This window comes from Dermacentor silvarum, chromosome 10 (genome assembly GCF_013339745.2).
Source record: "Dermacentor silvarum isolate Dsil-2018 chromosome 10, BIME_Dsil_1.4, whole genome shotgun sequence".
Classification (NCBI taxonomy): domain Eukaryota; kingdom Metazoa; phylum Arthropoda; class Arachnida; order Ixodida; family Ixodidae; genus Dermacentor; species Dermacentor silvarum.
In genome coordinates this window covers 8,572,505-8,644,593 of record NC_051163.1, presented here as the reverse complement: position 1 = coordinate 8,644,593, position 72,089 = coordinate 8,572,505, and the positions used below count along the sequence as shown (strand labels likewise).

General features: G+C 45.8%; 1 protein-coding gene and 4 long non-coding RNA genes across 5 annotated transcripts; all 5 read left to right on the top strand.

Moving 5' to 3' along the window:
• Window positions 1–5,209: 5,209 nt before the first annotated feature.
• LOC125940674 (uncharacterized) lies at window positions 5,210–9,735 on the top strand. The gene is made up of 3 exons (XR_007463865.1): window positions 5,210–5,348; window positions 7,387–7,447; window positions 9,371–9,735. It is a non-coding gene; the product is annotated as an uncharacterized LOC125940674 (long non-coding RNA).
• A 22,727-nt stretch (window positions 9,736–32,462) lies between these two features.
• On the top strand, window positions 32,463–39,304 carry LOC119465886 (uncharacterized). The gene is made up of 3 exons (XR_005194942.2): window positions 32,463–32,556; window positions 37,723–37,783; window positions 38,929–39,304. It is a non-coding gene; the product is annotated as an uncharacterized LOC119465886 (long non-coding RNA).
• A 2,388-nt stretch (window positions 39,305–41,692) lies between these two features.
• On the top strand, window positions 41,693–43,715 carry LOC119466157 (uncharacterized). The gene is made up of 3 exons (XR_007463867.1): window positions 41,693–41,886; window positions 42,914–42,972; window positions 43,619–43,715. It is a non-coding gene; the product is annotated as an uncharacterized LOC119466157 (long non-coding RNA).
• Window positions 43,716–50,833: 7,118 nt separating this feature from the next.
• Window positions 50,834–56,774, top strand: LOC119466593 (uncharacterized). The gene is made up of 3 exons (XM_037727114.2): window positions 50,834–50,932; window positions 52,997–53,055; window positions 56,441–56,774. Exons 2-3 carry the CDS (start codon window positions 53,007–53,009, stop codon window positions 56,710–56,712), a joined length of 321 nt encoding a protein of 106 aa, XP_037583042.1. The 5' UTR covers window positions 50,834–50,932; window positions 52,997–53,006; the 3' UTR covers window positions 56,713–56,774.
• Window positions 56,775–65,388: 8,614 nt separating this feature from the next.
• On the top strand, window positions 65,389–68,370 carry LOC125940549 (uncharacterized). The gene is made up of 3 exons (XR_007463747.1): window positions 65,389–65,443; window positions 66,729–66,787; window positions 68,059–68,370. It is a non-coding gene; the product is annotated as an uncharacterized LOC125940549 (long non-coding RNA).
• Window positions 68,371–72,089: the final 3,719 nt, after the last annotated feature.

Here is a 72,089-nt window from a genome sequence, read left to right as displayed (position 1 = left end):
CGGCCTTAGGTTAGGAGAACTGGTGAGGCTTATACAGTGCTGACTAACGGCCACGTCCTCTGCTACAGAGGCCTTCCAGATAAGAGAGAATTCGGAGTAGAATTTCTAGTCCATAAGGACATAGCAGGTAACATTTATGAATTCTACAGCATTAATGAGAGGGTAGCAGTCGTCGTAATAAAACTGAATAGGAGGTATAGAACGAAGGTAGTACAAGCCTACGCCTCAACCTTCAGTCACGACGATGAAGAAATAGAACAGCTTTATGAAGATGTTCAATTAGCAATGAGAAAGTTCCAAATGCACTATGCTGTAGTCATGGGAGACTTCAATGCAAAAGTGTGGGAAAAGCAGCCCGGTGAGCAATCAATTGGTAACTACGGCATCCGTTCTAGGAACACTAGAGGAGAGGTGTTGGTAGAATTCGTGGAAAGGAATGGGTTCCGAATAATGAATTCCTTCTTCAGGAAGCGAAACAACAGGAAGTGGACCTGGAAAAGCCCTGATGAAGAAACAATAAATGAAATTGCCGTTGCCGTCGCCGGGAGGTTCCGTATAAAGTCCAAGGGCGATAAAATCGTCGCCGCGCGCCATATGCGCGAGTGAAAGCGCGCGGGGGACGCGCGCTATCACGGAGAGCGAGCGCACGGCGGAAAGCAAACGCAACTTCCGTCGCGCGAAAGGCCGTGGGGGTATGGAAGGGAGGGAGGCGGGGCGACGCTGTGCTGCGGCACCAAATGCGTATCTTGCAACCGGGCGCAAGGGTAACTGGCCACTCAATCTCCCACGAGAAAGGTGGAAAACGGGAAGGCAGCGCGGGAGGGAGGGGGGGCGACAGCTTTTACTCTGCCAACAACAGCGATTGTACTTTGCCCGGCTGCGGCGGTCGCCCGCACCGTCTCTTAAAAGTGATCTCCACACGGCTCTGACCTTTGTATGCACTGTGCATTCGCCGCTCAATTTCCGTTGAAGCGATAGACCGCACGAACCTTCGCTCGCTACGGCGGCTGCGCTTGCTGCCAGCATTTTGACAGTGGTTGTCCGCGGTCATTGAGTGTATCTATTCATGTTTGCTTGTGCGCGCTGACACCACGTTTGTTAATTCAGTTAATAAGCGAATGTGTCCAAGTTTAGGCAACCGATAAAACTACTATCCCTACTCCGAATAGCTATCTACTAATTTGCTATCGCAATTGATGCTTCTGAAACTGCGACATTTTTTTGATTCACCATAGAAAGCTAGGGCATTAAGAATGTCAAGTTTATCGAGTGAATCGAACGGCGCCCCACTTACCTCGAATTCAATGTAATTGAAGGATTACTCTAGTGAATCAAATGGGGCGTTAGAACCTCGTTATTATAGCACACAGTCACCGAATAAAGCTTGGATGACGCTTAAGCTTCGCTTTTAAGTGCGGAACGCGATAGCGTTATCGGGCACCGTTCGGATCGCATTTTTCTTTATGAGTAGCCTTCACTGCAGTGTAAACGTGGGAAAGCCAGCTTGCAAGGACGAAGATTACACCGACCCCCTTAAAGTAGGCTTCACTTTTAAACAGAAATGTATTGCTGGGAAGACGTTTTTTCAGGAGCAATATAAGTCGTCTTATATTAAAATGTGGAGGCCCTAGGAACTTTTCTTTATTATTTTATTCATTGTTTGCTGTTGTCCCGATGTGCGCGCGTGTCCAAAACGTCTTAGGCAGGCTAAGGCCCAATTTGACTTGCCGAGGATGCGAGCAGTCTATGGATATGATTTTCGCAAGTAACCTTCCCGAGCGCGCCGCTGTTGGTGCTCGGGTTGCTGGAAATGGGTTCGTGTTTGAGTTTCCTCGTAACATAATTATGTTTTCTCGCACATTCAAATTACAATCTGACGCCTCCATGTCTGTAGGTTGTGGTTAAGTCGTACTTTACCATTTTTCTGACAGATTTCACTGCGAGAAATTAAATTTTTGTTCGCTAACACCTAACACGCGGAGGGCCTCCGCGGTCGGGGAGGTTCGGGATGATTTTATCTGCCACGGACGCGGGAGCACCCACGTCGACACCGGCGCCGACGCCGACGCCGGATTTATCGGGAAACGCAGCTGAACGTTTATTTTCCAAATAGTGCTGTCTTAAATAGTTGGAGATGTATGGGATCTACTGTTTGTCTGATACAAATCTACTCTACTGTGCGTTTGATACATTGTTTCTTGCCTTGGTTTACATGAAACCTATTTATTTGACGGCACATCTTTCTTCCACTGCATTATCTAATCGTGCCTATGGGCCCATTATGCAGAGCTGGTAGTACTTCTGCAATGTAATAAATACATAAATAAATCCCTTTAATTACCTTGTGTGCTCAACAGCGAGGTAAGCCATAGTCACACAACTGACAAGGCGGGTAAAAAAAATTAGATCTTAAGAAGGGCAGCAAACTTCGAGAGCCACACATATGTTTCCGAAGCAAGTTTCTGATTCAAGTGGTAGATCATCCTACACGCATTAAAGGGTCTACGTCGAAGATTCTAGATTTGGTGTTTGTCGGTGAGCACTTCGCACTGGAAAATCTTAAAATACAAATGTTGGACGGCATATCTAATCACAAGCTAACCTAGTGTGTCATACCAGTGCAAGGTCCTTTAACTGTGCCGAAAACGCAGAATTCTTTTCTTGATTTTTCTAAAGCAGATGATACAAGCATTCTTGATTACTTAATATTCCAACACGCTCTGTTTGAAGAGTTGGCAGTTGACGCTTCCGCTACCATCGATGTTCTCTGGTACAAGTTTAAAGAAATTGTATTTTACTGCATCCATAGCCATGCTCCGTCTAAAACAATAAAGTCTAAGAAGTCTAACCCATGAATTACACACGACATAATACATGCGAAACGCAAAGTAAAGAGGCTTAGAAAATCTTTAAGGCTAAAGCCTTCACGTTTTACTCAAGCCAGTGTGAGCAGTGTAATTAACAATTAACGATATGAAGTTGAAGATTCGGACAGCCAGGAATAATTACTGTTCTAACATTCTTCCGAATTTCTTATCTACAGCACCACGAAAATTTTGGAATCACATAAATCCCAAGAAGCGTGACGATAACCCAGCTTCTCACGATGACAACTTGAGTTGTGCGCACTCCTTCAACAGATACTTCCAGTCTGTCTTTACCGCAGACAACGGGAGAGACCCGCTCATAGACCCATGTTTGCGTCAGCCTATAGAACCCCTTTCAGTTAGCACGCAGGGAGTACTGAACCTTTTGTTAAATGTGGACACGAAAAATGGAACGGGACCCGATGACATACAAAATACCTTCTTGCGGAGATATGCGGAATGGATATCTAAATACTTGTGCACAGTTTTTAACAAATCATTAGAATCCTGCACTGTCCCCTGGGAGTGGAAAACTGCTATAATCGTCACCGTGCATAAATCCGGAAGTAAGTCCGACGTCTCAATTATAGGCCGATCTCTCTAACTTGTACAGCATGCAAGCTTTTAGAGCATATAGTACACAAACACATAACCACATACTTGGAAAAACATTGCATACTGTCCCCATATCAGCATGGCTTTAGGAGAGGGCACTCAACAATTACCCAACTAGTGGAATTACTGCACGACATATCGCTAACTATTGACAACCAGAAACAAACCGAATTGATACTGTTGGATTGTCCAAGGCGTTCAACCGCGTGTCCCACAGAAATCGGCTTTAAAACTTATTTCTGCCTTAGGTGACAGTCCTATTGTTCACTGGATCCAGCACTATCTATCTGATCGATTACAATTCCTACAAATTCATGATGTATTCATCCTCATTAGAACCCGTCACATCAGGTGTGCCCCAGGAGAACGTCCTGGCGCCTGTGCTATTCCATTTTACATTAATGATTTGCCGTCCATATGCAATGTGAAATTTCGACTATTTGCAGATGATTGCATATTATACTGCGAAATGAACTCACCAGCTGACCAGGAGACACTTAATGACGCATTACAGTGCGTTCCTAAATGGTGCGAAGATTGGCAAATGAAAATTAATATTCAGAAATCTGCACTGCTCACGATAACTCGGAAGAAAGAAAGAACTGATTACAACTATGCAATTAATAACAACGGGATTCCAAGGGTTGACAAGCACAAATATTTGCGTATAACACTTTCACACGATCTCAGGTTTGAAACTCACGTAGGCAACATCACGTCATCTGCATTAAAAAAAGATCTGCATTCTTAGACGCCGACTCCGCTCCGCGCCACCTAAAACGAAACTGCTTGCCTATATGCTACACTGGTTCAGCCAATCCTAGAATATGCCATAATTGCGTGGTTTCCTTACAATAAGAAACATTTATTGGAACTACAAGCTTTTGAACGTAAGGCAATCAGGTTTGTATTCAAGAAATACACACGAGCTGATTCGCCAACAGAAATGATAAAGAAAGCCGGTTTACTAACTATTGAAAACAGAGCGAAACTAGAAGACTAAAGTTTTTGTTTCAATGTCTGGATGGCAGCAATAAAATTGATACATAAAGGTTCATTTCTTTAACTACCACCAAACCAACCCGACATAAGCACTGCCGAACGCTGGACGAATTCTCAGCCAACTCAAACTGTTTTAAATATTCATATTTTCCACTTGTAATTAGGGAATGAAATAATTTAGACAAAGAAATCACTAACACTAAGTCATTAAACAGTTATGTATCCATATTAGAAAAAGCACTGTTAGCAACTCAGTTACAATAACTACTGTTACTTTTTTCCCCTAAGAAATAATCTGTTACCCAGCCAATATAACTGATGCCTACGCAGAGTACTTGTTTTATGTATGGCGATTTAATTTATTCTGACTCTGTGCCCCGCCTGCCATGATCTCGCAAGAGACTGGCAGTATTGTAAATAAATAAGAAATAAATAAATAAGAAATGCAAAACAGCCTGCACTTATCGTATTAGGTATGTAATACAACAGGTATGATTAAATACCAATGGGTTTCGTAGTGATTCTTAAGCTGTCATTGCATTATATTTCTTAGAGCTAGTATTATCGATATTTCAAAAACGCCCATCAAGCACTATTATCTGCGTACGCAAGTACTACTTCCTATATCAACGAAGCTTTCCTAATACACACAAGAGCTTATTCATGAACAAAAGAGTATGCGCTATCGTTTAATTTTATCTTTCTTCTGGCACGTGCTAGAACGGTCCGAAACCGTTCCGCTCGCTTCCAAGTATAAAAAGCCAGAGCAGTTCCAGCCCTTCACGCCGTTGCCGTGCGGGCAGAAAAGACAACGGAATCAAGCCTGTTGCTTGCGTCGCCCGTTAGCAAGAGACATACCGGCAGGTGAGATGAAGTGCTATTAAACATTTCTTTTTAATTGTAACATCGCGGCTAAGTCGCAGAAAATGTTGTTGCAAAAATATAGACTGAGCAATGCCTTCATGTATCGCGGGGAAGGGGTGGAGGGTATGTCCAACATTTGAATTACTGTCTTTGTTACAGGTGCTTGCATTAACTGCACAATACCAATGGTATTATTCGTTGAACTTTGAATCATTCACGTAATAGAGACGTGTTGCAATAACTGCACTAAAATCGTCGAATGTATAGGCTACGTAGATCAATTTATTTTTTCAATGATGAATATTGACGCTGTACAGAGAGAAACACAAATTCATTATATCTAATCATGAAAACATCATACAAAAGTGAGGGCCTAAATGGCTTGTGTATTAAATAAAGTCACACGGATTGTTTGAGTGCTGAAGATTTCGGCTCAAACGCTTTGATATATTCGCTGCTCTTGCGAAAATACTTTTCACCATTTACTTTTGCCCAGTACTCAAAAACATTGCGAAGGAGAACTTTGTACTGTAGTGTTATCCTAAAACACATCTGAACTTGAAAAACAAAATATTATCTGGAGATATGGGGAGATACCTGGATACCTGGAGTTTTCGACTCTACAGAATGCTTTATAAAGCTGGCAATTACATTTGATCAGTTTCCGTCCACTAGTCATGCCTACACTTGCAAATTTTAGAACAATCCCAGTTATCGTGTAATTTCCAGTAAAATAACTGGAACCAGCGACCCTTCCGATGTGATTTCTAAGTTTAAGAATTGATGCAGATCTAACGCACATGCTGGAACTTGTGTGAAGCGAAGCCTAAGTAAAGTGGGTAAATAAATATCTTAGAACTAACCCTATGCGTACAACTGTGTATGATTTCATCCTCTGTAACGTGTAATCTCGTTGCTGTGTTACTCTTTGTCCACCAGAAACGTCTGTGCTCTATTCTCACGCAACTGTTATGCTTATGCCTTGCACCACGTAGAAATTATGCCGCAATGCAGACACAGAATTAAGCTGTCACATAGTATCAGACGGCAGCGATGTCAGGTGGACGAAAGCGACGTGTGATGCTTGTCGAGAGAACACTGGCGATGGCAGGTGTGTACACAGAGAAGTAGTGCCATATATATATATATATATATATATATATATATATATATATATATATATATATATATATCTGCGTATCTGTTTTCTGCACCTGTTATGGGCCAGATGGCACAATACCTTAATTAGCATATATCAATTTCGGGAGATATTGGCCAAGATTGGCCACAAACGCAGTGGTACATACCGTATGTGCTAAATAAAAGAGAATCTAGTAAATCAAAGGATCCATTCACTATACGAAGCCGTTATATTCAGAGGTCGGTGTGCTTTCCAGATATATATGAGCTCCCATTATCTACTCAAATGTTATGCTAGAATTATGTTTGTATTATTACGTCAGAACAGACTTGCGATCCCGGCCAATACTCAGTTGGTAAGCCAAAATCGGTTACATGGGCCTGTTTGATGGCAGTCGCAATCGGTGCACATAATTTACCTTCGTCTATGTACATCCAAAAATATATCCGCTCAGATACCGACCGACCCAGAAGCAAACAGCAGCAGCACCCGAAGCATCATTATCACTAGCGCGAAACGCGGGAGTGTACGCAATAAATTATCACTTTAAAATACCAACAACGAGTTTTACAAAACAAAACAAATTCTGTCATCTTGCAGGGAAAATAAACCTTTATGTCGTCACAAGAAAAGGTGCTGTGTCGTGATAACCGGACGTCTAGCTACCGGCAGTAATTCTTTTCGCTAGGGAAAAGAAATTCTGACGTGTGTCAGCAGCACGTTAGAAAACACTATAAACCAGTTTTGTCATCTGCTTCTACACCATGCTTAGCACATGCCTTATAGACCTGAGAAGCTACAATCAAAACATCCGCGAGAGTAATTTTTGTAGCGCCCCATAGATATTTGTGGACTGGTGAATGTTGACCTCAACTAACGTGGCATTCTTTACCGCAGACCATCATCAGTATGAAGTCCTACGTCATCTTGGCACTCGTCATCCTGGGGCATCTCTGCCGTAAGTAACCAAAACTCGTGCAAATCGCACGTATGTGTGCTCTCTTCTTCGTTCGCACGTGTACATTCAGTGGTCCCTCTAGTTTTGGGCATTTGCTGCTCCTGGAGATAGATGCTAACCTGTGTTCAACATTTTCTTTATGCTTACAAGCATTAATATTATTCTCAATTTCTCAGCTGGTGAGACTCGAGAAGGGATGCCTCTCCTGTTATACACTATTTCTTGTACCAGTGACTACTATTTTCAGTATATAGTTTATATTACTATTACCACTGCGTAAAAATGAATAGCAGCGTACATTACAGGTGAATAAATCTTTCTTTTATTGTCATCCTAATAAAAGAACAAGGCCTAGTATACAACAACCTCAATAGGAAGACGATCATGTCTGTCTAATTAGGTAAATTGTTATTAATCGAAGTGAACAAATATTTAGTTACTCTAACGTGTGTGCGTACTTTCGTCCGTGTAATTTCCGAGGTTAATTTTCAATGCAGTATTTCGACTGATTGCACTATGCGCTGTGAACGAATTCGCAAGGTGACTATAGGGAATAAGCGAAAATTATGCGTATCCGGTATACGACTTCCCCTCGATTCCGTGCAAAAGATGCGTTAAGCGCACTTGATGGTTGCAACGCCAAGCCAATATTTCATTATCAGAGAGGAAAAGAACCCTACGTCAGAGGCACTTCATCCGGCTCTCATTTGCTGTAAAAATGCCAACGTTTCACAGAAATATTGGTGTCGTGCATTCCCTTTATTGCTGCACTGTCGTTAGTGTAGCATATACCTTTAAACACTCATCACGATCCTACGATCCTAAATCAAGAAGGGGGCTGACAGATGGAGTAGCACGCTGTGTATAAATGTTACAAACAGGGATAAGGTACAGTACTCACGGATTGAAATAGGACACTCGGAGCGCGTGGCCTCTGATACATGCAGCGCCGCCCGTGTGTGCACATGGAACCAAGGTGTTGCATTGTGGTATAGCGCGAGGGGGAGAACATCTACGGTGCAGAATTGCTCCTTCGGGTCGTCAACAAGCCGGCCTGTAGTTCACCGGACGGCCAGCGTGGCGTGACGTGCCAGCAAGGCACGTCTTGTGTTCGCCATATATAACTACCTGTGGCTCGGCTTCTGCTGACGTCAGTACTACCAACAATGTCGGGATTTATCATATCGAGGCTGAAATAAAGAAGGCGCTTTCTTGTCGGCCGCTCCACAGGTGTTCGGTGTTCGCACAAAGTAAACTTTCCGTTCTTTTGTGCAGATGTTATCATGTGTACAAACGCACGTAAGACGCAATCTCGTAGCTGAATCCTGTGTCTTACTTGCACAGCCTGCGTGCCGCATCGCCAAAGCGCGTGTAACGAGAGCGCCGTGCGCTCGCGCAGGCGCGCAAGCAGACGGCGCCGCAGTATGGGCGGTGCGCACCGCCGAGCCATTTCGGTCGGCATCCGCAGGCGCGCAAGCCTTCCAGCGCCACGCTGGCAGTGTGGTGAACTACAGGCCGGCTCGCTGGCGACCGGAAGGAGCAATACTGCTCTGTAGATGTTCTCCCCCTCGCGCTATACCGCAATGCAACACCTTGGTTCCATGAGCACCCACGGGCGGCGCAGCATGTACTAGCGGCCACGCGCTCCTAGTGTCCCTATTTCAATCCGTGAGTACTATACCTTGGAAAGGCTGGCCAACGTTTTGATAGAAGGATCTATGCCTTTGACATAGATGGGTCCTCCTATCAAAACGTTGGGCAGCCTTTCTGAGGCACCTTATCGCTGTTTGTAACATTTATCTATCAAGATATACTTTCTGCAGAAATCACCTCATTAATTTTTTTTTCGCTGTCCTCACTGCATGTACTTGAATTCTAGCGTGCGTGACATGTTTCATGTCTTTCTCTCGCTTGACGTTACAGAAATTCACGCAGCCACGCTGAGCAAGCCGGCAAAGAACACGGACGACGCAACAAAAGAACTCACGGAAAAAATTTCCCGTTCCCTCATGGAGCACCGGGAAGACATCATCGAGGCTTTGAAGGTGCTCGAAAAGCCTGTTAACAGTTTCGGTGATGAAACCGATGAACAGGGGTTTCCTATGATTCCGGCTGTAGTTTTGGGAATAGCGAAGGTCATCGGAGAAGGCGCTCTATCAGGCGCTGTTGGAGCTGCTGTGGGTTCCTTAATTAACGACGGCTGAATGTATCATCGGCGACATCTGTTATTGTTTTCAAATTCAATAAATTACACTTTCTCTGTTATGAGCAAGTATGCGTGATTATTTATCAGTGAAATGAACTCTAACTTAGATCAAACGTTTTGCAAGGGTGAACGGCTCCCGATAAGTAGTGAAAAAAATTGTCAATAGTTATCACCTAGTTATGATACATCGACGTGTTGTACATAGGCAAACGTCTCCCTCTGCGTCGAAAGGATCTGGGAAGCAAGCTGTCTTTCACTTGAGAGTGGTAGCGTACATGGTGAAACACTCGATCGCGAAGTAGTCTTACCATACGGCTTCCATAGACGCGTAATTGAGGTGGTGCAGTTTGTCATAATAAATCATCAACTGAATAATCGGCACAGTTTTCTGCCTTACCATCTTTGTTGCACCAACACTTAGGTTTGAACTAATACGCCCTTTAGGCAATGTCTACTTTGGAGCGAAAACCGCTATCTGATGCGCTGTCTTGTAGGTTTAGCTCGGTGTAAGTTATGCGGAGTATTCGCCGCACACAGACTGACAATTATGATGTCTCTGCATATATTTTGAAGGCCACAAAAGGCCATTCTGCAGCGGAGAATTACCCCGCTTTGTGCATCGCAAATATGTTGATCAAAAAATCGAAGTCTCTGATGCGACAGGCTGCTACGCTGCCTTCAACAAACTATTGCATAGCCCAGTGGACGGCTGTGGGACAAGGCAACATGGGAAATTGGCCGGAAAATAATTTTATTTATTGATTGATCTTTTTATTGAGGCCTTCATGCAAGATAACGTGAGTACCTTCGAGAGGCAGAACGACAGTTTACTGCAGTATCCGTATAAGCCGTCACTGTAAAACGAAGATTTTCATGTCTGATTTGAAATTGGGCACGCTTTTTAGAGATTTTACCGTTGATAGCAGGGTATTTATAACGAGAAGTACCAAAATAGACGACATATTAGCTAAGACAACCCAGCATGTTAACAGAGTCGACTTCTGTGACTACGGAATCACTGCAGAAGACCCTCTATTCTCATCCTTCCAAGAAGAGGGACTTGCCCTCAACACCGCATTAAGCCAAATATATGATCCCTACGGTCACTCCTGATGGCAACTGGACTGAGCAACTCCCTGTGACACAGCACTGAGAATTTTCATTGCGCAGACAGGCGACTTCGGTACTGTTGACCTTCTCTTATCCTTTGGTTTTCCCTTTCTTCCACTGCAGGGTACCCAACTATGCTCAGTCGTGTTAATCTTTTCGTCTTTCATTTATCCTTCTCTCTCTCTCTGGTCTGGCAAGCAGTTTCCTTTGTGCAGTTGTATTATAATTTTTTAATAATTAACCACAATTTAAGCCTGTGCTAGCATATGCGAAATGTGGCCCTCATTTCTCGCTAACTTACGATCAGTCATCCAGTTCGTTCTCCCAGCACAGGAAAACACGTGTCTAAACGTTGTTTGCGCTTTCAAGTGGTGCTCTAAGTAAAATTTAGTGTAAAAATTATAATTAACCCACACCCTTTGAAATTTGTTATGCAAATCAGACATAACCTTTTCTCTATTTCTACCAGGTATACCTTTGTTACCATACTGACCTCAGCCAGGATAACGGCCAAACATGAAAGGCGGCTCGAAAAAGACGCCCATAACGCGATTCAGCCCATCGATAAAAAGATTATTGCAAAATGAGTATTTGTACCTGGATGCTAGCTACCGTTATGTACAAGATAGCAGCAATACCCGACAACTTTCAATACGTGACTTGGTTCTCCCAGCAAATCAGCAGAAATTATTTTTGATGACTTGGTTGCGTATTGACGAATGTCCATAGCTCATTTTCTGGAAAGCCCATAATTAACTTGCACATTTTGAACTTTGCATACACATCATGCTCATCATCATTGCATGCACCCCCCCCCCCCACCTCCTCGTCCGTAATTGAGAAAACAATAGCAATAATCGCGGGCTACATTCATACGCAATTAGTTTCGTCTGCAATATTAGCATTCTACTTTAGAATGCCCTGGAACTTTTTTTTTTAATAATTGCATAAAGGCCATGCATTTGTCAGTTCTTGTGCCTCTATAGAGCCATCGCCCAAATGACCTGGTAGAATTATGTCTGGACACACTGTCAAGCGCATCTTTTAAAAAGCTAGAATCTTTCATAGAACAAAAGCTGCGGAAATCTCAACAGACACGGCGCATATAATTGCGCGTGTCAGTGACATCGGCTTCTAAGCAGGTCAGTGATAGTCACCGTATGTTTTAAATTGTACGTTGCCGATTCGGAAAATCATGGGCTAATACGTTTTATGATATCGGGAATAGACAGTGACACGAATAAGGAGATGACTTAGCACTTCACATGCATTGACGTTAGGTGGGCAGGTGACGTGCGAAAGGAAATTTGGGTGAACTGTCTGAGTTAACATGATCACTAGGCAATAAGCGGTACCTGCAGCGGTACCCTGGAAATGGTATTGCGTTGCTTAGTTCGAGGTCGAGCTTTTGATCTCGGTCATGGCCACTGTATTTCGATGGGGTTTAAATGCAAAAGTGCTCGTGTACTTAGATTTAGGTGGATGTGAACTCCCCTGCTCGAAGTTGACCTACAGTCCCCACTTCTACGTGCCTCATCATTATATCGTGGCTGAGGCACTTAAAATCCAGAATGAAATATTTTAAAATAATGCAGCTATCAATGTGCACTGATACAATGGCAATTGTGCGCCGTGTGCTACTCTGCTATTCCTCAGGCTCTGAGGGCGGTGGCGTCTGTATACGTCTATTTCGCAGGCCAAAGAGGAACTACTGTAGCAGATGAGAGCTGACGTGTGTTGTTATGACGTACGTACTAAGGCGGTCGGCCAACGGCGAGCAGCTCCAACGGAAGTAAAGCTTTTTTCAATTTATCACGGCAACTGTAACTAGGGCTGTTAAGCGTGCTGGTTGGATGCGAGATTCTTCGTTCGTGTTACCAGCGCCAATAAACGGGGCACAACACGGAAGCGAAGGCACCACAAACGCTTGACTACAATCGAAATGTACTCAGCACAAGGCTACACAAGGAAGAATCATAAACAAAGGCATTGTTAGTGCGCATGCATGCCTTTTCTTTCGGTGTGATACCAACAGAAACCGTGCTAATGCAGTTATCATCTCCGTTTTTGATGCAAGAGGAATAAAGCGCCAATGTGTGAGATTCCGATTATAACCTGCGTAAGACACGTGTGCGAACGAAAATCGGACTGCACTGAAATCTTTTACATGCGCGCGGGGCTCCCTATCGTCGAAAAGCGAGGTTATTTAAAGTGCGTGAAATAGGTTAACTTTCTCTATATTAGCATATTAACGCTGTTGCTTCCGAAGTTCAATTTCACTTAATAAACCTGCTTTCTGTGCTTCTTTGAGCACCGCTGAGTTGAGGCTATAGACGTTTTCACGAGGGCGCTTCCGACGGCCTGGCGTGGAGAGTATGTGTCAGTGTTGGCTGCTTGGTCTGGACTGTGCGCTTGTCTTGCGCTTGCGTTGCGGAGTGGTAGCTTTCCTTCGATGTTTCCGTTTATTTTTGTCAGGAATGATTTCCGCTCGTAAACAATGGCATATACTCATCAAAAGGCTACAGGCCAGCACTGTTCAGTTAATGGGTACACAAACAACCAGCGGAAAATAACGATTTTGGGGACTAATTAAGTGTGTCCACAACACAGCCCTCCGTGAGAGCACTGCCGATGTGGTATGTTCACGCTGCGCCGGTTTCCCGCATCACCTGAGGACTTAGCATTTCAGTCTCAGTGAACCAATGCACACATCAGTTAAGTAATACATTTTGATAAACCCTTTTCGGCACATTTCCCAATAGGTTGCGAGAAATGTGAGCTCTTCGATGCAATATTTTCTCGTATGTAGTGGCAGAGGCTACATTTGCTATTCTTTCAAACACCACTACATTTCAGTGCCTAATACAGGGGTCACACGGCGCACTTTTGATCGTGATCGAGCCCGATCTGGATCGAATGTTTCGGTCGCGATTGGCTTCTTTGCTCAATCTGCGGAAGGGAGCCAATCGCGATCGAACATTCCGATCCAGATCGGGCTCGATCGCGATCAAAAGTGGCAGTGTGACACCGCGGTATGAGACAAATTGAAGCATTCTGCAAGAGAACTAGTCGGTAAATACACTTCGGAACGATCTGGAAAAATCGTGTTCTATGGAAGATCTATGGAGCCCCTGTGTCCGCCAAAACATTGTCTCTCAGTTGACACACGCCCTGCGCGGCGCTGCACATAAAGGTAATTCCGAAATCTAGCACCTGTGCTGTATCAACTCGCCGCAGGTACCACGCTGCTCGAGCGCCACGCTTTTGTTTTGACATTTGGTTATAAGCACCCTGCGCTGCACCAGATTCGTCTTTACGTTGTGCTGCCCGCCCGGGCCCGGCCAAAAGTTCTATGGCGAGAACCGGGCCCGGCCCGGGCCCGGAAATAATCTACGTTACCCCGCCGGCCCGGCCCGCCACCACTTTAGGCCCGAGCACGGTCCGAGCCCGGCTCGAAATCGACCCGAAACCGGCCCGAGACAGAAAAATACCACCGAGGGGCATTAAAGAAATAAAATAAAGAAGAGAATGAAAGGAATTTATTCTTAAGGCATAAATACATGTCATATGCAATTATGAACACCATTTGAGCGGTCTGAGCGCAAATACCAGCGCGCGAAAAAGTACGAATGACCCTGCCGATCAGTATCGCCAGCAGTTTCCAACGGCGCGACCTTGATGCGACCCAATCCACTTCTATCGCAGCGCCGCCACAGTATTTTTCCACGTCGGGCGCCTCACTGCAAAGCATGCGCCGCCCCAGCCGCTCGTCCCACTCAACCGTATTCTAGTACACTCTAGCCGAAGTAGAGTCACGTAGAGTGACCTAGAATAATAGGGGAGTGTCCAAAGCGATGGCTACGGCGAGGGCCTTTTTCTGTGAACTGCCGCGCCGCGTCGCTGCTGCTCCGGACCCGTTAGGGTGCCTCGATGCCCAGCGCCGCCGTCCAGGGTGGAAGACAACCCCGCTGGCGCCGCCATATTGAGTCACACGAGCTGAGACTCGGCTACGCTTGCGTTCATAAATAGTGTTACTCGCGGCGCACTTCCAAGTGCTTTGCCTTGATGAGGATTTTTTTATCGGTATCGCATCTGCACATCTTTATAACCAATAGCCGTTAACTCGTCGAAGGTCGAGGACGTAAATGTATGGCGCCGGGAACATGCCCCAAGTTGCCTAATTCAATTTACATTTAATATGCCGTGTGTATGTTTGAAATACGCACTATTTTTTTTTGCGCTTCGATGCTTGGTATATAAGGTTTGCGACACCCTTCGCTGTTGTATTTTGGTTTACACGTCACGCCTCCTTTACCGTAGCCAGCCACTCGCGCACGGCGGTTAGTTTCCCTTGCATTGCGCGTGCTCTTCGCGTTCGTTGCAATTATTTGACAATATCTACGCGCAATTTTGCTTTTTTTTTGCCCACAAAACTGTGTGCTGACAGGATTAAGCTGGTGTAAAAATAACTGCGATGTGAAAATAAGGATTAGCTAGTGCTGTAGAGAAACATGTAACGTAACTTTTCTGTGTCAATCTTGCGTAGTACACACAAGAAACCAAACGATGCACAAAATACATTTACTTATAATGTCTAGTACAATCAATCGTGAAAGAGATATGTACATGAAAAATTATATGTACTGTGTGGCGCCTGAAGGTTATGTTGAAAGACGAGATAAAAAAATTCGCAAGGTATGCTCGACACACAATTCGGGATAGTGAGTTTTTTTTTTTAATTTATTCATTGCATGGGGGGGTTCAAGTGAGTACATCAACCTTATTACACACAATATAAATCGAAAACAAGAATGCAAACAAGAAAACGCTACCGCGGGTAATATTAATCAAGATATCCAGCCAGAATACATCAGCTACCATCGAATACGTCGCATCAGCCAAACACATCGATGGCGAGTACAGAACATTTTATAAATAACCATTAGAACACTGATAACTACATTGAAAAAATAAACAACACTGCATACATATCGCGTACAAAAACCGTAAATGAAACTAAGACAGTCAAATACAGATTAGCAATGTTTTTAACTTCGAAAATATAGTCCATGATGATATCCCGGCCACGGCGGCCGCATTTCGATGGGGGCGAAATGCGAAAACACCCGTGTGCTTAGATTTAGGTGCACGTTAAAGAACCCCAGGCGGTCTAAATTTCCGGAGTCCCCCACTACGGCGTGCCTCATAATCAGAACTGGTTTTGGCACGTAAAACCCCATAATTTTTAGTCCATGATGATGTAGCGCTGTTGACTTTAACAGACGGCGCCCATCCTGTCGATTTCCCTCGTACCGGTCCTCTTCAAAGTGTTTCTAAGTACAAGTAAAACAACAAAAGTGATTATTGATAAGAAAAGTTGCCTTGAAAATACAGAGAACCCATTACAGTGCTTAAAAATACATTTTCGCAGAAGTAATGCTGTATTACCTCGCTTCACACGTTTAGAAGAAATGCACAGGCTACAACAGACACCATGCCAGAAAGCGCCGAAACATTTTGGTCCCATGATGCCCCTTAACTCTACTACACCTGGGCATACCGTGCACAGGCATTTAAAGACCGTCACAGTACCCACTACGATCGGGAATGAGCACGAATGACCATCGGCTTACGAGCACCACGCTACAAATATATTCGTCTAAAAAATCAGCTATATAACGTAACAACCTCAGATCCGCAAGATATCTGCTGAGAATAGAGAAAATCACAATGCTTCGCTTGCCACGTACACAACAGCCGCTCTCCCCAGAAGAAGCACTGCGTTCTTTAGTTCCAAATAACCAGTAGCGAAAAAAGAAACTGAGGGGGAAAAAAAAGGAAACAAGAGACACACGATGTGTGCTTCCCGTGAAAAAGTAAATTAGGTGGTTTACATGACGATTTGTAGCTAATGTAAGGCTATTTCGCGGCGAAGCATTTTCGTCAGTTCTTAAAATAAGGGTACTACTCGCATAGACTGCGCTGATCAAAACGGCAAAAACCTATGCGACGCGCGCTCGCAAACCATAGGCTACTCAGCATCGGTGCAGTGCTTAGTTCGTGAGCGAACGTAGGTACGTGAGCGAGGATCAGAGAATACTTTCTTATTTATGAAAAACACGATGCGATAGTCTAAACTTTCTTGACACTTACCTCGCAAATGTAGGAGCTATCCGTTGCCTTCCAGTGATACCGCTTTACTTGGGCTTCCCATCTCTTCCTTCGCTCTGGGTCCCGGGGGAAGCGTAAACAACGAAGCCCTTTACGCTTCGATCCGGTGCACTTGGAACACAACAGCCCGTCATGTTGACTCGATGCACTTGACAAGCTTGTCATTCATGCGGCTGAACACTGTCCAGCAAGTAGAAGCGTCAGCGAAGCATCCGCGCGCACTGTGTCTCGAACTAAGCACCGGCACCAAGCACTCGCAACCGCTCGCTGTGACTCAAGATGGCGTCGCAGCGAGAAAGCGGCGGCGCGGGTGCGGTCAAAGGATGGCACCACCCTGAACGGCGGCGCTGGCATCGAGGCACCCTAGGACCTGTTCTTAAGACCCGTGGACTTTTCGCGCTCGCGAAGCGCGCGGGGAACGAGGGCCGTCTGCTACGCGCTGTAGCTTTTTGCGTTCAGTTTCCACGCAGAGCACTTCATGTCTATTTAACTTCAACAGTGTGGTGCTGCATGGGGCTTACCCATCTTTGAGCGTTTTCTTTCTGCTTGGGCAACAAGGAGGAGGAGAAGGAGGAGGAACAACTTTATTCAAAACACCAGTCAATGAATGTCAGGAGAGAAATATTTCTCCCTCGTCGCCCCTAGCCGTCGGCCGGAATACCTTGAGACACAGCAGCAGCAAGGGCTTGACCGATGATGTCCTGCTAGACGTTGGGGTCTGGGCTGCGGAGCAAGGCCTCCCGGGATTCTAGAGTGCGCGAGCTATCATGCTTAGACGGACACATGTCCACACCATGTGACCCAGATTTGCTGCCTCATCACAGAATTTGCACTTTCAACCGAATACTCCTGGATGCCAGTTGCTGTAGAGTAAGGGGTTTGGAAAAAACCCCGTCTGTAATTTACTCCACATAACCTCATCTTTCTTACTGAGCGTTCTGTCCGCTCCCGGGTAAATTTGTCGATTTAGTCCGTAGTGTACTGTGATTTCCAGGTATGCGCGCATATCCTCTCTTCTATTTACAGTTTCGGTGACTTGGGAGGTTCCAGAGGTCGACCGGTAAGTGAGACCTCGGGCGACCGAATGAGCCTCCTCGTTCCCTCTAAGTCTCTGGTGAGCTGGTGCCCAAATCAGCAGAACCATTTGTCTGGATCCTCCTTCCCTGTTTAATATACGGATGGCAGTCTCCGTCACCCTCCCCCATTCGCAGTTTCTCAAAGCTTTTTGAAGTAGCTGATGACCACCTTTACCCCCCTTTGGCTGATGGCCAAGGCTATGGCCACTTCCTCAGCTTCAACCGTCTCGACGCCACTGACTGTGCAACACACCATCGGTGTTCCGTCTTCTCTAACCACCACGGCCAGGTGTGCCGCTTTGCTGTCATATTCTACAGCGTCCGTATATAGGACGTTCTGTCGACCAGTATACCTAGTTTGTAATGCCTCTGCCCTGTCTTCACCTCTACCGTCGTGCAAGGCAGAGTTCATGTTTCTGGGTAGCGGAGGTATTTTTATCTTGTCCCTGATCTGTCTGGGTATGTCTCTTGAGCGCACTTGCTCATCTTTGGGCTCGTAGCCCGATTTCTCTAAAATTTTCCTCCCCGTTTTAGATCCAAGTAGCCTTTGATGCTGCGCGGTAAGGGCAGCCTCAATCAGTTCCCCAAGAGTGTTCGTTACCCCTAGCTTCGATACCCCTAGTTTGTCGGTGTACGTGTTCTGGGGGAGTTCGAGCGCGACCTTGACAGCAAGAGAATGCAAAAACTAACGCATCAAACTCATCAGCGCGAACTAGCTCCACTGCTAGAGTTCGGGAAGTGGTAATGCGGTAACTGTGCGTGCGTAGAAACGTGCTAAATGAGCCCGCACAAGGAAAGAACGTAAAATCGGTATTCGTATGGTTTACGCGGGCAATAGCACCATGTGTGCAAGAATAAGAGTAAGGAAAAAAGTAAATTACTCGCGAAGTCAAGTGAAATACTTACGCGCGTGCAGTGACCGCTTCGCTCACCACTACGAGTTTTTCACTCACGGTCAGTAGCGGTTTAGAGCCATATGCATATGTATTTATTCATGAATTCTTTAGCTTCGAGAATACTTTATTGTGAACCGAAGCGCAGTGAGAAGATGTAAGGGGAACAAGAGAAAGGGCAGAGACGACCCTAACGCCGCAATATTGTTGGCTTATATCGCTTCAGACATTGCGTACACGAACAATTCTTACTGTACGCTATCTCATCAATACAAACTTTGCGCACGATGTACCTTAAGGTTCACCGTGAGCGAAGCTTGTTTAAAGTACAGACATTCGAAAGAAAAGCCATTCGAACCAATAGGTAAAACAAACATAAAAAAGGTGAACAAATACCTATTTTTCTACATTGAAATGAATAGATAGCTACTACTGGCCTACTAGTAGATAGCTAGTACTACCCATCCCAGGCAGAATTCATGAGGTGCAGAAGGAAGAGATACGCCGAGTCGGGAAGGTTAGCCAGCAGGGTGACCGCGATGCCATCGCTACCCGGGGCCGTACCCTGTCTCATTTTGGCCAACGCAGCCTGAAGGTCAGGCAGCGTGAAGGGAGCATAAAGCTCAGGGTTGGGACGGCCCGAGTACTGATACTCCGGCCCAACCAGGTCCACCGTGCGACAGAGGTACCGGTCGCGCATAGCAGCTTGTCCGCGAGCTGGACCGAGGTGCCAGGGAAACCCTGCAGAGTGCAGCGTAGTTGCCGTTGTGTTTCGCCTTGCGTGGAAGAGGGATCCAGATAGCTCCGAAAGAGGCGCCACGTCCTCATGGAACCCATCTGACCTGCGGCCTTCGTGCAGGTTTCTACCCAGTTTGTATCAGAGAGGTGGGCAGAATAAGCAGCAACTTCCTCTGTGAGGGCAGCAATGCGCGCTTTGAGCTTGCGATTCAGCTTATGGCGACGCCATTGGCGCAGGAGGGCGCGGCGAGCGTCCCGAAGGTGGAGAAGGTGCGGGTCCATGGTGGGAGCAGCCTGAGTTGTCTGTATGACACGGGTGTGAGAGCTTTGAGTCGAGAGGGCATGGGCGAAGCAGGCCAGTCCGTGAGGCAGGCCGTACCCCATGTTTTGCGCACTATCCGCGTGGAAAAGGCGATTCGCAGCAGACAGTAGTCGCTACCAAGAGACTCCTCGAGGTTCTCCCAAGTAGCGTCCCGGACATGTTTGGTGAGAGAAAGGTCCGGACACGTGTCACGAGTAATCGAGTCCTCCCCCCCCCCCCCCCCCCGCGTGGGACAAGCCGTGTCCGAGAGCAACGTGAGGCCGAGCGTGGAGATCAGCTTCGAGAGCTTACGGCCCCGGGCCTTCTCATAGTGGTAGTCCCAGTGCTGGGGGCGTTGAAGTCCGGGATCAGCAAGCAGCGATGTTAATGGCGCGATAAAAGAGTTCCGACAAGATGACGCGCGGAAGTTGAGGGGGGCGATAGACATTAAGAACATGAATTGGGGGTCACGGCGCCGCGAGGGGAGCACTGTAACCATGGAGTAATCGTGTTGAAGGTGAGATCGAGGTCGACTTGCACCGCTGTATAAGATTTGTGGACGAGAATACTGGTCGTCGGGCCCCCTGAGTAACAACAGTAGCTAGAAAGAGAGGGATTGAGACCAGCCTCCTGGAGAGCCAGGACGGCCGGCAAGGATCCCCGGGATTGAAGGAAGAGGAGCAGGTGAGAGCGCTTCTGCCTATTCCCGAAACCGCGCCACTTCCACTGGATGAGCTCGAATGGTGACGAAGGCGAGGGGCTCGAGGAGGGCACCATCATAGTGAAAGAGACGAGTTAGGGGTTCTCCTCCATCGGCTGTGCCGGGACCAGGACCGGGTCCGGTACTGGAGGACCAGGAGAGGGAGAAACGAGTACCGGGTTGAAGGGGAGGGGGGGGGGGGAGGGTAGTGGTCCCAGCGAGTTTGCGGCGGCGCGGGGTGGCGTTGGGAGATGCCGAGCGCGAGCGCGAGTTTTTGAACCTGAATTGAGAGCACGCCCATACCTGGACAGCCTTAGCGAACCTCAGCCATAATTTCGGGCACGATGGTCTCTCCGATGCGTTGGATGAGCAGATCGGGTAGGGTTCGCAGTGCACGCTCCATGGTAAGGTTGCGTTGTTCGAGACCCGTGAGACGGTCTTGAATGGGAATAGTAGTATTGATCGGAGGAAGATCATCCAGGGAGACCTGAATTGTGGCAAGGGCCGAAGAGGAATCCTGCGAGAAGGCGCGGCGGCGATCGCCCGAGTTTGCGGGTGCTCTTGGGAGGGAGGTCCGGGGGGAGAAGAAGAACTGGGTTTGGGAGCGGGGGAAACGGCCACTGGGGCAAGTGGGAGGGCTGACCTGGGTTTTGGAGGGAAGGAGTTGGGAGCGAAGGGACTCGAGTTGCTTGGCCAGAGCAGCGACCTGGCGCTGAAGCTCGGAGTTCTGCCGCCGGAAAGTAAGTTCCATCGTGATAGGGGCAGCGGAGCGAAGGGAGGGGAGAGGCTCGGAGGCAAACCCTGCCCAGCTGCTCCCCTGATGTGGAGCCGCGAGTGACGGGAAGTGTTCCGTTGTAGCCGGTGACGGGGCCTTGGACCGGGAGCCGAATTTGGGTTGAGTCAAGGGCGCGCGGCCTTGAGGTTCAGTACGAGGTGGTGGCGAGGCCGGGTGTGTTGGGACTCGCTGGGAGGGCTTGGTGGGCTTATGGTACTTGCCGGGGCAGCCCCGAGCCCCGGTTTCGTGCGGCCATGTGCACAGGATTCAGCGGGTTTGGTAATCATGTTGAGCAAGGCCCTCAGGCGTGGTAAGCACCTGAGAGCCGCAGCGGGAGCAGAAGCCCGGTTTGGGGCTGGGGCAAGCCGTGGCCCTTTGGCCAATGGTGCCGCAGCAAGAACATACAAGAGCCGTCTTCTTATAGAGGTGGACGCAGGCCACCTGGCAGTGGTAGAAGATGAAACGGGGGACCTTCGGCCCCTCGAAGGTCACAACCGCCACGTTGGAGTCCCCGAGTTTGCGGGCCGCGAGGAGTTCCGAGAAGTTCCGAGAAGTTCCGAGAAAGTTTGCAGGCCGCGAGGAGTTCCGAGAATCTGGAGTGGCCGAAAGGCCACTTCAGATTCGGCTTGATGCTCGAGGACGATGCAGCCGGGTCGATGTTGATGACGCCGCGGCAGATGTCCCCAGACACCTTGGCGTGGCCCCGATACGGGAGCATGGGTTGCATATTGTCACGAAGGAGTCGTTGAGCAATAGGAATCGAGGTGAGGCTGCACACCAGCACATTTTGGTCCCACACTGGCCACACGTGGAGTTCGGCAGCCGAGCAGTCCCCCAGAAAGGCACGCACCGCGTCACCAGCGCGTTCCGATGAGAGCACCGTCTTGAGATCAAATGAGGCACGCGGTTTGAGCACAACGATGAGGTCATCACGCCCTATGCGAGGCGTGTATCGCGGCCGCCAGGAAGGCTTACGTGGCGCCTGAGGAGGAGACGAGTTGGGAGCACCCGCTGGGAGAAGGTGCGTCGACATTCCCGCAGCCACCTGTTGCGAGGCGGCCGGCGTCCCCTTGAGCTTGGGCGTCTGGGGAGGGGAGTTGCGTTGCTTGCGTTGCCAAAGTTGAATCATATCTGCAAGATACTCATGTTCGGTAGGGACATCCTGGTCCGCCGCGGTGACATCCAAGGTAAGTAACCACCCGATGTGAGGCGGGATCGTAGCCCGTAACCGGGGTTGAAGCCGCCATCACCGGGGAAGAAGCCCGGCGAGGCCCGTCGGCGTCACACAGCTGTTAGGCTTAGCACCCCCGAACGCTGGGAAAATCTTCAAAGGGTCCGGAATTGACGAAAAATGGTCCCACCGCGACGAAAGTGGGGTCCAAATGGAGCCCTGAGCTTGGAGAACACGATGGTAACAAGCATACGGGGATCTGTGGTGATGGACTGCAGTAGCCAAGGGGCATCTGCGGAGGCGAAGTGCGTCCGTCGCCGCTGAACGCCTGCCCCTCTCCTCTGGGGGCGGTTTGGAGGTTTTCGACGAGATCAGAACGGGACACTCGTCGAGCAGCGTCGGAAGCCTCGCAACGTTTTTATATAAATACGCATTTGGCGCCGCAGCTAAACGTCGCATCCGCTCCCTCCCTCCCGTTCCACGACGGCCTTTCGCGCAGCGGAAGAAGTCGGATTTGCTCTCAGCCATGCGTTCGCTCCCCGTGAAAGCGCGCGTCTCTCGCACGCTTTCACTCGTACATACAGCAGACGGCGCGCGACGACGACGATTTCATCGACGTTGGACTCTATACGAAACCTCACGTCGACGGCAGAAATCCGCTTGGAGTGTCCATATAATTGCTATCGCAACAGAATATTAGGCCTAACATTAAGAGACAGGAGGAGAGCAGTGTGGATCAGAGAGCAAACGGCGATAGCCGATATTCTAGTTGACATTAAGAGGAAAAAGTGGAGCTGGACAGACCATGTAACGCGTAGGATGGATAACTGGTGGGCCATTAGAGTTACAGAATGGATACCGAGAGAAGGAAAGCGCAGTCGAGGACGACAGAAAACTAGGTGGTGTGATGAAGTTAGGTTAGGCTATAGGTTAAGCGCAAGTTGTAATCAGCTAGCGCAAGACATGGGTAATTGGAGATCGCAGGGAAGAAGTCGTATTTGCTCTCAGCAGTGCGCTCGCTCACCGTGAAAGCCTATATTTATGTCCACTGCAGGACATAAATATAGGCTGATGATGATGATGATGAATGATATCCCAGCCGTAGATCCGCGCCTTTTTACATTTGTGGGAAGCACCGAAAGGGCTTATCCGAAAATGAAAGACAAGAAAACAAAATTTGAAGCTGGAAAGGCTCATCGCCCTCTTCCCGAATGAAGCGGAAGAATACGCCGCAAATCGTGACCGTCAAAACCGGAACGAAACGTGCGACCAACTTCAATGTACCTTGAATAACAGGAAAAGATGGAATATCCTGAAATATCTGATTACCACAAACGAAGTGATGACTAAATCAATGAAAACCTCGCGCGGCTGATTCACAATTATGGAGGCTCGGAAACAGAGGCTCTATAGAATCAGTTATTCCGCCCATAGTTCTGGCTATAGCGACGGACGTTGCGCAGGGAGCTTTATCGAGCGCTGTTGCAGCTGGTGCGGCGGCGGCCATTAAGGCTGACTTCATCTTCCGTGACGTCTGATTTGTTTTCAGACATCCCGGCTTAAAAAATTAAAGGGGCACTGAGTTATCCCTACGTGAATGAATGTGAAAGCACTGCGACCACCTTAAATGCGAAAGCATTGAGAGTGCCTTAATTAACTCTATCTTAATTAAATGTGCCTCAATTAACACGAACGGTCGTGGGTTATACTCACATCAGTGGTCGCGGGTTCGAGTGCCGTTATAAACTCTAGCTTAAATAAACCTGCTACAATTCGGCTTAACTCACTCTGCCTTGATTAACTTTGCCTTAATTGACCTCATCAACTGTCTCCATTCGCTCACTTGGGCTCATTTGACTTTTTCAACATCGTGGTCACGCCAACGCCTCATGAGCCGTATAATACTATTGCATTAATAAATCACATACCATCTCGCATCCCAAGTATACGTCTTTTCTTTAACAACTGATTGAACTCTTAACTTATGAAAATATTTCCGAGACCCATTTGCTCCCGATTTTCTAGATTATAGAGTTATCTTATAGGAGGACGTGCCAGCGGCTAAGGAGCCGTGCCATCGTTCCTACTCAGAAGGGCATAGCTAAAGATTGCTTCCATTTTATTAATCAACAGAGAAAGTATTCTTCACCTCTCCCTTTTCAAACTTCCGTCCCCAACAGTTCAACTGTTGCATTAGCAATTTCAAATGCTAATGCAACAGTGTTGTGCTAGTGTTGCGTATGATATGTACTGCGTGTGTTTATTTCTGCTATGTGGAGACATCGAAGTAAATCCTGGCCACGACATTGAAGCATTGCTTCAAGAATTACTATCAGGACAAAATAGGCTGGCACAGGAAGTAGCGGAGCTTAGAATTTTACCAGAGAAATTTATCAGTTAGCGCTGATATCAAGGAATGAGAGGTACCAACGTGAAACCGGAGCAAAGCTGATAAGAAAGCGTGTCACGGGGCTGACACAAACGACTAAGCTACGCCTAGGTTCAAGAGGCATATTTACATATCGCTTCCATGCATACTGAGCAGAGATGATAATGGCACTTCAAGATAAAGCGACCTATAGACTTGAAAATGCTCGTGATCTACTGATGCAACAAGCAATATGCTTGCAATCTCGCAATGAATAAGAATGTGCTGTAGATATATAGATTAAAACTGCTATTGTTTCATTCCGTGAATTTGCAGCAGTGCGAATGGCGAAAAACAAGTGTTATATTTGCTGCTCGTTACAGCGAAGCCCTTAAATTACGCAACTTAAACTGCGCTATAGAGGCCTCCTCACGCATACATACAAAAATGAACCTTGCGTATTAAAAAATGTCACAGTTTCGCCCTAAGGGCGAAGCAATGAATGCGATAGCAACACAGCAATGTCATACGATGTAAGGTGAGCGGCTTTGGTAGCAATATAAATTGTAGTAAACATGAGCTGATTAAGTAAGCACGTGTGCTGCGGCGTAAGTAGACCGACATGAAGAGAGACTCGATGACCACGAGAAGGCGCGTGTGAAACGGTGGTGTTGATGAGTAGCGTTTCCCGTGGGCAGCGCGTGCGAAGGGACACACCTGTAGCGCTGCACTGCCGATCCGGGCAGCATTACATGTGTAGCGTGCGTTAGAAAATGTGGCCCGACTATTACTAACTGAATGAACAAGCGTGGTGTGAGAAATTAGTGGTTTCAAAAATTGGCTGTGGCTTAACTCAGTTATGCCTGTGTGTGCGTAGCGAGAAGTACGGTTAATCCCTCTACGGTTACATCTTTTTCGTTTAGCTTCGTACGTCTGAGTGTTTAGGTTTGGTTGTTACCTCTCGTTAAGTTATGGTTACTTTAAAGACTAGACATTTTACCGCGTAAGCTGTTATGAGCTCATTCCAATAGCCGTTTCGGTTCGCGCTGGTGTCCGCCGCCTCCGCCGACGGCGTCCGGCGACCGTAAACGCTATCGCTGGAAATGAGAAAAAAGTACTCGGTTCCCGCCGGGATCGAACCCGCGCCCGGTGGAGTGAGAGCCAAATAATCTGTCACTGAGCCACGCAAGCGCTTGCTACCCGGCGCCGGAAACATGCCCTATAAACGCAGGAGCAGACGATCCGAGCCTCCGCCAGTATGGTGGCGCCATCTTGTTAAGGCGCCTGCAAACGCAGCGTGCGCATGCGCAGACGACGAGATGCCATTCAGACGAGCCGCGCAATAAAAAAACGCGATCCCCAGCCTCCGTATGGTGGCGCCATCTAGTTAAGGTGCCTGCAAACGCAGCGTGCGCAGGCGCAGACGACGAGATGCGATTCAGACGAGGCGCGCAATCAACCTGATTCCGATGTGATATGTGCGGTACGTATTCTGGGTACATCTTCTGTACACGTTATGGCATTCCCTCGCAAGGTACGAACCGCTGCTGCTGAAGCGAATCGTAGAGCTACGTGCGCGGCTACAACCAGGTATCACTGGGCTCAGCAGACTGCTGTGCAGAGATCATTACAAGCCGCAGCTCCCCGTAGACGCCGGGCGGACAGTTCACATCGTTCTCGTTAAAACGAGACGAAGAGACTTTGTCGCGAAGACCCTGATGTGCGTGGTCCCGAAATTGGAGCTACTCTTGAGCCGCTCCACCAGCTTACGCTGTGACTGTGCTGCGTGTTTACGCCTCGGTGTGCGTAACGGGAGGTACGGTGAATCTTATTGTTTAGCTTGGTTCTCTGTATGGTTACATCGTTATCGTTAGCTTCGTACGTCTGAGTTTATATTTGGTTGTTACCTCTCGTTAAATTATGGTTACATTAAAGACTATACATTTTTAAAGTGTAACGCATTTATTTTGAAAGTCTTCATCTAGTTGTTTCGCAATTGCGACAAAGACGGCCCGATGGTCTGTGAGGCGGGAGGATAAGGGCTTGTCGTCCAGTGACTTGAACACGTTTCGGATGCTATCCTCATCTGAATCCACTCGCCTGGCCGCTTCGTACTTACGACGCTTCTCGAGGCGTGCGGCTCGTTCTTCGTCCGTCTTCTCGTCTCGCTGCCTCCTCTTGGTTTCGTTACGACGACGAAGCCTGTCTTCTTTCAGTCTCTCCGACTCACTCTCCATATCCTCCGACAAATTCCACCAAACCGCCCCTTTATATACGATGAAACGCTGGTTCCTCCTCTGTTGTTGCAACGCGGTTTCACCGGCTCCTCCTCTGACGTCATTCCAGATGGCGCGGCGAGCGGCGCTGCCAGCTGCGGTGGTTGCTAGGCATCGGCCCAGCTCGCGGTGCGGCCACCGGTCAGAGCGACTCCTCTGTTGTTGCAACCACGGTGTAAGAACATTATTACGCCTTGGTTGCAAAGCGGTTTCACCCAACGTTACTAGGACTAGCTTCTAGTCTAGCAACGTTGGTTTCACCGGCTCCTCCTCTGACGTCATTCCAGTTGGCGCCGCGAGCGGCGCTGCCAGCTGCGGTGGTTGCTAGGCAACGGCTCAGCTCGCGGTGCGGCCACCGTCCACAGCGAAAGGGAGAGAATACGGCCAATGTAGCTCTCGCTACAAAACGGGGCCACACTAATCTGGACCAGGAGAGGGCCGGGGACGTTAAACAACGTACCCATCTTTTATTTCGCTTCCGGATCTTGTTAGAGCGAGTACACCAGCTGAACGAAGAACCTCAACAATAGGCGAACTATTCTGTCAGTGGAATGGCAGCGCATGCGCTCAACCTTTGCAATAAATTTGACCACCTGGGTTTCTTTACCGTGCACCTAAATTCAGAGATTCATACACACACCCCTAACACCCCACAACATCCCCCCCCCCTTCGCCCTTTCAGAAAGGCACTGATCCTGGAAAAAAAAATTACGCTGAACCCATGTACTGTGGTAATCGCTTTACGAAATATTTGCTCTTTGCGGAAGTGGACGCTAGCTGGCCTTAATTTTGAGGTCTAATTTTGATGTTCAGCGCGCAGACGACAGCGCTACACTGCAACCTGCAGCGAGCGGAGAATCCTTGAGGTCGCGGTAAACGCTTGCGAGTGAATGAGATGCGAGATTCATGTTTGGTCTTTCTGTTTTTTTGTTTTTTTTTCGTTTTTAAGTCAACGTACTCGTATGCGCAATACGTACAGTACGAGCACTACCCCTGTGCTTAGTCGTAAAATTTACAATGTGACACATCGCTCTCGTTCGCGTTAAGCTCCGAACGGCTAGACCGGGGAATGAGTAGAATTTACAGACGGTATCTCGGAGAGCTGGCTTCACACCAAGCACTGCTAATGCTTGCGTGCGAAGTCGAGAGAAAAAGGACGTTCCCTGCTTTGTCATCAGCTGCAATGAAGATACTGCTTCTTCCCGTACGAATTGCTGCCGTTGAAAGAAGCTTTTCCACCATGAACAAGCTCTTAACATCACATAGATGTCCCATGACGCAGGCCCATGTCGATGCGCTGATGAAAATTTCTATTGAAGCTACACGTATCCCCAATATTAGGAACGCAGCAGACAAAGAAACGGATGAATATTTGCAGTTTGTGGACCAAACCTGCATGAAAACAAAAAATATTAACTTCAAATTTTATGATAATTTGCCATGAAAATTAATATTAACGAATATAATTCCTTTAATATCTCATTCTTAAATAAGAAAAGCCTATTTCAGAATTATTCCCTTTTCTACCCACTGCCGCCTGATTCATGGCCAATCCCCTGTAGTGGGTTGTGCACAAAACCAAACCAAACCTATATGATGTGAACAAGAAACCGCGTCAGGTATTGTAGATACGTGCGAGGTGACCCGGCCGGTGCAATTGCGTAGTTTGTGTAGTCCCAGTTTTTAAATGCGAAGCATTTATTGGCGAACATTTGCCACTTTGACAGTATCTATCTATCTATCTATCTATCTATCTATCTATCTATCTATCTATCTATCTATCTATCTAGCCGCCCACGACTTTGTGCTCTCATGGTCGTTTCGTTAACTTGGCATGTACCAAAATTTGTATAGTATGACAAGAGTGTATGACAAACATAAATGATAGGTCATGACATGCGTGTCATGTAGGTCATGAAACAGCCGCCTACGTTTTGGTACTCTCATGGTCGTTTCGTTCATTTGGTAGGCACCAAACTTGGCATAGTATGACAAAGATTATGGGGTTTTACGTGCCAAAACCACGATCTGATTATGAGGCACGCCGAAGTGGGGGACTCCGGTAATTTGGACCACCTGCGGTTCTTTAACGTGCACCTAAATTTAAGTACAGGGGTGTTTCGCCCCCATCGAAATGCGGCCGCCGTGGCCGAGATTCGATCCCGCGACTTCGTGCTCAGCAGCCCAGCACCATAGCCGCTAAGCAACCACGGCGGGTGGCATAGTATGACAGAAGTGTATGACGAACATAAGTGATAGGTCATGACATAAATCTCACGACATGCGTATCATGTAGGTCATGACAATGGCCCAGCCAAAAAAACATTAACACTCAAAAACCACTGAAATGGGTTCGGACGTGGGTATGCTAAGTGAAGGAAACACTAAAGGATTATGGTAGAAGTCACAGTCATGAGCATGACTCAGAAAAAAATGACAATGACTCAGCAAAAAAAATATTAACACTCAAGAACCACTGAAATGTATTCAAACGTGGGTACTAAGTGAAGAAAGCACTAAAGTATGCTGGTAGAAGAAATAGTCATGAGCATGACTCAGAAAAATGACAATGACTCAGCAAAAAAGATTAGCACTCAAAAAGCGATTAAAATGGATTCTGACGTGGGTACTAAGTGAAGGAAACACTAAAGGAAGGTGGTAGAAGTCATAGTCATGAGCATGGCAAAGGCTTTCCCCTTAAGGTCTCCTAGGCGTTGCTAAAGGGACTCCTGAGGACTCATGACGTGAATATCATGACATGCTTGTCATGTAGGTCATGAAAAAACCGCCTGCGTCTTGGTTCTCCCATGGTTGTTCCGTTAACTAGGTAGGCTCCCCGCGCACTGCGTCGCATGACATCGATTCCCACAGAGCGTGGGATCTGCCGGGTTTTTTATTGTTTGCTATATTAATTTTTATTAATTATTATTAATTATTATCAATATTAATTTTTATAAATTGCTTGCGTTTTGGACGCGCGCGCGTGCCGAAAACGCATTAGGCAGGCGAAGTACCAGTTTGACCTGCCGAGGGTGCGAGCACCATCTGGATATGATTTTCCCAAGTAAGCTGCCATAGAGCACTGCACGGGCTCGGGCTTACCCGAAAGCCCGGGCCCGGCCCGGCCCGCGGGCCGGGCTGGGCCGGGTAGAGCAGTTTTTTCACGGGCTCGGGCCGGGCTCGGGCACGGCGTGTGCTTTTTGACCCGGGCCCGGGCCGGGCTCGGGTTTTTTGACGCGGGCCCGGGCCGGGCTCGGGCTTTCTGCGAGTTTTTGTCGGGCTTCTCAACTCTGAAAAACATGTATGTTTTGGTCTCGGGCCGGATTCGGGCCGGTTTCGAGTCGGGCTCGGGCCGGGCTCGGGCTTAAGGTAAAGGGGTGGCGGGCCGGGCCGGGCGGGTAACGTAGATTATTTCCGGGCCCGGGCCGGGCCCGGGTCTCGCCATAAAAGTTTTGATCGGGCTCGGGCGGGCCGCCCAATGTAAAAACGGGCCCGGGCCGGGCCCGGGCCGCAAAAATCGGCCCGTGCAGTGCTCTAAGCTGCCCGAGCGCGCCGCTCTTTAGTATGGTAGAAATGCTGGAAAAGATGTCTGTGTTTGAATTTCCTCGTAACAGAATGATGTTTTCTCGTACATTCAAATTACATTCCGATGCCACCATGTCTGTAGGTTTGGGTAAGTCGTACTTAACCATTTTCCTGAGGGATTTCACTGCGAGAAATTCAATTTTAGTTCGCTAACACCTTGTGCCACGCGGAGGGCCTCCGCGGTCGGGGTGGTTCGGGATGATTTTCTCCGCTACGGACGCCTACACCCACGCTGACACCGGCGCCGACGCCGACGCCTGATTTACCGGCAAAAACAGTTGAACGTATGGACGTGTAGTCATTCGTTCCTGCACTGGGTAGGCAATCTTACCAGCCTTCTGTGCCTTTAAATTATTTATTTGTTTGCATTTCTATCTGCATTTCTATGTATCTCGTCTCAGGCAGCGGCTGCACTTTTCCGACTTGAGGTTCACTGTTGTTCGAACAAATGCCATATTCTATTGCTCAAGTGCTCTCGCGCAATTATTATTGTTTTTTTTTTTCTTCAAATAGTGTTGCCTTAAGTGGTTGGAGATGTATGGGATCTACTGTTTTGTGTGCGTTTGATACATTGCTTCTTGCCTTGGCTTAATTGAAACGTATTTATTTCACTGGACATCTTTTTTGCACTGCATAATCCAATCGTGCCTAAGGCTCCATTATGCAGGGCTGGCAGCACTTGTGAAATGAAATAAATACATAAACAAATCCCTTTAATTACCTCGTGTGCTCAAAAGCGAGACAAGCCATGGACACACAACTTACAAGGCGGGTGCAGTGTGTAGTGGGAGTTGTTTACGTCGTTCCACTTTCATGCGGCAATAATATTATGGGCAGACGGGGCGCTGCATCAACATTTGCCTCAGGGAGCACCAAGCCGCTATCAGAAATTCAACCAGTTCAAATCTGGCCGCCCATGCAAACCCGTGTTTGAAATAGCCGAAATACTATATAAAAATAGAAACCAAATCAACCGCGAGATTGTAGAAGCTATACTACATGCATGTCAACTCTGGTGCATGTGTCAGCCAGACCTCTATCTCTTTGCATAATAAAGAAACTAAATTTTTTGAATGCCAAGATAGGCTGAAAACCTGTCACCACTTGTACGCGTAACGTGTTCATATTTTGTGTATATATATTCACTTGTTCGAAAGTAATAATTAAGTTGTCAGTCGGCGCTCGTATCGTCTCTTCGGCGGTCCTTCGTCCGGGTAGCGCTGCCCACTCCTAAGAAAGAAGGGTAAAAAAAATAGATCTTAAGCAGGGCAGAAAACTTCGAGAGCCACACATATATGTTTCCGCAGCAATTAGAAAGGCAGAACAGCCTGCAATCATCCTATTAGGTACGTGATACAACAATTTTGAATTTAATACCAATGGGTTTCGTAGTGATTCCTCAGCTCTCATTGCATTATATTTCTTAGAGCTACTGTTATCGATATTTGAAAAACGCCCAATCTAGCACTATTATCTGCGTACGCAAGTACTACTTCCTATATCAAGGAACCTTTCCTAATACAGACAAGAGCTTATTCATGAACAAAACAGTACGTGCTATTGTTTGATTTTATCTTTCTTCTGGCACGTACTAGAAGCGCGCGAAACCGTTCCGCTCGCTTCCAAGTAAAAAAAGCCAGAGCAGTTCCAGCCCTTCACGCCGTTGCCGTGGAGGCAGAAAAGACAACGCAATAAAGCCTGTTGCCTGCATCTCCCGTTAGCAAGAGACATACCGGCAGGTGAGATGAAGCGCTATTAAACATTTCTTTTTAATTGTAACATCGCGGCTAAGTCGCAAGAAATGCTGTTGCAAAGATTTAGGCTGAAAAATTGCTTCATGTATCGGGGGGAAGTGGTGGGGTTCAACATTTGAATTACTGTCTTTGTTTCAGGTGTTTGCATTAACTGCACAACACCAATGGTATTGTTCGTTGAATTTTGAATCATTCACGTAGTAGAGGCGTGTTGCAATAACTGCACTAAAATCGTCAAATGTATAGGCTACGTAGATCAATTTATTTTTTCAATGATGAATATTGACGCTGTACAGCGAGAAACACAAATTCAATATATCTAATCATGAAAGCGTCATACAAAAGTGGGGGCTAAATGGCTTGTGTATTAAATAAAGTCACACGGATTGTTTGAGTGCTGAAAATTTCGGCACAAACACTTTGATATGTTCGCTGCTCCTTGCTAAAATATTTTTCACCATTTACTTTTGCCTAGTACTCAAAAACATTGCGAAGGAGAACTTTGTGCTGTAGTGTTTTCCTAAAACACATCTGAACTTGAAAAACAAAATATTATCTGGAGATATGGGGAGTAGTAGTAGTAGAAAACATTTATTGTAAAAAAAAATATAGGACGAGCGGTCTTCAGGTTGGTCTAGGGCTCCGCTGGCGTGTGCTCTGCGGCAGGCCTGGAGTGTGGCAGCTCTCTGGGCCGCCTCCTCCGAGCTGGAGAGCAGGGCCTCCCATCCCTCTCGCGTTGTGGTTTCGTGAATGTTGTCTTGAGGAGCCTTGGCGCATACCCACGTGATGTGGTCCAGCGTGGGCTCGGCCCCGCACCACGGGCACTCATCTGGATACCTCTGTTTATCTATTTTGTGTAGGAGATGCAGGTGCGGGTAAGTTTTAGTTTGCAACCTTCTCCAAGTGACTTGTCCCGTTTTGCTTAGTTTCCGATGGGGTGGGAAGAATTTCATTCGAGCTCTCCTGTAATATTCGGGGATTGCCGATCGGCTCCAGTCTACCGGTTCGGGTTCGATGCTCGCCTCACTGTCGCGGTGGCACTGGTATGTTGCGTGCGCAGTGGCCACCATGTGGGCGAGTTCATTTCCCCCTATGCCAGTATGACCTGGTATCCAGATGAGTTTGATTGCGCCAAGGTCCTTGTGTTCATTTATTATCTTGGCGGCTGCCACGCAGACCCTACCGTTTCGGTAGTTTCTACACGCCTGCATGGAGTCCGTCAAGATGTGGCCTACCTCGTTTGTGTTTGCGTGCGCTGCAATAGCCATAGCGATGGCTATCTCCTCGGCCTCGCAGATATTGTGGGCCCGCGCTGTGGTACTCGTGACTTCATTGTAACTGCTATCTATCACTGTTGCTGCAAACCATGGTGTACGTGTTCTGTGTACTGTGGCGTCAGTGTAGTATGTGTTATTCCGGCCCTCATATGTTTTCTTGTAGTGCTTAGCCCTAGCTTCTCTGCGTCCCGGGTTTAGGACAGGGTCCATCCCTTGTGGGACTGGAGAAACCGCGTTTTTTTCTCTCTGGGCGGTTGTGAGGTCCGCCTGTCTGTTATGGAGTTTCGTGCAGTCTCGGAAGCCCAGTCTGCGCAGGGTGTCTCGTCCCGTTGCTGTCTGGGTGATCCTTAACTTTTGTACATTGAGCTCTGCCTCCATGAGTTCGTCGAAGGTATTCGAGACCCCAAGGGCCATAAGGAGTTCCGTTGAGGTCGTTTGGGAAAGCTGCAGGGCCGTTTTGTAAGCTCCCCGCAGACAGGTTTCTATGGAGTCTATCTCAGTCTTTAGCAAGTTGTAGTAAGGAAGACTGTATAGCATTCTACTTTCGATAAGACTTTTGACGAGACGAATTGTATCGTTTTCTCTCATGCCAACCTTTGTACTAGTGACCCTTCTGATCATTCTAGACACCTGTTTTACGGATGTCTGAATGCGGTGGAGGCTGACGGTGCATCTTTGGTTTGACTGAACCCACATGCCCAGGATGCGGATGGTGGTTTTCTCCTCTATCTTTTTCCCAGCCAAGTGTACCTCTAATTCCAAGTGTACCTCAGCATATCCGCTGGGACCGATTGGTTGCCCTTGCCTTTCCATATTCTAATTAACTCTGATTTTTGTGGGGCGCATTGCATGCCGCGTTCCACTACGTATGCCTCGATGATGCTTGCGGCTTCCTGCAGTCTCTCTTCCTTTTGCACCAGCGAGCCTGTGGTAGTCCAGACCGTGATGTCGTCCGCATACATAGCGGACCGTATATGCGGCTGGTCCTGGAGTGTCCTAGCTAGGCCTAGCATGGCTACATTGAAGAGGGTTGGAGAGATTGCTGCTCCTATTGGTGTTCCGCGATGTGGCACTTGTATTAGTCGCGATTGTAGGGTGCCGATCTTGATTTCAGCCGTGCGATTACTTAGAAAGGCCCTAACGTATTTGTAGATACTTTCCCCGCATTTTTTGTCGGTGAGGCCGTCCAGGATCCCCTGATGGCTCACGTTGTCAAGGGCGCCTTTTATGTCGACAGCCATAACTACGTGCTCGCATCCTGCTGCGGGTTGTATCAGCACCTCCTCTTTCAGCTGGAGCAGGACGTCCTGAGCTGAGAGGTGGGGCCTGAAGCCAAAGACGTTGTGCGGCATTAGGTCATTGTTTTCAAGATGGTCCTGCAGCTGTTTGTTTATCACCCTCTCATACAATTTGCCTAGGCATGACGTGAGGGAGATGGGGCGCAGGTTTGCTACTTCCAATTTCTTACCGGGCTTTGGGATTAGAATTACCTGGGCATGTTTCCACTGTTGCGGGATGGTGCCAAGTGCCCAGTGCTCCTTAATGAATTTTGTAAAGGCCGTGATCGAGCAGTCGCTCATATTTCTGATCATTGCGTTGGTGATTTTGTCCGCTCCCGCTGCCGTATTCTTTGTCATGCACCCGATGGCTGCGCGGACCTCGAATTCGCTAATGGGGGCGTACAACGCATGGTTGGGCTTTCCTTGATATTCTGCGTCCTAGGGGCGCGGCGCCATGTCTCCTCCAAAACATTTCTCCTCCACCTCGGCCAGGAATTTCTCCTCCGTGCCTGCGTACGTATGGAGCAGGCGTTCTAACGACTTATTGTTTTCGCCCTTAGTTTTGGTCGGGTCTGTGATGGCACTGAGTATTCGCCATGTTTTGCTCGTACTCAGCGTTCCGTCCAGACTGTCGCAAAATTTCTTCCTAATTACTTTCAGCCAATTCTAGGGCATAGTCCTCTGCCTCCTTGGTGATTTCAGCAATGCGGATATTGAGTTTCCTATTTAGTTTTTGCCTCTTCCACCGTTTGGTGAGCCCTCTGCAGGCTTCCCATAGGTGGAGCAGATGCGGATCGACGCCTGGAGCTTCCTCTGTGGTGGCCACCTTTTGCAGGAGAACTTTGTGCTGTAGTGTTTTCCTAAAACACATCTGAACTTGAAAAACAAAATATTATCTGGAGATATGTGGAGATACCTGGATACCTGGAGTTTTCGACTCTACAGGATGCTTTGTAAAGCTGGCAATTACGTTTGATCAGTTTCCCTCCACTAGTCATGCCTACACTTGCAAATTTTAGAACAATCCAAGTTATCGTGTAATTTCCAGTAAAATAACTGGAACCAGCGACCCTTCCGATGTGATTTCTAAGTTTAAGAATTGATGCAGATCTAACGCACATGCTGGAACTTGTGTGAAGCGAAGCCTAAGTAAAGTGGGTAAATAAATATCTTAGAACTAGCCCTATGCGTACAACTGTGTATGATTTCATCCTCTGTAATGTGTAATCTCGTTGCTATGTTAACTTTGTCCACCAGAAACGTCTGTGCTCTATTCTCACGCAACTGTTATGTTTATGCCTTGCACCACGTAGAAGTTATGCCGCAATGCAGACACAGAATTAAGCTGTCACATAGTAGCAGACGGCAGCGATGTCAGGTGGACGAAAGCGACGTGTGATGCTTGTCGAGAGAACACTGGCGATGGCAGGTGTGTACACAGAGAAGTATTGCCACACATATATATCTGCGTATCTGTTTTCTGCACCTGTTATGGGCCAGATGGCACATACCTTAATTAGCATATATCAATTTGGGAGATATTGGCCAAGATTGGCCACAAACGCAGTGGTACATACCGTATGTGCTAAATAAAGGAGAATCTAGTAAATCAAAGGATCCATTCACTATAAGAAGCCGTTATATTCAGAGGTCGGTGTGCTTTCCAGATATATATGAGCTCCCATTATCTACTCAAATGTTATGCTAGAATTATGTTTGTATTATTACGTCAGAACAGACTTGCGATCCCGGCCAATACTGAGTTGGTAAGCCAAAATCGGTTACATGGGCCTGTTTGATGGCAGTCGCAATCGGTGCACATAATTTACCTTCGTCTATGTACATCCAAAAATATATCCGCTCAGATACCGACCGACCCAGAAGCAAACAGCAGCAGCACCCGAAGCATCATTATCAGTCACGCGAAACGCGGGACTGTCGGCAATAAATTTTTACTTTAATATACCAACAGAGTGTTCCAAAACAAAACAAATTCTGTCATCTTGCAGGGAATTCAAATCTTTGTCGTCACAGCAAAGAAGCTGCGTCGCGATGACCGGATGTCTAGCTACCGGCAGTAATTATTCCGGAGCCCTCCACTACGGCGTGCCTCAAACTCAGAACTGGTTTTGGCACGTAAAACCCCAGAATGAAAGAAGATTTCTTTACGCTAGGGAAAAGAAATTCTGACGTGTGTCAGTGGCACGTCAGAAACGCGGGAGTGTACGCAATAAATTATCACTTTAAAATACCAACAACGAGTTTTACAAAACAAAACAAATTCTGTCATCTTGCAGGGAAAATAAACCTTTATGTCGTCACAAGAAAAGGTGCTGTGTCGTGATAACCGGACGTCTAGCTACCGGCAGTAATTCTTTTCGCTAGGGAAAAGAAATTCTGACGTGTGTCAGCAGCACGTTAGAAAACACTATAAACCAGTTTTGTCATCTGCTTCTACACCATGCTTAGCACATGCCTTATAGAGCTGAGAAACTACAATCAAAACATCCGCGAGAGTAATTTTTGTAGCGCCCCATAGATATTTGTGGACTGGTGAATGTTGACCTCAACTAACGTGGCATTCTTTACCGCAGACCATCATCAGTATGAAGTCCTACGTCATCTTGGCACTCGTCATCCTGGGGCATCTCTGCCGTAAGTAACCAAAACTCGTGCAAATCGCACGTATGTGTGCTCTCTTCTTCGTTCGCACGTATACATCCAGTGGTCCCTCTAGTTTTGGGCATTTGCTGCTCCTGGAGATAGATGCTAACCTGTGTTCAACATTTTCTTTATGCTTACAAGCATTAATATTATTCTCAATTTCTCAGCCGGTGAGACTCGAGAAGTGATGCCTCTCCTGTTATACACTATTTCTTGTACCATTCACTCCTACTTTCAGTAGATAGTTTATATTACTATTACCACTGCGTAAAAATTAATAGCAGCGTACATTACCGGTGAATAAATCTCTTTCTTTTATTGTCATCTTAATAAAAAAAACAAGGCCTAGTATACAACTAGTATACAACAACCTCAATAGGAAGGCGATCATGGCTGTCTAATTAAGCATATTGTTATTAATCGAAGTGAACAAATATTTAGTTACTCTAACGTGTGTGCGTACTTTCGTCTGTTTCATTCCCGAGGGTAATTTTCAATGCATTATTTCGACTGATTGCACTATGCTCTGGGAACGAATTCGCAAGGCGACTATAGGGAATAATCGAAAATTATGCATATCCGGTATTTGACTTCCCCTCGATTCCGTGCAAAAAATCCGTTAAGCGCACTTGATTATTGCAACTCGAAGGCAATATTTCATTATCAGAGAAGAAAAGAACGCTACGTCAAAGGCACTTCATCCGGCTCTCATTTGCCGTAAAAATGCCATCGTTTTACAGAAATATTGGTGTCGTGCATTCGCTCTATTGGTGCACTGTCGTTAACGTGCCATACCTTTAAACACTCATCTGTCACGATCCTAAATCAAGAAGGGGCTGACAGATGGAGAATAACGCTGTGTATAAAAGCTACAAACAGGGATAAGGTACCTCGGAAAGGTTGGCCAACGTTTTGATAGAATGATCTATGCTTTTGACTTCGATAAGCCCTCTTATCGAAACGTTGCACAGCCTTTCTGAGGCAGATTATCCCTGTTTCGAACCTTTATCTTTCTGCATAAATATACTTTCTGCACAAATCACAACTCATAAATTTTTTTCGCCGTCCTCACTGCATGTACTTGAATTCCAGCGTGCGTGACATGTTTCATGTCTTTCTCTCGCTTAACGTTACAGAAATTCACGCAGCCACGCTGAGCAAGCCGGCAAAGAACACGGACGACGCAGCAAAAGAACTCACGGAAAAAATTTCCCGTTCCCTCATGGAGCACCGGGAAGACATCATCGATGCTTTAACGGCACACGAAACGTTTGTGAACAGCTTCGGCGATGAAACCGATGAACAATCCATTCCGGCTGTAATTTTGGGAATAGCGAAGACCATCCTCGGAGGCGCTGTATCAGGCGCTGTTGGAGCTGCTCTGGGGAAGACAAATAACGACGACTGAATGTATCATCGGCGACATCTGTTATTGTTTTGAAATTCAATAGATTACACTTTCTCTCGTATCAGCAAGTATGCGTGATTATTTACCAGTGAAATTATTTACCAGTGACCGTCGCCGTCGCCGTGAGGTTCCCTATAGATAAAATCTTCGCCGCGCGCCGTATGCCCGAGCGAAAGCGTGCGGGGACGCGCGCTATCACGGAGAGCGAACGCACTCAATCTCCCACACGCAAGCAAGGAAGCGGTAAGCCAGCGCCGGAGGGGGGGGGGGGGGGGGGGCGCACTTCTACTCTGCCAACAACCGCGCTCGTCGCTCGCTCGCACCGTCTCTTATCTCCACACGGCTCTGACCTTTATGCGCCGTGCATTCGCCGCTCAGTTTCCGTTGAAGCGATAGACCGCACGTACCTTCGCCCGCTGCGGCGTATGCGCTTGCTGCCAGCGTTTTGACAGTCGTCTGCAGTCATTCAGTGTGATCTATTCATGTTTGTTTGTGCGCGCTCACACCACGCTTGTTCAATCAGTTAGTAATAGTCGGGCCACATTTTCCAACGCACGCTACACATGCAATGCTGCCCGGATCGGCAGTGCAGCGCTACAGGTGTGTCCCTTCGCACGCGCTGGCCACGGGAAGCGCTTCTCATCAACACCACCGTTTCACACGCGCCTTCTCGTGGTCATCGAGTCTCTCTTCATGTCGGTCTACTTACGCCGCAGCACACCTGCTTACTTAATCAGCTCATGTTTACTACAATTCATATTGCTACCAAAGCCGCTCACCTTACTTCGTATGACATTGCTGTGTTGCTATCGCATTCATTGCTTCGCCCTTAGGGCGAAACTGTGACATTTTTTTTTGTTCACACTACGCGGCCTAACCAAGCGCTTAAACAGCTCCGCTATTAAAACTCAGCTCCCGAATTTGATGCGAAATCATTCTATGCAAAACCTTATACGTCTCATCACTTGGATATGCATTTTCAGCAGATTAATTAACAATAGGCTCCATTTTCAAAATGAGTTGACTCTCAGGTAGATAATAAGGTTTCTCAAAGATTTGTCGCTGTGCAACCCGCGTCGGCCATGTGCACGCTCGCACACCCCTCGGTTTGTGATCATTCCAAGCGCTTGCGTGCCTATAGTTTCCTTCCGCTCTCCCGGCGTGGCGGTCCCGTCGCGTGTGGCTTCTTTCCACCCGCTGCCGGAGATGGCGCTAGCCTTCCATGCGAATGTATGCTGCAGATCAAGACCACCGATCAAAATAAAAGTGTGTGTGCGTGTGCCTTTCTTCGGTATGACCGCCGTCGCCACTCAAGAGAAATAAAATTTGCTCATATATCCTTTGATCTAAATTCTGTGTCGCCACTATGTCGGGTTTTAAACTGCTTCGCTGGTAATCCACTTTCACAGGAGTGGAATGGCGCGTGATATTTAGTCACACTAAGTGTAATGACAGAAGGGTGCAAGCAAGAGGCCACACACAAGCCCGAACTTTCACAGCGCTAAGATGGGTTAGAAGAGCTGGCATGGCATGGCAATAACTTTATTTTGGTCCAGAGAAACGAGGACCCGAGGACAAAGCGCCCAGGACAAGTCGGTGGCTCCGCCCACGTAGGCACCGGTAGGCCAAAGGCTTTCCCGATGTCGTGAGCTCTCCGGACGGCCAGGAGTGGATCTTGGAGGACTGCGCTGGATATGCGTCGACTCCAGTCCTCCTCACTGTTGAGGTCCGAAGCCCTTTGATTGGGGCACAGCCAGAACATATGATCAAATAGACACGGAGTGTGTCCACAATTTTTACATTCCGCGGGAAACTCCTGGTCAATTCTGTTAAGCACAAAAGGTATTCGCAGACTTCTTTCACTCTCGGAAAAACACTTTTAGGTAGCACGTATTAAGCAACAGAAAGCTGTAGCGGGAGTTTTTCATCTGCTCTACAGTTTTCTCATTGACACTTTTCATGTGACTGTAATATTTGAGAAGTCAACTAATTATTTCAGACTAATTATGCATTTAGGTGGTATGCAAAAAATAATCTGAGTATCTCTAAGCGACAGCTATACATTACCTTGGTTATGTCCAGCTACGTGGCATTTGCAGATTTTTTAATGTTGCGTCGGACACCCTGTATATGTAGCCCTAAGCGCGAAAATAAATTCAGTTAGTACAGCGACGTCCTTTTCTGTATCCCTTAGTCTTTTTATTTTCAGTTCAGCTGTTCAAACTCGTCTTAGCTATGGATCAGCTAGCTCAGTTTATTACGATTCAATAAAAGCTTCATTAGAAACCGGTGCACCTATTTACACGTATGCTTATCGCAAGGCCAAGCGTCACTGCTCATCAAGTTCGTTGTCAGCGGCGCGGCGGTCATTACGTTTTCTGATTCCATAGTGCTGCTAATGTCACGGTAAAACAGTCGCGTACGCTAGCGTAAATACCTGCATACGTAAGTGCTATTTCATATATCAGTTGACCTCTCACAATCGTAACAAAGGTGTACTCGCGGATACAAAAAAAAAAGAACACTAAGCAATTTTTTTATCTTCACATCCGCTAAAACGTTAAAGAGGCCACGAACCTTCCCGCTTGCTTCCAAGTATAAAAACCCAGAGCAGTTCAAGAACTTTACACAGTGGCCGTCAAGGCAGAAACGGAGACCAACTCAAGCCTTCAGTCTTCATCGTAAGGTGAGCTATGGTTCTATCAAGCTTTCGTGATGTTTAAATTTTAGCGCTGTATACCTTCAAATCGCACGAACTGCTGCTGAAGAAACTTATGGTAAAAATATACTTCGTTTTCAAAGGAAAAATGTTACAACACTGAAACACGAGACAATTTATCCTGCTGCTGCCGCTGTGTAAAAAAGTGTTTCATTTGTAGCATACTACCAATACTCCTATTTCTTTAAATTTCTTATCTTTTCGAGGAACTTGTAACGTGTTATCCTGACTGCCTTTTGTCCGTAGAATGTAATATTTAAAGGAACGAATTTACGGAATGCAATATTACTATATTGGACATATATTGCTAATTTAAAAGAAGGCAAACTTGTTGTCTATCCGCTAACAAAATTGTTGCAGGGTCATTGAGTTGCATAAATCAATCGCCATTCCACTGTAAGGTGCCAGATAAAACACCAACAGCGAATGTTTCGAAACAAAATAAATCCTGGAGACAAGCAGGGTTAAACAAAAATATTTGTCGTTGCAACAGCAGTGGCTGTACCACGACAACATCGCGTACCGCTTACGGTAGCAATTGTTCGAGTATCAGTTGCGCGTCTGAAAGCACAGCAAAATCAACTTCCTCATCTTTAAGATCGGTGTTAGCCCATACTTACTACCTAATGTCTGCTAGCTTCAATGAAAAAATCTGCCGGCTGACTGCTTCTGGGTACCGCACTCATGTACTAGTCAGTGTCGCCTAAAGCATACTCAAACGTGAGTCGTCAAAACTGCCGGATGCCTTGCGGGTTTCTGGTGGGAAGCACAAGTTTCCGGTGATTCCGTACATGCAGGGCTTGTCACATTGACAAACTAGCGCTCGTGTGTCTCTTTCATCTTCTTTCATCGTCGTCATCTCGTGGTGCACTTGAAGTTTTTGTCATGTTTTTGCCACACTTGCACACTTCCTGAGTGTATTTTCTGCAGTTCCTCACAGAGGTGTATGGCCTCAGGAATTTATTTCATCACTCCGTGCTATCCTTTACCGCAGGCCATTCACCATGAAGTCCTACGTTATCTTGGCGCTCGTCATCCTGGGGCATCTGTGTCGTAAGTACCGAGACTGTGCAAATCGCGCGTTTGTGTGCTGTCTGCTTCGTCATATGTGTACTTTAATGTTCCCTTTCGTCTTAATTAAGCGAGCTGTCTCTCCTCCTGGAGGCAGCTTTGTGCCAGCCTTACATAAATATTTCTTCATGTTTTCAAGTGGTATTCTCAATGAAGGTAAAACAAGTAACCTAATTGGGATCGTTACCGGGAGCATATATGTCCCTTTTAGTTGAGATACTTGAGGTCGTATTAGCTAGCAAAGCGGTGGCGACTATCCTGCTCAAGCTTCCCGCACACTTCCAAACCCCAGACATAAATCGTCGCAACTTGTGTGCAGCGCGAATAAGCAAATAGAGGCAACTCACAATAAAAAATGAAGATCAATCTCTCGAAGCGCTTGTCAACAGGCTCAGTTCCGCCATGCAGAGACACACGAACAAGCTTCCAAGGTCAGAATGGGCAGCGTTCTGTACGAAGTTGAGTGTTTCTACTCCGTTGTTGAGAATATGGCGAATAGTAAAGTCTTGGCAGCATGCCTCAGCATGCTACCAACTCTTTCCTCAATCATTATTTTTTCGGCGTCCTCACTGCATGTACTTGAATGACAGCGTGCGTGACAATGTCTTTCTCTCATTCGACGTTACAGAAATTCACGCAGCCACGCTTAGCAAACCGGCAAAGAACACAGACGACGCAACAAAACGACTCACGGAAAACATTTCCCATTCCCTCATGGAGCACCAGTGATGACATCATTGAAGCATTCAAGGCACATGAAAAGTCTGTAAACAGCTTCGGCGACGAAACCGATGAGCAAGCAATTCCGGCCATAGTGTTGGCTATCGCGGCGGCCATTGCAAACGCTGCGGTATCTGGCGCTGTTGGCGCTGGTGTCTCGGCGGCAATTAGCAAAGGCTGAACGAATCTCTGGTGACATCTTTTTTGTCATTACAATAAATCGCAACTGCTCTCCTATCGGGAAGTTTGTCTGTCTAATCAGCATCAGACATAATGCTGCTCCCATTTCCACCAGATATAAATTAGTTACCGCTCTCACTTCTCCCTTGATAGCGGGAAAACATTCTATGCGGTTCCTAAAACACGTCTTTAACCAAATCCAGAACACTTATAAAAAATATAATGCAAGAGCAGTAAATATACCTAAATACTCGGTAATATACCTAATATACCAGATAGGTTCCATTTCCGCGAAGTTTAAACTTATTAGGGGGCTCGCTTGTCTCCGGAAACCGTAGAAAAGAGCGTATGATGACTGTATTACGCATTAAAGCATGTCCATTGCTAATTTTCAGCAAAGGCCGTAATTCACCGACACAATTTAAACATCACATGCACATCCCCCATCAGATTCCTCCTCCCCCCTCCTTCTCACTTTTGACAATATCATGGTATAAATAATACACACTCTACATACACTCGTCGTCTGCAATGCGAATATTCTACACTTGAATGCTCTGTAATTTTCTTCATGCCAACCTAAAATGGGCTTATCTGTCATTGCCCTTGGCTTTTATATACTTACTTTGATAGAGAAATGCTAAACATGCATTTCTAAGCCTTTATGTCGATCCAGCCATCGTCCAACAGTCATGGTACTTTTATATCTTGATTTTATTCATTGTATAGCGTCTCTTGTACAAATATTGATCTTTCATCAAACAAAACAGGCCGAGTACTGAAGACACACGGCGCATATCATTGTCTATCGATAACATCGGCTTCTAAGCAGGCCCATGAATGTATTCGTACATTACAAGTTGTACGTGTCTTACCCAGACAAGTGGCTGATATGTTTCGTCACCTCTGGAATAGAGTGTCTGCGACCTGAACATGCTTAGCATCGCATATCCATCGACGTTACTTCGGCAGGTGAGGAGTTGATAAGAGACTTGGCTGCCCCATTTCGATGGGGGCGAAATACTGAAACGCCTGTGTATCGTGCATTTAGTGCACGTTAAAGAACTTCGGGGGTTTAAAATTCTTCCGGAGTTCCCGACTACGTCATGCCTCGAAATAATATCGCGGTTTTTGCTGATGACACCCCAGAATTTATGTCATTTATTTTTGTAGCAATCAATATGCACCGACTCCCAGACAAATAAATACCTGCGGGTTCATAAGCATTCCGAATGCGTACGAGAAATCGTACGCCATGCCCTATTCTACTAAGTTAGCGCTTGCTTGTAAAATTTTGATGACCTGTAGTCCTTTAACGTGCGAATAAATCTAAATACACGAGAGTTTTTGCAACCTGCCCGCATCGGTATGCTGCAGCCATATACAGGATTCGATACCGTAGCACGCTGACTGGACACCCGAAAGCCCCGTGATGAGTTCACTGCTTTTCTGTGCGCAGATTGCGCACATCGGTGCAACATCGCGGCCTGGCGCATCGCATGTTCCGACTGGTTTAGTCAGTGCGGCCCGTGTCCTTTTTAACAACTGCGCGCATGTCAATCACTTGGTCTCTACAGCGCATCACCCCCGTCACGATGGCTGTACGCGTGAAACACCGTTTCTCCGCAAAGACTGGTAATGATTGTTCCCAACGGCATCTACATCACCTCATCTGGATTTTAAGCAGCCCACTTCCGTCGTACTCATTAGTTCGCACGTCGGCTGGAACCGCTGAAGCACAGTGATGAATTCGATGCTTTTCCTTTGTGTAGATTAGTAACCGAGTTTAGTTCGTTAAAACGAGGAATCTCTGTTTTGCCTACCTGGCTGGCCAAAGAGCCTGCGATTGTTGTGCCCTACTATATGTGATGAGTTTTTACTACCGCTGATCCACTTAACTTTTAGCTCAGCTACTTGACGTAAAGAACAGCATTCTGAAAAGACTCGTCGACTTTGAATCAAGGTTAAGGATAGTCGAAGAATCGTCTCTACACATCAAAGAAGATAGGACAGAGATCACATGCCTTGAAATTACCGTCAGAAACTTGGAGACTAAGGTCGTTCATTTCAAAGACTAGAGCAGGCGGCACGACCTAGTGGTGTTTGGCGTTCCGGAAACGACTGGTGAACCTGCAGACAACCTTATCGGCAAGGTATTCAATAGTTTGTTTAGTAAAAACTTGGGTGTACGTGTAAACTTCGTCGAAGGAATTCATAAGTTTGAACGGCGGCAGCATTGTAAAAGGCTACCTGTAATTTTCAAATGTTTCAATCGTGGGGAAAAGGTTAATGTTCTAAATAACTGTTACATGTTACAAGGCCAGAAATATTTCCATTTCAGAAAATTCTTCTTTTTCATGGCACTAAAAAAATACAGGTGTAGAAGAGTATACTCAGCTAATCAGAAAAACAGAATCTAAAGTCAATCTTACAAATGAGCTAATAAACATTGACAGCAAGTTGTTTGAATTGGGTGACATTCAGGATAAAATGATCCCTGTCGGCATAAAAACTAACAAAAACACCGATGTATGATTAATCGGCCACGCAGAACAAAAACTGTTTCACTGCATAAACAATACCTAGCCTATAGTATTCTGAAAAAAAAATGGATTTACAAACTACTATGTTCGCGTACCACCCCCATCTAATGACAGTAACCGAAACATGGCTGGATCCCGATATTGGCGACGGTTAGGTCTCACCGGAAGGCGAGAAACTTCGTCGTGTTTAAGGAATCGTTACAAGTCAAAAGATTAGCCGATATACAGGGTATCGAGTCCGTTTTCATCAACGTTTGCACCGATAATCTTAATTTTACAGTTACAGGGTTTGCAGGCCCGCAAATAGTCAGATGTTGCATTTTCTAAAGTCTCTATGAATTTCCATTGTGCGCCCAGAGGTCTGTCATCTCATATTACATTGAAAGGAGTTTTTAATGTACCTTCAGTTAAATACAACGGGGAATTTACCGAGGCAGCAACCACTGTGGCTTGAACGCTGCTTGACACTTTACTCGTTTAACACAGCTAGTTAAAAGCCCACCCGTATCTAACATACGTCGAATTAAGCCTAAGATAACTTTTGTGTCAGCAACAACATGCTCCAACTGGCTTCTGAAGTACACGTACTTGACGGTATATCTGACTATAAATTAGTGTGGTTTACGTACTAGACGTACCAAAAATATGCGCAAAATATTTTTTTTTTTTCTTGAACTGACGACGTCCAAACACTCTAAATATTTATTTTTCTGCATTTCCATTGCTTTGCGAAACAGATGCATGTACGAGTACTACAGATCATTTGTGGTGTTATTTCAAGAATGTTGTACTATGGTAAGTTCTGGAAGTGTTAGCCAGCGCCACCACTCACAAGGCTAACGCTGGCTAACGGCGCTGGCTAACACTCCCAGGGTTAGTTATAGTTGTAAAACATAAATACCCCAGAAAGTGGATGGGAAAACGGTTCCGCGGTAGCTCAATGGTGAGAGCATCGCAGGCGTAATGCGAAGACGTGGGTTCGTTCCCCACCTGCGGACAGTTATTTTTTCATCCATTTTCATTAATTTATCATTTCTTTAATTCAATTATTAAGCACAAGTAATTTCCCCTATGTTGTCCTTGGTGTTATTGTTTGTTGGCTTCTTATGATATGCTTATTAAAGAAATCGGGCCCCTCGGTTCCCTTTCTTCTCGTTCATTTCGTCATTTTGTGAGAGTAGTCGCTTTGAAAGTCCTAACTTGCGGTTACATTTAGGGCTACACTTCAACTAGTCCACGGGTATAGTGGGGGGTAGCATAAAGAAAATAACTTCCTGGTGCCATGAATCGTTAATTTTGTTCATGTGTTGTGAAGTGGATCAACTAAAACTAGCCGATTTCTCGGCCAGCCAAAACTCAACACAAGTAAAAATTGAAAACTTTTGTTTTTATTCACACATTCGGTAATGAAAAAGACTGACCTCCACGCAGTGCGAAAGTGACAATCTACAGAAGGAATTTTCATTAACAACGGAAATTTGTACATAATGAGTGAAAATAGATTCCAGAAGATACAAACCAAGGCGAAAATTATTAACCACTACGGCTGCGTCTTTCTTTTCATCTTTTTAACCTTGGCTGTGCATGTCGACAACTAGTGAACAAAGTGTATAGCCCAAAAACACGCTCTCAAGCCCTTCATTACAAGTATTTCACCGACAACAGACGGGCTGCGTTAGTCCACTCAGGCTTGCACATAACTGGTTTACTCATGCAAAATGAATACCTGCTCGGAAAATAGAGTGAAATACTTGTGCTTACCCGTGTTCACTGGGAAACCTGAGAAGCTTCGCAGAACTGTAATTCCCGGTGTTCGAACACCACAGAGCCGCGCAACACAAGTGATATGCCGATTTAGCCATCTTTGTATAATGCTTGGTCGACCTGGTTTCTTGCGTCTTCCGCTCGTTGCACGCCTTATCAAGCTTCTTTGTCTTATCTTTCCCATCTTCACACTTGGATGACAACCGAAGCAGACGACCAAGCGCGATCTGTGACATCGCTGAGCGAGTGGCAATGGTGAGAGGAGGCAAGCTCGACGGACGCACGATGACGCCGCGCTTCGCCCGATTTAAATTCACAAAAAGAGAAATAAAAAAGTAACATAGGATGTCCGGCAACCACTAGGAGCGCGCATGTTCCTTGAAACCGAAACTAGCTTTACTTTCCGGGGGCTGCCTCGGCATTCAATGTAACTGAAGGAATACTCTAATGAATAAATGGGGCGTTAGAACCTCCTTACTTCCGCAGACAGTCACCGAATAAAATCGGTTACTGGCAAAAGCAGTTGAATATATGGACATGTAGTCATTCGTATCCGCACTGGGTAGGCAATCTTACCAGTTTTCTGTGCCGGTTGTTTTTTTTTTTTTTTTTTTCATTTCTATGTATCTCGTCTCGGGCATCTGACGCACATTTCCGTCGATTGCCATTTGTCTTGCATTAATTTGACTGTTCAAACAAGCGCCATATTCTATTGCTGAAGTGCTTTCGCGCAAATATTATTGTGTCTCTTTTTCTTTTGTTTTGCAAATAGTGTTTTCGCCAGTTGTTGGAGATGTGTAGGACCACCCGCCGGGGTGGCTCAGTCAGCTAAGGCGTTGCGCTGCTAAGCACGAGGTCGCGGGACCGAATCCCGGCCCCGGCGGCCGCATTTCGATGGAGGCGAAATGCAAAAATGCCCGTCTGCTTGCGTTGTAGTGCACGTTAAAGAACCCCAGGTGGTCAAAATTAATCCGGAGCCCTCCACTACGGCGTGCCTCATAATCAGAACTGGTTTTGGCACGTAAAACCCCAGAAAGAAGAAGAAATGTATAGGACCTACTGCTTTGTGTGCGCTTGATACATTGTTTCTTGCCTTGGTGTACATGAAACGAATTTATTTCAGGGGACATCTTTTTTTCATTGTATTATCCAATCGTGCCTATGGCACCATCAGGTCTGGCAGTACTTCTGAAATGAAATACATAAATAAATCCCTTTAATTTCCTTGTGTACTCAACAGCGAGATAAGGCATAATCACGCAGCTGACATGGCGGGTAAAAAAATTGTATCTTAAGCAGGGCACAAAACTTTGAAAGCTGGACATATACAGGGTGTTTCATTTTAGCTGCACCAAATTATTTAGAATTATAATCCTTGATCTAAACTACTCGATGAGGCGGCCATTACTTCCACGAGAAATGAAAACGCCTACAGTCAAATTTCCGTTTTGCGCGAGACAGATAATATAGAGAATCGCACCTCATCCATAGGTTCAAGACATTGCAACTAATAGGCATGAACGTTTCAAAGGGAGCTTTAGAATCTATTCGCTATGCTAAACGTCAAAGCATAGGCAACAGCACTTAGTTATTTTTCATTGAGTTACTTAGCTTTATTTTTCGCTGTTCGAATGTTCATAATATTGAAACCTCCCGTTGCTTTCACTCATTCCTTTCGTTCTTTTATTTATATATTTGCGCCCACCCCCGTTTTTTTAATGTGTTCCACGCGCAGCATTTTTCTGTCACTACTTTTATTCTCTCTGTCAGACACTATAGTTCACTGACCTCCAGTGGAGCAGATACCGTCCCCCCCCCCCCCTCCCCTTCCCGTTGTTCCGGCCCCTTCCACGAAAAGAGAAACCTACACTGACACGTCAACCGGCTAACACACGGCGCTGCCTCAAATTCCTCCACCGACTATCAGTAGCGCGTTATCCATCTCTTCAATTCTACGCCCTCGCCGCTAACAAACTATCGCTCGTTACCTCAATCCACCGTGGTTGCTTAGTGGCTATGGTGTTGGGCTGCTGAGCACGACGTCGCTGGATCGAATGCCGGCCCCGGCGGCCGCATTTCGATGGGGGCGAAATGCGAAAACAACCGCGTACTTAGATTTAGGTGCACGTTAAAGAACCCTAGGTGGTACAAATTTCCGGAGTCCCCCACTACGGCGTACCTCATAATCAGATCGTGGTTTTGGCACGTAAAACCCCATAATTTAATTTTTCGTTACCTCACCCACCCACCTTACCTTCTCTCCCCTTTAGAAGAACCCTGCCTATGTGTATATACCGTGCCGAGGAGAGCATATGTCGCCTTGAAGAAGACAAGTCCAATTGTCGAAACGTTGGCTCCTGACTTGTTCTCGTGTTGGTCGTCGTCCTTGCTGTCAGCTGTCATTGTATTATCGTATTTCCTAGAGCTACTATTATCGATATTAGAAAAACGCCCAATCTAGCACTAATATCTCCGTACGCAAGTACTTCTTCCTATATCAACGAACCTTTCCTAATACAGACTAGAGCTAATTCATGAACAAAAGAGTGTGTGCTATTGTTTGATTTTATCTTTCTATCAGAACATACTAGAACGGCCGGAAAACGTTGTGCTTGCTTCCAAGTATAAAAAGCCAGAGCAGTTTCAGCAGTTCACGCCGTTGCCGTGGAGGCAGAAACGACAACGGAATCCAGCCTGCAGCCTGCGTCGCCCGTTAGCGTGAGACATACCGGCAGGTGAGATAAAGGGGTAATAAACATTTCTTTTTAATTGTAACGTCGCGGCTAAGTCGCAAGAAATGCTGTTGCAAAGATTTAGGCTGAAAAATTGCTTCATGTATCGGGGGGAAGTGGTGGGGTTCAACATTTGAATTACTGTCTTTGTTTCAGGTGTTTGCATTAACTGCACAACACCAATGGTATTGTTCGTTGAATTTTGAATCATTCACGTAGTAGAGACGTGTTGCAATAACTGCACTAAAATCGTCAAATATATGGGCTATGTAGATCAAATAATTTTTTTTTGAATGAGGAATATTGATGCTGTACAGAGAGAAACACAAATTCAGTATATCTAATCATAAAAACCTCATACAAAAGTGGAGGCCCAAATGGCTTGTGTATTAGATAAAGTCACACTGATTCTTTGAGTGCTGCAAATTTCGGCTCAAACGCTTTGATATATTCCCTGCTCTTGCGAAAATACTTTTCACCATTTATTTTTGCTCCGTACTCGAAAACATTGCGAAGGAGAACTTCGTGTTGTAATCTTTTCCTCGAACACATCTGAACTTGAAAAACGAAATAGTATCTGTAGATATAGGGAGATACCTGAATACCTGGAGTTTTCCATTCTACAGAACGCTTTGTAAAGCTGTCGATTACGTTTGATCAGCTTCTCTGCACTAGTCATGACTACACTCGTAAATTTTACAAAAATCCCAGCTAACCTGCGCTGTGGTGTGACTTTCAGTAAAATAGCTGGAACCAACGACGCTTCCGGTGTAATTTCTGAGTTCAAGAATTTATGCAGATCTAACACACACAGCTGGAACCTGTGTGGATAATGGGTAATGAAATATCTTAGAACTAACCCTATGCGTACAATTGTGTTTGCTTTTATCCTCTGTAACGTGTAATCTCGTTGCTATGTTAACTTTGTCCGCCAGAAACGTCGGTGCTCTATTCTCACGCAACTGTTATGATTATACCTTGCACCACTTCGAAGTTATGCCGCAATGCAGACACAGAATTAAGCTGTCACATAGTATCAGACGGCAGCGATGTCAGTTGGACGAAAGCGATGTGTGATGCTTCTCGGGAGAACAGTAGCGATGGCAGGTGTATACACAGAGAAGTAGTGCCACGCATATATCTCTGCGTATCAGCTTTCTGCACCTGTTATGGGCCAGTTGGCACATACCTTAATAAGCATATATCAATTTGGGAGATGGGCCAAGAATGGCCACATATGCAGTGGGACCTACCAAATGTGCTAAATAAAAAATAATAAAGTGAATCAAAGAATCCATTCACTATAACAATCTTTTCCATTCAGAGCTCGGTGTGCTTTCCCGATATATATATGAGCTCACATTATCTATTTAAATTTTATGCTGGAAATGTGTTTGTATTATTACGTCAGAATAGACGTGCGCTCACGGCCAATACTTAGTTGGTAAGCCAAAATTAGTTATATGGGCCTCTTTCATGGCAGTCGCATTCGGTGCACATAATTTACTTTCGTTTATGTACATCCGGTAATATATCCGCTGGGATACCGACTGACCCAGAAGCAAACATCAGCAGCACCCGAAGCATCATTATCAGTCACGCGAAACGCGGGAGCGTCGGCAATAAATTTTTACTTTAAAATACCAACAGAGTTTTCCAAAACAAAACAAATTCTGTCATCTTGCAGGGAATTCAAATCTTTATGTCGTCACAGGAAAGGAGCTGCGTCGCGATAACCGGATGTCTAGCTACCGGCAGTAATTAATCCGGAGCCTTCCACTACGGCGTGCCTTATAATCAGAACTGGCTTTAGCACGTAAAACCCCAGAAAGAAAGAAGAAGAATTCTTTTCGCTAGGGAAAAGAATTTCTGACGTGTGTCAGTGGCACGTCAGAAAACACGATTAAACCACTTTTGTCACCTGCTTCTAGACCAGGCTTAGCACATGTCTTATAGACCTGAAAAGCTACAATCAAAACATCCGCGAGAGTCATTTTTGCAGCGCCCCATAGAGATTTGTGGGCTGGTGAATGTTCATCCCAACTAACGTGGCATTCTTTGCCGCAGACCATTCGCCATGAAGTCCTACGTCATCTTGGCACTCGTCATCCTGGGGCATCTCTGCCGTAAGTACCAAAACTCGTGCAAATCGCACTTATGTGTGCTCTCTTCTACGTTCGCACGTTTACATTCAGTGGTCCCTCTAGCTATTGGCATTTTCTGCTCCTGGAGATAGATGCCAACCTGTGTTCAAAAGGTTTCTTTATGTTTACAAGCAGTAATATTATTCGCAATTTCTCAGACGGTGGGATTCGAGAAGTGATGCCTCTCATCATGCTATACAATATTTCTTGTACCAGTGACTACTTCTTTCAGTATAATGTTTTTATTATTATTCATTCATCATTCATTCATCATCAGCCTATATTTGTGTCCACTGCGGGCCTCTCCCTGTGATCTCCAGTTACCCCTGTCTTGCGTTAGCTGATTCCAACTTGGCCCTGCAAGTTGGAATTATTACCACTGCGTAAAAATGAATAGCAGTACATTGCAGGTGAATAAATCTCTTTTATTGTCATCTTAATAAAAACAGAAGAACTAGCATACAACAACCTTAGTAGGCAGGCTATAATGGCTGTCTTATTATTGTGATAGCAATTATATGGACACTCAAAGAGGATTTCTGCCGTCGGCGTCGCCGTGAGGTTCCGCATGACGCCGATGGCGATGAAATTGTCGCCGCGCGCCGGACGCTGTATGTGCGAGTTCACGGGGAGCGAACGCACGGCGGAGAACAAACGCGCGTTCTGCGCCGTACGCATTTGGTGCAGCAGCTAAACGTCGCCTCCCCTCCCTTCCTCCCTCCCGTACCCCCACGGCCTTTCGCGCGACGGAAGAAGTCGCGTGTGCTCTATTGACACTTCTCGCGGCGCAGCCGTGGGCGCTGCCATGTTTGATCACGTGGTGACGCGTCCATTACTTGCCTCAACTTCCTCCGATGCCTCCTTGTTTACAATGGAAGTGTATGACGCCGGAACGCCGGCGCGGCTTAGAAAACCTCTGTTTTCGGAGATATCGTAGACGATGACTAGGTGGACGACACGAAGCTTTGATCACAGCTGCAGAGAACATGCAAAAGCGATTTCGGAGCTCATTAAGCTATGTCCAAACGGCGCAAGCAGTGTATATGGTGCTTGTTTTAAAAGCGGGTCTTTATATATTCCAAGCTATCCAAACATTCCGCTCATGACTTCAGTCAGGATTAGTGTGTTTTGCTCTTTGTTCTTTCTTTGGCAAATATTTCGAAGCATGGCTTGTCAGTTTCTGACGCAGTGAAGTTCCTCGGTGCGGCCACTATCTGATTATTTTCTGCCTAATCCCTCGCGGGTGTGCTCAGTGCCGATAGATTTGTTCTTGCTGCGCACAAAGCTTGAAATGTAGCTGTTTTGTACATTGTAATACCTTGTAGCAAATATATATTACAGCTAGTAACTCGCTTACTCTTGTGGACCGACACGAAATATTCAGCTTCGACCATTCGCGCGCCATCGGTGTAGTCTGTCATTTATTGTGCATATACAGTGCGCATATAATCAAGTGTGCGCCCATTCACTTATTCTTGATACGTCGGCGATAGAGTGGGCGTAAGTTTTCCTGCCATTTGGGACAGATGTGTATAGATAACGTGCGCGCAACTTACTGTGACAGGAAGCGGCGCTACTCCCTTTGTCATTGTTTAACAAGTGGTACTCACTCTTGCCGACGTTCTGGGGATGAAGCCCTTTCTTTGAAGGTTAGCTATACAAGGCTGGCGGATGAGCAAATTTCTGTATCCTCGAGGAAAGCCGTACATGTCAAAGTGCCAGTAACACGTTCTGACAGTTGCAGCAGCGGTCCGCGAACTTGGCCACACAGATTCATTCCATTCCTTAACATGCCAGTCACTATTTTTGCAGCCAACTACTGCACACGTCTTCAATCAACATGATTCAATCTAGCATGATTGGAGCACAGTGTGTTAGCGAAAACTCAGTTGCATTTCCGACAGCTGATCGCACAGAAGCAAGTTAGAAGCGGTGATGGTTTCGTATTCGTGCGCGGTCACTGAGGAGACGTATCGCGCGCCACCGTGAGCGCCATCTCGTTTCTCTAAAACAAACTGCTCCGCGAAAAGGGTCAATATATATGGTGATTGCAAAGGAGGAAAGAGACGCTTAATTCTGCAGCCCATCAGGGAGCACGGCGCAGAACGCGCGTTTGTTCTCCGCCGTGCGTATTCTCCGCCGTGCGCCGTGCGTGAACGCACGTTCGTTCTCCCCGTCCCCGTGAAAGCGCGCCTCCCTCGCGCCCTTTCACTCGCACATACAGCGTCCGGCGCGCGGCGACGATTTCATCGCCGTTGACGTTATACGGAACCTCACGGGGACGGCGACGCCGACAACAGAAATTCTATTTGAGTGTCCATATAATTGCTATCGCAATAAAACGTTGCGACGCGAGAAGGTGGTAAAGACTTCCGACGCTGCTCGACGAGTTCCCCGTTCTGATATCGTCGAAAACCTCCGAGCCGCCCCCAGAGGCCCTGGCAACAGTCACCAACGCCGCGCGCGTTCGGTGCGAACGCGGGCAAAACGGCGACGGCGTCGACAACAGTTCTGCGCGTTGCTGGTGCTGCTGCATGTCCAAGTTTATACAGATGATAAAACTACTATCCTTACTTCGTATAGCTCTCTAATAGTTGGCAATTGATGCTTCGCCTTTAGGGTGAAACTGCGACATTTTAATTTGTCATTACTCGAAGGGAACAAAGACTTTGTTACCTTTATACATAAGTGTATACTGTCGGCGCTTTCCCTTCTGAAGTTAGCTTTTAATGTAGCATTTAGGTTGATTTTACTCTGCGGTGTGCACGCATCCTCTGGACGAGTGTAGGCAATCAGCGAAAATTACGCGTATCCGGTATTTGACTTCCCCTCGATTCCGTGCGAAGGACGCGTTAAGCGCACTGGATGGTTGCAACTCGAAGGACATATTCAGTTATCATAGACAAAGAGAAGTGCTACCTCAGAGGCACTTCATCCGGCTCTCATGTGCTGTAAAAATGCCAACGTTTTACAGAAATATTGGTGTCGTGCATTCCCTCTATGGGTGCACTGTCGTTAACGTGCCATACCTTTAAACAATTATGTATCACGATCCAAAATCAAGAAGGGGTCTGATAGATGGAGTAGCACGCTGTGTATAAAAGTTACAAACAGGGATAAGGTACCGCGGAAAGGCTGGCCAACGTTTTGATAGAAGGATCTATGCCTTTGACAAAGATAGGTCCTCCTATCGAAACGTCGGACAGCCTTTCTGTGGCACCTTATCGCTGTTTGGAACCTTGATCTATCGCGATATACTTTCTGCAGAAATCACAACTCATAAATTTTTTTCGCCGTCCTCAGTAAAAGTACTTGAATTCTAGCGTGCGTGACATGTTTCATGTCTTTCTCTCGCTTGACGTTACAGAAATTCACGCAGCCACGCTTAGCAAGCCGGCAAAGAACACGGACGACGCAACAAAAAAGCTCACGGAAGAACTGTCCCGTTCCCTCATGGAGCACCGGGAAGATATCATGGAGACTTTGAAGGCGCTCGAAAAGCCTGTTAATAGCTTCGGCGATGAAACCGATGAGCAGGCGATTCCGGCTGTAATTTGGGCAATAGCGCAGGCCATCGCAGGCGGCGCTGTATCAGGCGCTGTTGGAGCTGGTGTGGCGGCGGCAATTAACAATGGCTAAATGTATCATCGGCGAAATCTGTCATTGTTTTTAAGTTCAATAAATTACACTTTCTCTCGTATCAGCAAGTATGCCTGATTATTTACCAGCGAAATGAACTCTAACTTGCATCAACCGTCTTGCGAGACTCAAGTGCTCCTGATAAGCAGCTAAAATAATTGTTATCAATAGTTATCACCGAGTTATCACACATCGACACGGTATACATACGTAAACGTGTCCCTCTGCGTCGAAAGGAGGCAGGAAGGAAACCCGGTTTCACTAGAGAGTGGTAACGTACATGGTGAAACTCTCGATCGCGATGTAGTGTCACGACACGGCTTCCATAGACGCATAATTGATGTGGTGCAGTTTGTCTTAATAGATAATCAACAGGACAATCGGCATAGTTTTCTGCCTTACCTCGCAGTAACAATCACATTCGAACTAACATGCCCTTGCCTACTTTGGAGCGAGAACGGCTATCCGACGCGCTGTCGTGCCGGCTCAGAGCGTTGTAATTCATGCGGAGTATTGGCTCCACACAGACTGACAATTAGGGTGTCTGTGCATATACGTTGTGGGTAACAAAAGGCCATACTGCAGCGGAGAAATACCCCGCGTTGTGTGCATCGCAAATATGTTGTTAAAGAAATGGCGGTCCCGTGATGCGAAAGGCTGCTGCTACCGCAGCAAATCAGTGCATAGCCGAATGGATGGCTAAATCTGCTCGCACTCTGACATGGCAACATGGGATCTTGACAGGAAAAAATCGTTCTTTTTTTTTCTTTTTTATTAGGAGCTTTGTACAAAAAAAGATGATACCTTCGAGAGACGGAACGAAAGTTTACTGCAGTATCTGTATAGGCAGATCAGTAGAACGAAGATTGTCCTATCTGATTTAAAATTTGGTGCGCTTTTTGAGACTTTAACGTTGACAGCAAGGTATTTGTAATAAAATGTATGAAAATAGATTATATATTTGCTAATACAACCCAAGATAAGAAAACCCAAACAGAGCTGACTACGGCGACTTTGCGGAATCGCTGCAGAAGACCTTCTATGCCCGTCCTTCCAAGATGATGGGGTTGCCCTCCGCACCGGTATAAACCAACTAGACAATCCCTACGGCCACTCCTGAAGGCAACTGGACTGAGCATCCGCCTGTGACACAGCACTGAGAATTTTCATTACGCAGGCGACTTATGTGCACGTGTACTCTTGACCTTCTCTTGTTTCTGTTGTTTCCCTTTCTTCCAGTACAGGGGGCACAAACAGGCTCACTGCGGTTAACATTTTCGTCTTTCATTTTATCGTTCTCACTCTCTGGACTTTCGTCCGTGCAGTTTATTAATAATTGTAATCATAAACCACAATTTAAACCTGTACAAGCGTATGCGAAATGTAGCCCTCATTTCTCGCATTAAACTCAATTACTCATTTCGTTCTCCCGGGACAGGAAGACACCTGTCTAAACGTTGTTCGCGCTTTCAAGTATTGCTGTAAGTAAAATTTAGTGTAAAAATTCTAATTAACCCACACCCTTTGAAATTTGCTATGCACATCAGACATAACATTTCCTTTATTTCTACCAGGTATAACTGTTAACTTACTGACCTACCCCAGGATAGCGGGAAAACGTGATAGGCGGCTCGCAAAACACGTCCATAATGCGATTCAGCCCGTTGATAAAAAGATTATTGCAAAATGACTATTTGTACCCGGATGCTAGCTACCGTTATATACAAGATAGCAACCATACCCAACAAGTTTAAATGCGTCATTTGATTCTCCCAGCAAACCAGGAGAAATTACATTTCATGACTGTTGCGTATTGACACATGTGCATAGCTCATTTTCTGGAAAGCCCATAATTAACTCACACATTTTGAACTTTTCGTGCACATCAGTATTGCATGCACCCCCCCCCCACCCCCTTGTCCGTAATTGACAATACAATAGCAATAATCCCGGGCTACATTCATACGCAACGAATTTAGTCTGCAAGATTAGCATTCTACATTTGAAAGCCCTGGAACTTTTTTTTAATAATTTTATAAATACAAAGCATTTGTGAGTGTTTGTGCCTCTATAGAGCAATCGCCCATATGACCTACTAGAATTCTCTCTGGACACATTGTCAAGCGTATCTTTTAAATACCTAGAATCGTTCATAGAACAAAAGCTGCCGACTACTCAACAGACACGGCGCAGATCATTGTGCCTGTCAGTGACATCGGCTTCCAAGCAGGCCAATGATAGTCACCGTATATTTTAACTTGTGCGTGGTCGATTCGGAAAATGAAGGGCTAAAACGTTTTATGCTATTAGGAATAGACAGTGATCCGAATAAGGAGATGACTTAGCTTTTCATATGCATCGACGTTAGGTCGGCAGGTGACGTGCGATAGGAAACTTAGGTGAACTGTCTCAGTTAACATGACCACTAGGCACTAAAGCAGTCACCTGCAGCGGTAGCCTAATCGCAATGGTATTGCGTTGCTTAGCTCGAGTTCGAGGTTTTGATCTCGGTCATTGCCACTGTATTTCAATATGGTTGAAATGCAAAAGCGCTGGTGTGCTTAGTTTAAGGTACACGCGAACCCCAGCTGCTCAAAGTTGATCTAGAGTGCCCCTTACGGCGTGCCTCGTGATTATATCGTGGTTCTGGCACTTCAGATCCAGAATTAATAAATTTAAATTAATACATCAATCAATGTGGACTGACACAATGGCAGCTAAGAATCCGCGGGTCGATAAGTGCGTGCTGTTAGCATCTGAATCAAATTCTGCGCTGTGTGCCATTCTACTATTCTTCAGGCTCTGAGGATGGTGGCGTCTGTACGTCTATTTCGGAAGCCACAACACAAAACACTATAGCAGGTGAGGGCACGCATTTAAACAAGAGGTTTGATGACGTACAGTAGAATGGGGCCGGCCAACGGCGAGCAGCTCTAACGAATGTAAAGCTTTTTTTTTTAATTCATCACCGCAACTGTAATTAGGACTGTTAACGCGCGGGTTGGATGCGAGATTCTTCATTCGTATTACGAGCGCTAATAAACGGGACACAAAAGGGACATCAATGCACCACAAACGCTTGACTACAATCGAAATTTACTCAACACAAGGCTACGCAAGGAAGAAGCTTAAAACATCAGCATTTTTTCCACGCATGAATGCCTCTCAAACTCTGACTTCGATACACCATTTCTTTCGGTGTGTTACCAATAGAAACGGTGCTAATGCAGTTATCATCTTCGTTTTTGATGCAAGAGGAATAAAGCGCCAATGTGTGAGATTCCGATTATAACCTGCGTAAGACACATGTGCGAACGAAAATCGGACTGCACTGAAATCTTTCACATGCGCGCGGGGCTCCCTATCGTCGATAGGCACCTTCCACTTACAGCATTTGCCACACCAGAGTGGAATCTGGTAATCCACTTCAGTCTTATACGGGACGAAACCCGTGGCGTGCTTCTATAGCACAGGAACGTTTTCTGGCCGCATCGTACTCGACTGGGCACATGCGCACCAGTTTGTCCGGAACCGAGAATCAAATCGAGACGCCGTATTTTCCCGCCAAATTATTTATCTTGTGGGAGAGAGAGTGCTTACAAGGCACGACCACCGGTCGGGCTCCGGGACGTTTCTGAAAGCTGATTTGTGCCTCAACAACTGACTGTACCTCTTTCATGAAGCTTTCAACAACTTCAGCAAGAACTTCCTCAGGGAATTAAGCCTGCTTTTTTATGGCACTCAACTTTAGGACGCACAACTTCGGACGCACAACGCACAAGTGCGGTACTTCCGAGCCCCTGAATGTCGGTTATCTTTCTAATCCGCAATTCAAGAGAAGTTATACATTCATTTTATTTTGTTTTATTTTTTGCCGAGGGCAATGCTGCAAGGTAGCCAGTATCGAGTTGTCTTATTCTATTCCACAAATTGAACTTGTCTGCGCTTTCAGGGATTTTGTTGAAGACTTTTGTCTTGTGATATCCCTGCATGTTGCAGGTTTATCTGTTGCCTATTCTCAAAAAATGTCATGTTTATCTCTCACGCATCATTACTAATAATAATTACGGAGATTTCGCGCGAAAGGATTAGAAAAGCCAGGGGTCTTTTTTAGCGCGTCTTTTAAGCGACATTTTCGTCGCGCGATGTAAAAAATACATCTCAGCGAACATTGCCGTGGTCAAAGTGAGCAAGATTTTTTGGGGCACGTTGATGACTATCTTGTAACTTTTTTATCATAATCTCACATCGGACAACAGATACGATGTGAACCGTTTTCACTTTGTTTGAATCTTGCGTGGTAGGTTTTAAGTGCACGCATGAGATGCCAGCGAATGGGTGCCTGGAGTTTCTCGATGTACAATTATGTTTTCATGAAAGACAGGTGTTTAGGCTGTGCCAGCTGAAATCTCAGACAGAAATGATGTTATATGATTCGGCCCACTCTAAAATTGTGAAACTGGGCGTTGCTGTAAACGGCATGCGTGCGGCTCTCAGAAAATTGTGTGAGGACCAGGTGACCTCGAAGGTAAAACGTCAAGTTGAGCGCCTTAAAAAAGCACGCACCCCTCAAAAACGTCTTCTTCCAGTTGTTGAAAACCTCTTGGAAGAGGTACAGTAAAGCCTAATGCAGCTGTCAGAACCACCCAGGCGCACAACCGTTGGTGGTGCCGTATAAACACAACCTGCCCCGCCGTCTAAAGAACTGTGGCGTCCAGGTTTTATTCCCACCTACGGACAAAGTAACGCACGCATGTGCACGGTCGTCAATGGCGCGACAAAAGAAAAACCTCCTGTGCAGCACGCGTTTTCTTTCGCGTAAAACTGAAGTGTTTTACAAGATTACCCTGTCTTGTGACAAATCCTATTTTGGCAACACCAGAAGGTGCCTAAATGATATGTTGAGAGACCACCGCGTGCTTGTCGAGGCACCGGAAGGGCAAGGACACCTTGCTGACCCCTGATAAGATATCAGAACAACCCGCCTTTTGCTTTCCGCGCGTGTTTCTTACGTGGGCTTAAATACCAACCTAACTAATAAGTCTTTAGAGCTTCCTGCTTGAACAATGAATGTGATAACTATAGCATTTGTGTTTTTGCTGTTATCACACAAAAGGAAATTGGCTAAGTCAGATTAGGAGTGGCATGCATGCGCAGTAACAATGGCTATTATGGTTTTTCCTTGTGTAGCCTTGGGCGGAGTAAATTTCAGCTGGGTCCAAGCGTTTGGAGTGTATGCGTCTCCATTTTGTGTCCGTTACTTCGCGCTGGTAACTTGTCTGAAGAATACCAAGCGATCTCGGTTCTGTGACCACCAAGAACACCAAGAGATCAACAAGGAAGGCCTTTGGCCCACAGAAACTCTGAGAACGTCTGGCTTGTGCGAGCACCTTTGACTCTAGTACACGGTGTAAAGAGTATACAGGGTGTTTCAGCGAACACTTTCAAAATTTATTTAAGGTTGCCTGTGGCAGATAGCCCAATTATAGTTAATGAGCTGGTCTACTCGAAGAGGCGGACATTACTTGCACAAAAAAATGAAATGCATAATCAACTAATTAACAAAAATTACTAATTAAGTTTCTAACTAATTGCCTGATGGTCCATATTGCAATTTACAATTTGTAACCGTGGAGTTCGCACGGCGGATCCAGTTAGAATTAATTCTCAGGATGGCACCAGTTTCTAGATATTAATCCGCGAACTTTGCGGTGAAATTCATTGGCGTTCCAGTTAATGTTGTGCTTCAATACATAAAGCGACGTTTTGTTAAGAACTGGAACGCCAATGCATTTCTCCGCAAAGTTCGGGAATTAATATCTCGAAACTGGTGTCATCCCGAGAATTCGTTCTAAGGGGATCCGCCTTGCGAACTCCACGGCTACAATTTGTAAATTGCATTATGGGCGATCAGGTAATTAGTTTAAAACTTAATTAGTGAACTTTTGTTAATTGTTCCATTATGCATTTCAATTTCTTGTGCAAGTAATGTCCGCCTCTTCGAGTAGACCAGCTCATGAACTAGAATTGTGCTATCTGCCACAGGCAATCTTTAAGAATTTTTGAAAGTGTTCGCTGGAACACCCTGTATATATCTTACACCGTGCTCTATTGCTGCCCGTGCACGTCTCTCTTACCCCCTCTCTCACTCTCTCCCCCCTCTCCCTTCTTTCCATTCCCCATTCCAGCCAACCGGATTCTTGACTGGTTAACATCCCTGCCTTCCTATTATTTCCTTCTCTGTCTGACAATGATAGTGTCTTTGTATTTATCGTGAGGGCTACAAAAGTCTGTGACGCAGCGGTGAATAGGTGTGAATCCCAAAGAAGTTGTTGGTAAAATGCAGCAGTCCGAAGCCAAAGCGTGCTGCTCCCCGAACTAGCCTTTTATTAGCCAACGGAATCGCTTAATCTGCTCACACGTCGACGTCCCGACATGAAATATTAGCCGGGCAAGAATGCAGTTTCTTTTTACTCGCCTGCTTTTGCAAGGAAAGAGTATGTTTGACTGCGGTGAGGCGCAAAAGGCGAGACGGAAGCAAGGCGAGGCAGGCGGCACAAGCGCTACTAACAGCTGTGAATGTTTATTGGAAATTTTCGCTGCAGAGGACAATGCACGTATGTGCCCAAGACACACTGAAAACAGCAACAAAAATAGCAGGCGCAAGAACAAGGCGAGGACAACAAATATTGCACACAACGCGGGCACAATGTCACCATGAAACGTGATAACTGGTGAACATGTGTACGCCGTCAACGGCACACAACTGGCACAAGAGGCATAAAGAACACAACAGATGTCAATGAACCAGCTTAGTTGTGGCTACCCATAGGTCACCAATAATCCCGAAATGTTAGACTTTCGCAACATATTGCCCATCACATGCCCCTAATTTTCACCAAATCTGAATTCGGCGCCACACACATTTCTCAGAAAAACGGCCGTCTAACGCCATCGAGCACTTCACTAAAAAAAATGTTTGTAAAAGTGGTGATTGACTCTTACGCAGTTTAATTTGCAGGCAGCATCAGCCATATCGTTCCACCCATGTTAATTAAGTTTGATATCGGGGGCAGTTAAAATCATCCATGATAGCGAACCTAAACCTGTCTCGTTCGAAAAGCATGCATATAAAGCGTTAGAACACTTGCATCAGAACATCATTGCCAAAGCTGCATTTAACTCACCCACTTTAAAATTTGCCTACACAGCACCCATAATTTCTTTTCTATTCAAGTCAAAGCAAACTAGGTGCCTCGTGTAGATAACAAAGGGCACTGGAAAAGCATACTAAACTTGCCGTATTGCACATAAAAATAGGTAGAAAACAAGTTTGCGTTAACTATTCGGCAAGCTCATAATAAAGGCGGTAACGTTAGGGTTTCGCCAAAGATTACAATTAACTACCCCCCTCTTTCTACCAAATGTGAACTCTTTGTCAAGTATAATTCTCATAGGACAGTCAGAACAATTAAGTTCGGACAGCGACCGTATAACACTTTCGAGCGCTTCTTTCGAGAATACTTCTAGTGGTGTAGGCGAACATTCGAAACTTTCGAACAACACACTGTAAAATTGTCCTATTTCATTCGGTCTTCGAATCGAATAGTCCTGATTTCTTTGGGTGCACAAATAGATTAGTCACTTTTTTTCCGAATTTGAATATTTTTCGGACACTTTACGTCGTCGATTGGACGTGATCAAATATGAAATTGAAGCAAAAATGCGACATTTTTCATCCCCTCGACAGTGGATGTAACACACTAGAGCACGCTGCATTACTGAGTCAGTCAGTCTGTCCATGCTAAACACGGTCGCTCGCAACAAAAGAAAAAGACAACGAACTTCAGCTATTCCTCCAGTTTAGTTACTGAGGCAGCAGAATTTTCCCACAGTGAAGACCAGCATCGTATTTGTTCATTTATTTTAATTGCTGCTTCTTTCTCAACTAATTGCGTCCACCCAGTACGTGGAATTGGAAGTGACCCCCGCAGTTAGGGCGGTTTTTTAGGAAGGATGCGGTTCTATAAAACTTCGAAGTTATTATTACAATAACAAGAACAATATTTATTATAACATTTGATAAGGTATTAAGAATTTGTGATAGTGCAGAAAGGCTAGAGTTAAATTGAAATATTCTGACTTTTCTTCTTTGCGATATGCACAACCTCATTCCTGTATGACATAGCCTTGCATGTTGTGTATGCATGTTGCAGGAATTTATGTTTTATCCAGTAGGGAAATGTCATAGCCACTGAGCCACTCCCACGGGCAAAAATATTCCACTTCAAGCAGCGCATAAAACATCAGAAGCTACGCACAAGTCCACGAAACTTCTAGAAATATCATCAACTACGTAATACAATCCGCTCACACAAGTGAATAACGGGTTTCCGAGTCAAATTGAAGCTGTATTCCCTTACATGTATCCATTGTGCTTCCGTTATCATAGTAAGGACAGCCATAAACTCTTGCGCAAATAACTGCTTGTTTAAGTATTATTTAAATATCAATGAACCTCCACACCAAGAAGGGGCTTACTCAGGGATAAAATAAATGTACGCTGTTTTATCTTATCGCCTGATATAACGCAAACGGGGCCATAATCCATACACTTGCTTCCAAGTATAAAAGCCAGAGCAGGTTCTCAACTTCACACCACTGCCATCGAGGAATCAACGAGGACCATATCAAGCCTCCTGTCACCAACTAGTGTGGGGTACACCAGCAGGTGAGGCCTAATTATAGTAATCATTTCTTTTAATATCATTTTATTCATTCTTGCTTCTTCCTCGTAACAATATTACCATCGCTGCTGTTTGAGAGACTTACGTTGCAATAGTTTTAAATTGCTACTCTAGTTTCGTCAGTGTCGTACTTGACCCACACTATAATTGTACCATTGGCAACCATCTGAATATGCTTACGCCTTGTATACGATATTGGTTTAGTGCATTTAGTCTATAACATGTATATGTAGAGTAAATTATTTAGCAAATAAGAAATTTTGATCTTGCACAAGCAGCCATTGATTCTCGAAGAAACGCCGCATTAATAATATATATCTAATGGCTACAATAGCATGCAAAAGAAGCGGCCTACAGAGCTAATGTGTTGCATAAATCTCACATGGATTGTTCAAATGCAACTTTACCGGTAGGCGCTCTTCTGAAACATGCGCTTTACAAGCTTGCTAAGAATGTTTCATCAGAAACGTTTACTTCTGCCCACTACTCTAAGATATCGCGAAGTAGCACTTTGTGTAGCATTGTTTCGCTAAAGCACATTTTTTATTCGCAAACGGGAGGTTACGTGAGGTCTTGCAATGTACAGAAACCGTTGTAAACTTTAAAATCCTAACTTCTAAACACTGTCTATGTGGTCACTCAAGTTCCATGCACTAGTCGTGTCTAAACTTTTCAATTATCCACATAGCCTAAAGATTTGTTTCCCGGAGACTTCTTCTTTTAATAGCAGACGATAATCACCATTTACTGTAATATCGCAGGAGAAAATAAAGCTACAGGAAATGTTTCAAAACAACGCAAACTCTGACGTATTCTTATCAGAACGAAGATAAACGCCGCCACAACAACAACAAAAATTAAATTATGATATTTAACGTGTCGAAACCACGATATGATTATGAGCCACGCCGTAGTGGGGGACTCCGGAAATTGCGGCCACCTGGGGTTCCTTAACGTGCACCCAAAATCTAAGTACACGGGTGTTTTCGCATTTCGCTGCCACAAAAACAGTCACTGTGCAATGACAATGCGATGTCCGGCTTACGTCATAAAATTTTGTCGTTGTGTAAAAAATGTCTCACGTGAAGTCAGATGTGTGTATAGAAAGAGCACGAAAACAAATTCCTCCGCTGATTTTGGACCGGAGTTAGCACGGACTCACACACCTCAGAAAATAATTCTGAGGTGTGTGGAAATTCTGCAGTGCCACACAAAGATTGCTGTCTTGACGCATTTTAATAATAACTTGCCTCTTTTTCTTTACCACAGAATATTCACCATGAAGGCCTACATTCTCTTGGCTCTCGTCATCCTGGGTCATGTGTGTCGTAAGTATAAACACTGCGCAAGTCTTTCGTGCGTGTAGTCTGTTCCTCGTCGCCTGTTTCAGCTTTCCTTTAAGTTAAATAAGCGTTCTACTCTAGGAGGAACATTCCAGCCGGACTTCTGATTTTTATTTGCCTTTAATTAAAAATTACATTATTGTATTTAGATGCAAAACTACGATCTAATTATGAGGCATGCCGCGAGCGGGATAGAGCTATAGTCCTTTCCTTTCACATCGAAGCTGTCTATGGTTAGGATACCGGGATGTGTTTCGTGTACGTCGACAGAAAACTATCATCATCAATGGTTCATACCCCCGTAAGCAAGCAAAAAATGCAATGATTCATAGCGCCGTAAGGTAGAGGCTACAAGCACTCAGCAAAGTGAAGCGAACAGTGCATACATTATTTGGAATCACTCATGCAACATACGGAACAGCTATGGGCGGCGGTGTGCTGTCAACATTACCATTGCTCCCATTCTACCATTACTCTAAAGCCATCAAGCACTTCATACCCCCTTCAGCAGTTGTAGTGGTGGTTTTCCACAGCTTAGCTGGACGTCCACTTTCCCAGAGCAGGGATAGCGAGTTCTTTTAATGTTTACAAGTGCTAATATTATTTGTAATTTATCACGCGGTAATCCTCTAAAAGAGCTGCTTGCTATTTTATACATTTGAAGTTTCTACATGGGTGGTTGTGAAGGAACAAGTTGCACCGGGTGAATCATTTGTCTCGGATTTAGTAACTTGTCGTTATTTAATGTGAACAAAGATTGTGTTATCCTTATGTGTGACCAATTTCATCGCTGTCACTTCAAAAGGGCAGTTTCTTCCTAAGACACTGATTCTGTAAGCTTAGCTGAGCACCAGTGAGTTAAGCGTAGTGAAAAGCATGCGTAAGACATGCGTATCCCTTAATAATTGAGCCTCAATTACGCAGTGATGACCAGCGTCGTAAGAACACTGGATTATCGTAATGTGAAAGGTACGTTTCATTATCAGAGAGAAAGTACGCGGTACGAAAGAGGGACCTGACTCCGGCTCTCGTGCGCAGGAAGATCTTCGGCGTTGTTCAGCGCTTTTTCTTTAATCTCCTACACCCCCTTCTGTTTGTGCACTGCCGTTACCACATCATAGTTGCAAACACCTATCTATCCCAACAGCTCCATTGCCGATCTCTTTGCGCACTAATTATTCTTTCACTGTCCTCACTGCATATATTTTAATTCCAAGTTGCGTGATATGCTTTATGATTTCTTCTCTTTTTGACAGAAATTCAAGCTGCGACGATGAGGAAGCCAGCAAAGAGCACAGAGGACGCGACAAAACTACTCGCCAAAAAAATTTCCCATTCCATCATGAATCATCGTAAAGAGCTCGTCGATGCTTTCAAAGCACTCGAAAGCTCGGTTAAGAGCATCGGCGACGAAACCGATGAACAGGCTATCTCGGCCATAGTTATGGCTATAGTTACGGCCGTTGCAAGTGGTGCTGTATCCGCTGCGGTTGGGGCTGGTGTTCAGGTGGCAATTAACAAAGGTTGAATGCATCCTCGAAGACGTCTGTTTTGTTCTCACTGCAATAAATCGCATCACATCTCGTATCAAAAAGTAAGTGTTTCTTTAGAAAACAGTGAATTGAACGCTCCGACATTAAACAATTTCCTAGGCCCAACTGCTCTTGATTTGAAGTAAAAAGCATTACTTGTGGCTTCCCTTAGTTCTCATGTGTCAGCCAGGTCTGCACGCGTGACTGTGTGCCTCTGCATAGAAAGTATGCAGGTAGCCAGGTTTCACTGGAGGATTGTGTTGTGTCCGCAGCGGTCAATGCCAAAGTCAGAACAACGGAATCAAACTGTTTATTCGGCAAGCTAGGCCGTAACGGAAAGAAATAGCCAGAATTACAGCATGGACAAATGCCTATAGATGCACGTCAACAAGAGGAACGCCAGCAGACACATGACACGCGCGCGCACAACTGCACAGCGACGCCACAGCACAGACGCAAGAACGCAGTCTCTGATAGCACAACACAACCAAGAAAGGTGCAGACGTGCATGACACCGCACAACGGCATCATTTAACCCTTTGGAATGATCCCCACATTCCAACAAGAAATGGCAATAGTGTCTTGAGAGAAACAAGCCCCTACCTTACGTTCACGGAGGGAGTGACGAGGGCGGAGTGAACCAGACTCGAGAAGGCTCCGGGAAGTGATCATCACATAGTCAACTCGAATTGCTTTATTGCAAAACGCCGATCCGAATAGGAAAGGCAAAACTCACGGATTGCGCTGCTCTCCGCGAAAAGAACACTCCAGACAAGAAGGAGAACATTGAGAATTGGCTAGACTCGGTCGGGCAAAAGGTCGAAAGGTACACCAAAGAATTGCAACTTACTACGGATACCCCAGCCGTAGATACGCGCCTTTTTACACTTATGGGAGGCACCGAAAGGACTTATCCGAAAATGAAAGACAAGAAAACAAAATTTGAAGCTGGAAAGGCTCATCGCCCTCTTCACGAATGAAGCGGAAGAATACGCCGGAAATCTTGGCCGTCAAAACCGGAACGAAGCGTGCGACCGACTTCAAGGTACCTTAAGTACCAGGAAAACATGGAATATCCTGAAATATCTCATAACCACAAACGAAGCGATGACTAAATCAATAAAAACCTCGCGCGGCTGATTCACAATTACGGAGGCTCGGAAACAGATTCTAGAATCAGCTATTACGCCCATAGTTCTGGCAATAGCGGCGGCCATTGCACAGGGAGCTGTATCGATCGCTATTGGAGCTGGTGCGGCGGCGGCAATTAAGAAAGGCTGAATTCATCTTCCGTTATGTCTGCTTTGTCCACAATGCAAAAAAAAACATCAAGGGACACTTAGTTATTCCTACGGGGATGAATGCGAGAGCATTGCGACCACCAAAGGTCGGGGTTCGAGTGCCCTTATTCACTCTATCTTAATTAACTGTGCCTCAATTAACACTAACTGTCGTGGGTTAGACTCCCACCAATGGTCGTGGGTTCGAGTACCGTAATGAACTCTATCTTAATTAAACCTACATTAATTAACTTCGCCTTAATTCACTCTGCCTTAATTAACTTTGTCTTAATTGACCTCATCAACTGCCTCGATTGACTCACTTGGGCTCACTTGACTTTTGGAGCATCATGGTCACGCCAACGCCGGATTTTCCACCTGATGAGCCATATAATGATTTCGTATTAATAAATCGCATCACATCTCGCATCACAAGTATAACTCTTTTTTTAACAGCGAATTGAACTCTCACTTATGAAAACATTTCCGAGGCCCATTAGCTCCCGGTTTTCTAGCTTATAGCGTTATCTCTAGCTTCAATTAGCTCTCATACAGCAACCACGTATGACACGTGACCGCGTGCCTTTGCCTCGAAAAGATGTAGGCAGGCAGGTTTTATCTGGAAGTTGTACCCTAAATGGTAATAGAGCCGATCGCGAAAAACCATTACGGTTAATGTGGCTTCATAGGCAATTGGTGAAGGTGGTGCGGTATACAATAATGTAAAAACCATCGCAGGTGACAGTCAATGGGTTTCTTCCGTTACCCTATCCCGTATCTGTGCAATCCTCTGATCCAGAGCAAACCTTATGGGTACATCAGCCGATAATCTAAGGCACAATCGCGCCGAGATGTCGAGATGTCAATCATGTGGCCACCCCCGTGGTTTATCTCGGTTAACCCGATTAACGCGATATCTGATCCAAGATGGGGGAGTTTTTGTATAGTCGAAACACAATTTGGCGCATCCCATATGCACGCCCTGCGTACATGTTAGCTCTCCGATCGTGCCCTCGGCTTTCTCCACCTCCTCACGTGCACCTCTTCCTCCAGTCTCCTACTCTTTTATGAATCATATTAGCATCTCCTCTTATAGTGCGAGAAACGCCAATCATTCAGTGGGGGGAGGGGGGGGGGGGGAAGCATAGCTATAGATTGCTTCCACTTTATTAATCAACAGAGAATAAAAGTATTCTTCACCTCTCCCTTTTCAAACTTCCGTCGACAACAGTTGCATTGGCAATTTAAAATTGTCTAGCAACAGTGTTGTGCTAGTGTTGCGTATGATATGTACTGCTTGTGTTTATTTCTGCTATGTGGAGCATCCCGGCCGCGGCGGCCGCATTTCGATGGAGGCGAAATGCAAAAAACGCCCGTGTGCTTGCGTTGTAGTGCACGTTAAGAACCCCAGGTGGTCAAAATTAATCCGGAGCGCTCCACTACGGCGTGCCTCATAATCAGAACTGGTTTTGGCACGTAAAACTCCAGAAAGAAGAAGAAGAAATGCTATGTGGAGACACCGAAATAAATCCTGGCCACGACATTTAAGCATTGCTTCAAGAATTACTGTCAGGACAAAATAGGATGGCACAGGACGTAGCGCAGCTTAGAATGCACCAGAGATATTTATCAGTTAGCGCTGATATCAAGGAATGAGATGCTACTAACGCGAAACCGGAGCAAAGCTGATAAGAAAGCATGTCACGGGGCTAAGATAAAGCCACCTATAGACTTGAAAATGTTTCTGATCTACTGATGCAACAAGCAATATGTTTGCAATCTCGCTATGGATAAGAATGGGCTCTATAGATATAGATTACAACTACTATTGTTTAATTCCGTGAACTTGCAGCAATGCGAATGGCGAAAAACAAGTGTCTTGTTTCCTGCTCGGTACAGCGAAGCCCTTAAATTACGCAACTTAACCTGCGCTATCGAGGCCTCCTCACGCATACATACAAAAATGAACCTTGAGTAGTAAAAAAAAAAAATCTCGCATTTTGCGTGCCAAAACCACGATCTGATTATAATTTTCAGCACCTGGTGTTATTTAACATGCACGTAATGCCCGATACACGAGTTTTTCGCATTTAGCCTCCATCGGAATGCGGCCGCCGCGGCCGGGATCGAACCCGTCACCTCGAGCTCAGCAGCTCAACGCCCTTAAGCTACCGCCGCGGGTACCTTGCATAATGTGTCCTGTCTAATCAGTCTTGCGAAATCCTTAAACCATTCATGAAGCTAAACCAACTAGAGCTTTCCTGTCTTTGGTATCCATCACATGTTGTTTGCGCTAAATACACGCTATTCAGTATCCACGCGATATCAGCTAACATGTACGCAGGGCGTGCATATGGGATGCGCCAAATTTTGTTTCGACTATACAAAAACTCCCCCATCTTGTATCAGATATCGCGTGTATACTGAATGTCCGGACAACCCATATCTTACTCGTTGCAAAACTTGAGCGAAAAC

Coding starts and splice junctions, on each gene's coding strand:
- LOC119466593 (XM_037727114.2), top strand. CDS start 53,007: ATGAAGTCCTACGTCATCTTGGCACTCGTCATCCTGGGGCATCTCTGC. Junction 53,056..56,440: donor CATCCTGGGGCATCTCTGCC/GTAAGTACCAAA, acceptor TTGACGTTACAG/AAATTCACGCAGCCACGCTT.